Here is a 60948-nt window from a genome sequence, read left to right as displayed (position 1 = left end):
AGACAAATTTTGGGTGGTAAGAAGGATTCTGAGCATCAGTGATGTGGAGAAAGATACGGAAATGCAATCAAATGTGAGGTCAGGATTGGAAGGGCCACCCAGTAAAATGAGAATTTTTTGAAATTCCATAAAGAAAAGTTTGGAAGAGGGAAGAAAAGTGTTAGGTTCAAAGTAGTGAGAGGAGGCTGAGAGTTTCATGGCAATGACGAGAGAATAACAAGAAAAATACAAAAAGAAATGTCCAAGAAGGATGAGGATAGTGGAGATTAGAAAGTAAGACAAACAGATATTATATTTTTGTGTTTAAAGAACAGAAGAAAAAAAAAAACCCAAAAAACCCCACAAGCACAATCTTACACAAAACTTTATTTGCTCTTTAAAAAATGGATAAACTACAGTGCTTTAAAAGTTTAAAGAAACACATACAAGTATAGGCTTCAAACTTTCTAAATTGGATTAATTCCTTCAATGGTTAATCAAAAACTTTATATAGAGCAAATACAAAAAGCCCCTAGCCTTCACACATTTAACACTTGAGATTTTTGCCTAAATAGGAGCTATCTACAAAATAATGATTTATGATTCTGTGAGGCATCACTTTGAACAATGCGCCCTTAGAACTTTGGGTTCAGGGCTTGCCACTTCCCTAGTTCCTATGCCTCAGCAGTCATCAATTCCCTAATCATGAGCTCACATATATTTTATCTGAAAAATTAAATACAACTGTGAGATAAGGGATCCACAAACAACTTAAGGTATACTTTACTGCAAATGTCAAGGATTTACTTTACTCAAATATTATAATGAGTTTCAAAAGGTCCTCTGCTGCACTTTGAAAATCACTTTCGCATCCCCTACTTAAGGGATAAAAGAGTTGTCAAAACCTTATAATTAAAGCATATTAATTTGAATAACCATTAATTTCAAACTTTTGGTAAAAGATACATTTTGACTAAAATGAGAGGTTTTAGACAGTATAAGAAATCTAAACTATTATAGTGCTTAAGTCTGGTTATTTATATTCAAAAGCAAAAATAAACTCAAATATTAACAGTTAAGATCAACCACAAAATTTTAAGTATAATTGAAGAAATGTTCATATCTACACAGCCGTGTCAAGAGAATATTTTATGACAATAACTTGACCCACTTGTGTACTACCTTACAAGCTTTGTTTTTGTGCACAAAGCGGAGTATGGGATGAATTTCAATGGCATCCAACGTAAGCTTCATTGTCTCTGCTTATTTCATTTTTTTTTAGAACTGCGTCTGGAGTCCTTTTTTGACTTGAAAATAGGAGAATTCAAGAAACACAAATCTGTAAAAGGGTCCCCTCTTCTCAATTTCCTATAAAGGTAGAAAGAGATCTTAGGTATAATTAAAGGCATTTTAACATTAACTTACTTTTCAATATAAAGTTATTATAAAACATACTAATTTTAATATTCCCACTTCCAATTTTTTTTTTTTTTTTGGCATGGGCAGGCCCCAGGAATCGAACCCGGGTTTCCAGCATGGCAAGCCAGAACTCTGCCTGCTGAGACACTGTGGCCCGCCCCCCACTTCCAATTTTTTAATCAAACTTCTGTACTTCAAATGAAACACATTCTTGAACAAAGCTCCATAACCTTATCCCCCACCCCCATAACATTAAAAATGAATTACCAAAAATAAAATACTTACGAAGCAAGTGTGGGTTCCTTATAGTTTATACTGGCTGTGCACCTACGTTTACGCAGAGACACTGCTGGGCTTTCTTTATTCTTTTTGGGAGAAAGAGAAAGTTTTCTAATTTTCACTACAGGAGATGAGGAGACATTTGTGATATCCTTCAGACCAAGGTGAGGTGACTGGTAAGTTTCAGGTAGTACACCTACAAAAATAACTTTCTGAATATAGTTCCAAAGAAAATCATAGGAGCTAAAATTATACTCAATTATATATCCCAAACATATACAAAATTCAGTATATTTACAACACATAGACCTTTTTTGTAACCTTTTCATCAGTTTCCTTTCCTTTCATCCCATATGATGTTGAAATACTAATTATTATATATGTGAAGAGATGATACAACAGAGCACTTTACCAAAACTTAAAACTCCTCCAAGACTGGAGCATAATGAATTAAATTAACTGTTCAATTTCATTTTAGTCAAACTTATGACTAAAATTTAGTCATCAAAGCCTCTATTTTAATACCAAAGTTTACAATCAAGAGAATTTCTAGTCTTACAAAGCCACTTAAACTCATTCTAATAAATACACGAGGATTCTAATTCCCAGCTTCTGTATTAGCCAAGAGAAAAGGAGTTCCCTCTAGTGAAGCCAGTATGTTTAAAAATCACTTAATGTTTCTCCTATCATAAGCATCAAAGTTATTCTATATCTTGAGTGGGGAGGCAGGTATATAGCCAGTAGTAAGGACACTGTAAGAGAATTTCCTTAAAAAAATGTAAAAAGCAAAGTTTCCTAAGATAAACTGTTAACAGCAAAATGATTTTAAATAAGCAACCATGTACTCCACGGCCATCTGTGTTTCAAATACTCTTTTTATTCTTACACAAGTATATTATACTGGAGTAATTACTCCAACTTTAAGTTTGAGAAATATGTTTAAGCAAAATAACATCAGACTAGTTGCTACATTCTGGAAAAATATTTCTCAAGCTATAATATGCATATGAATCCCCTAGGGAACTCATTATAAAGATGTAGATTCTGATTCAAGGCCTGAGTAGGTCCTAAGGTTCTGCATATTCAAGATTTTTTAAGGTGAAGCTGATGGTCTGGGAATCAAACTCTAAGTAAAGCTATTTGAGTGTTCTGTTTTTTTTTCTTTTAAAAACGTTATACTATGGAACATTTCAAATGTACATGAAATTGGATAATGAACCTATAGTTACCCATTTTTAATAGTTATCAACATTTTGGCAATCTTGTTTGATTTATTCCTATAGCATCTTTAAAACAAGGATATTTGTAAACTACCACTGCTCACTGCTTGACCTTTGAAAATCATTTAAGTTTTTTAGGCTTTAGATTCCTTATAAACAAAACAAATATGATACCAATACTTACAGAGTGTTTCGGAGTACAATATGAAATAACGTGATAATACTTTGAGAATGACAGAATCTGATTGTATATGTTAGTTTTACCATATGAACTAAAATTCCCAGATGAGAACTTTTGTGGGCAGGTGCAGGTTGTTGTAGCCACATCTGAACCATGCTTGACCTTTTTTTTTTTTTCCTGCACGGGCAGGCACTGGAAACCCAGGTCTCTGGCATGGCAGGCAAGAATTCTGCCTGCTGAACCACCGTGGTCAGCCCCATGCTTTAATCTAACTAAGAAAAGCAAGATTTTCTGAGCCACAGTTTTCAGGTTGAAAATATAAACAAAATAAAATTAAGCCTATCAACTGAGGAAAAAATTTCTTGGTCTCATTAGGACTCCTTCACTAAGGACAAAATTATTTTAAATCACAGTTTCTGCCAAATTAAATATAAAGCAAAAGCATTAAAATGAAAGGACACTGAAAAGTTTGAGTTCCTTTCCAAGGTGATATTTTAGGTTAGTGTATGAAAGACATCTTAATTCAACTTATATCTTCACATAAGTTTCTGCCTACCTTGGGAATGTCTTTACAGGTCTTTCTGTATAACATTAGCATTTGTTATTAAAGAGGATTAAATTAGTCTGAAGTAGGTCAGAACAACACAACTGTGATTTCTACTCCCAGCCCCCCAGCCCTGACTATTTTAGAAGTCTGTAACTTTTTCCAGAGACAGATGGCAAATCTCAACAAATCCCCAGAGAGACAGATGGCAAGTATAGTAGATAAGCATTAGGAGTAATCATTTATCACAAACATTAAAAAAGCAGGCAAACAAGTACATGACTTACTGGTAGGAGTTTTACTAGTAGGAGTTTTTGTTGGCTTGGAACCCTGGCTCTCTTTTTCATCTGTATATTTTAGTGGTCTTTTACATCGAGGCCTGGTGATTGGGCTTCTATCTGATTTGCTGGGGAGATTTTGAATGCACTTGCAAGTATTTTTAGAAGGCAAATAGAGGTCACCAGAATCATCTCCTGACTCACTTGATTCACAGATGCTCATTTCAGAATCACATTTGCTTTCTTCTTTTTTAGAATCACCACTCTTTCTGTTTTGCCGGAAAGGAGTGAGATGAATACCCTCTTCCAAATTAAAATTGTAAGCATCACTGGAACTGAAAGATTCATCCAAATTTGGGGGGGAAACAGTTTTTTTACTTTTACTCTTGCTCCCTTTAAACCTTGATACAGACTTTGATTTTCTTCTTCTATTAACTTTTCTTTTCTTTTCTTTTTTTCTTCTTTGTGCATCTCTATACTTAGATTTAGTTTGTCCACATTTAGACTCCAAAACAATTTCTTTTGCTTTAGTAAGGCTTGGTGGATAAATCAACTTTGGTGAAAAATTAATTTGGTTCTTGTTCCACTGACATACATTTTGTTCTACATTTTCAGGTACATGTTCATTTATGAGAGGGTCTGCAAGTCGAATTCTTTCCAACTCAAAAGATTCCCCTGTCAAATGACTAGTTTCAAAATTATCCATAGTATCAAGTTGGTATAGATTGTTAAAACGTTTCTTTAAATTGTGACGAACTGATACAGTTCTAGGTAAGACATTATCAGTAGCAGGCTTATCTTCACTTGATTCAAAATCAAATCTTAATCTGTCTTCAACTGTAGATATTTGCTCTGAGAATTTAAAAGATACATGAAAAAATAATTTTACTTTATTGGAATTTTAGTTTTAAGATTTTAGAATTCAAAGTTAAAACTGGAATGACTGAAAAGTCACACTATAAGTAAATAAAAATCTGGGGAACTAAATATTACCAGCCATCTACTTGCCAATGATCAACAGATGATTTATATTAACCTGTAAAAGAATCTTTTATAAACTTTAAAAATATCCTTATAAGAGGTTTGATGTGCCTGCAGTTTAAAGAAATTAAAGCATTAACTGAAACTGCTTAGAAATTAATCAAGAAAATATCTACCACCTATTTTATTTAGGTATAACTCTTTTTAGGGCCTATGGGCAATAAAAAGAGGAAGCTTAGAATCTCATTGTTGTTACAAACATTATCTGTAGGAACTAAAAGTTAATAAATTATTAACTTCCAAATGAGTATTTGTGGTTATACAGAATTCAGAGGAAGAGAACTCATATTCCAAAGTAGAACAAATACACTGAGAAAATAGGAACTAAGTTATTCTTCGGAAAAAAATTAAGATTTAGATAGTTGGAAAGCCTTTCAGGTGAGAAATTTTATCTATATTTTGAGGAAAAGTGAGGATATTCAATTTGTTCTACTTATTCAAATACTATCTCCTCCTTCAAAGCTTAGTTCAAGTAGAGGGGATTGATATTTGATAACAGTGGCCCATTAGTTTAAAACTAGTAAGAAGAGCATGGTTTTGGAGTTCAGCTCTTATCAGCTAGGCTACTTTCTGTGAGACGCTTTTTCATTTTTTTTTGCATGGGCAGGTACCAGGAATCGAACCCGGGTCTCCAGCATGGGCAGGTGAGAACTCTGCCTGCTGAGCCAACCACGGCCTGCTGTGCTTCACTTTTTGAATCTATATAAAATGGTACTGCCTGTACCTATATTCCAAGGTTGCTGCAAAGGTTGTGTGAGATAATATATTTAAAAGGACTAATACAGAGACTGGCTCATGGTAGAATTCAAAAAATTATAGCTGCAGTTATAGCCAAGACTTCTGAGTACAATTGTGGTACAATGTACAAATGTATTTTAAACTTCTATCATTCTGTGTGAAATAAAGTGATTTGCTTTGAACACAAGAATACTACATGAGCAGATTAAAAACATTAAAAAATGAATAGAGTAATTTAATTCATGCTACTTGTTCTTAAAGATATCCTCTTGCCCTTATTACAATTTTTAGACTTACACTTGAATTACCTTGTATTTGGAATGCTACATCTTGTCTCGGAAGGTCAGCTTCCTTAACAGGAATTTGCCTTAGAAAATACAAATGAAAAATAGAAATTTATTTGGCAATCATGTAATAAAAACAAATTTAGTATTTTCCTAAATCATAAGGCTTTTTTCCTTTCTTGTAGGTATCATTTTATTATTTCATTCTAAATCTGTACATGTATTCTATATCAAAGGAAATAAAAAAAAATTATGCTGATTACCTAGAGGCTGATTTTTTGACTGACATTCAACTCCCACTGAAATTTATGGACTTACATACTCAAATTGGACAGTTCTGCCTAAAAAACATACTCCAACTTGTAATTTCATTTAATTGGAGAAATAACCAATCAGAATTGACTTAACAAATATTTTAAAGAAATGCAGTTTGGCCACTCAATTCTTTAGGAGCTCGATTTAATCATTAGCAGAGTTGTGATCTGCTGGTAGTACATGCTTGTACGGTGGTGAAGTATTGACTTCCTTTGACGTTAACTTTGTTCATTGTCCTTTAAAGTCTTGCTATCCTCCTACCTCTGGTTTACAAAACAAAAAATTTCTTTAGGACTTAATATTATTATGGTAGCTTCATTCTAATTGTAATCTTACTTTTTGTTCTTTGCAGAGACTTTCCCCATCCAGACATCAAAAATGAAACAAAAACTTAGGTAACAGAAAGGACAAAGTTGTGGTAAATAATACCTATTTCAGAAATATCATAACAACTTGATTACTTCATATATCGTTTGCCCACAACATGTTTCGTCAGGTCTTAAAGTTCAACAGTTTTAAAACTATTCATGATTAAAATTAATCTATTCAGATAAAAATTACATTAGTGGTTACTTCTGTGAAGAGAAGATAGCCTGGAAAGGGATATAACGGAACTTCCATGGCAGTGGTTTTCACCTGGGGAAATTGTGATCTGCAAGGGTATTTGGCAGTGTCTGGAGACAGACGTGGTTGTTACAATCGAGGTGCTATTTGGCAATGAGTGGGTAGATGGCAGGGATGCTATTATATGTTTCACAATACATAGGCTAGGCCCCCACAACAAAGAATTATTCAGTTCAAAATGTCAATCGTGCTGCGACTGAGAATTCTGGGCTACAGATGGCAGTGTTCTGTATCTTAATTGAGGTTTGGTTCCATAGGTGTATAGTTAGATTCATCGAACTGTTAAATTCAGATTTGTGCATTTTATTTATATAATTACATCTCAATCATAAATAAGCAAATAATAAAATAAAAAATAAATTAAAACCCATTATTTGAATAACCAAATTCTTGTACAAAAATAATAAAGAGGAAACATAACAGAAGAAGATAGTTTAAAAATTCTAGAAAAGCTTCTTATTCCTAGACATCAAAAAAGTAACTAAATTTAAGAAAAAGAAAGCTTTAGCTTGGCTATATGTAACAGAACTTTAACACACAAAATTTTCTTAAATTCTCAGTAGAGAATCAAACTTCAAATACAAGAGTCAATATTATGCAAATTTCCTAAACCTCCTTTCATACATAGATCACAGAATTAACTTTTTCCTGGTATTAATAATTGTAATAATGAATTTGATACTAACAGTAAATCCTTTACAAATAATTCCTGGGAGCTGTTATCATTATTGGAGTCCATTCCAGAGGGACATATTTCCTCGTTCTGTTAATATATTAAAACAAAAGAAAGCACTGTTACAATTAAAGTATTTATAACAAAGCATTCATTTATTCAACAATAAACATTTAATGGCTGTCTACTATGGTGCCAGGAAATGTTCTAGGAAGTGAGATTATAGTAGCTAAAAATCAGATTAAGTCCCACCTTTGTAAAGCTTATATTCTAGCTCAGGGAGATAGAATATAAGAAAGGAAACAAAGCGATAGATAAATAACTTCAGATAATGGTAAGTGCTATGAATGAAACACCCAAGATGAAGTGACAGAGAGTAAATGAGGCTGGAGGGTTCTTTAGACAGGATCTAAAATCTGAATTCTTTGATATGAAATGTGAAGAACACGAAGAAGCCAGTTATTGAGAGCAGAAAAAAGAGAAAGCTGTGGAAACAATAAATATAAACATTGTGATGCAAGAAAAACCTTGCTGTGCTCAGGAAAGAAAGGCTGTTGTGGCTGGAACAGTCACTGAGGCGAGCAAGAAGAGATGTGCACAAAGAAACCAGAAAATATAGGGTTTTGACAGTCACAAGTTTGTATTTTGGCCTAAGTGTGATGGAAAGTCACTAAAGCAGTTAGGAGGTCATTACTGCTTACCAAGCAAGACATGATATTAGCTAAGACTAGAGTTGTGGCTATGGAGCCTAAGTCCAGTAGAAGTCCTTGAGATAACAAAAGTTGCTCAAAAACTGCATAGGGGTGGGTTGGGGGCAATGAGTGAGAGAAACCTTTTAGGTTTGAGTCTGAGCAAATGGGTAAGCTGCTTTACTGAGATGAGTAAGAGGGAGGCAGTAGTACACATTTCTTTTGGGAAGGGGAGAATAAAGAATTGTGCACTGGACAAAGTAGGTTTGAGATTTTTTTTTTATAATTGCTACATTGAGATATCAAGTAGTAGTCATGTGTGGGTTGCAGTATGTGTGCATTTGGGTTCATATATAGGGCTAAAAATTTATAAGTCACTAGCAGATGGACATTATAACTATGGGAAGGGATGATCAGATACGTTTGGGAAGTTGGCATTTAAAAAAGAGTAAAGAAGAAACCAGTAAAGGAGCCTGACACATAGCAGTCAGAAAGGTAGAAAGAAAACTGCGGGAGTATGATATCAAGAAAACTAAGAGATGAAAGTGTTCCAAGCAAAGAGTAATTCCTGTGTTGAATATGTGTGAGGCCAATTAAGAAGAGAGAAGGGACCACTGAATTTGGTAACATGGAGAAGTTTTGGTGACCCTGAAGAGTGACAACAGAACGGTAAGGAGAGAAGCCTGATAAAAGTGGGCTGGAATGTGAATGGAGGCTAAGAAAGTGAAGAACACAATGTACTCTCTGGTAAAGTTCTGCTGTGAAGGGAGACGGGGAAAGGGGAGACAGAGATGTTAGGAAACCAGGAGAGATTTCTTTTATTTTCCTTTCCTCTTAAGGTGAGAGATACTAAAGTGCATTTTTATGATGGCTGAACTGAGCTACTAGAGAGGGAGACAAATATTGGAGGAGAAACCAAACTATCAGGAGCAAAGTCCCAGAGGATGTGAGAGGGAATCTGGTACAAGAGCGAAGGACTTGCTTAGGCTCTGATATGACCAGGGACACTTTAGCCACTATAATGGGGGAAAACATGCAGAACACAAGTAAATACAGGCAGATTTGTAGATTCGTATTAGAAAATGAGACTTCCAGTCTAAGCTATCCTAATTTAGTTCAGATTTATTTTTTTAAATTTGTTGCACATACAATATAGGTTGATGTTATACCTTATGAGCTAAAATTTCTCATAAGAAATAAAAAAGAAATTTAATTCTGTTAAAAGTTTTAAATTTTAATATCAATATAGCTCATGTTCTGAAACTATTCTTATTATTGAAGATAAATAAAGAAGATGATACTTAACAATATGATAATATAATTTAAAAACAAATTAAGATTCATTATAAAATTTAGGGGTTCAAAAAAGGCAATTAGAAATTACTTTCAGATTGATCCTTAAAAGTTAACTACTGGTAGGCAAGAAAAACATTCTTATTAAAAGCATTTTAAGTCTCTCCAACTGTTATATAGATTTCATAAATGTGAAAACACAAGGGCATGACGGTTGAGAATCAGTGAGACATGTAACAACTATACGGCAAAAAACAAACTCTGATGTTTTAAATGCTAAGACTACATCCCCCCCAGCAGGTAACAACAAGTTCTAATAAATACTCAAAAATTATTGATAAACGTCAAATGGCTTACAATAACAGAATTCCGCCCCCCCCCCCACTGGTTTTGTGATTATATCATTGGGTATTCATTTCACACAATTTCCATGTGTGATTTTAGCAAAAAAACTTTGGAAAACGAGGAAGGAAAGTCAAAGGCCTTTGCTGGGATTTTTTTTTCTCTCACTAGTTGACTAAACAAGGAAATAAAAGCTAGGAAAGATTACATTCTGAAGGAAAAAATGTTTTAATAAATTAACCTCCAAATGAAGGTGAAGAAATCATATCTAATCTTTGAATAGGCTAAGCTCAACTACATTGTGTATATACATATGCCTGTGATCAGCACACATACACACACATGTTCTACACATAGAAAAATATGGAGTCACCTCAGTTGCAGAGAAGTAAGAACTCTTTCACTGACTACTGCTAACAGAGAGAAGGCTCCCTCTACAGTCCTACCCCAAACACTGTGGTTTGGCTTTCTTATTTGGCCTCCGTGTATAAATGCCAGTGCAAATGTCTTTACTGGCACAGCAAACATACGGCCATACTGGAAGAAAGTAAATTTTGTTCTCTTAACACCTGACACTCACCACTACTTTTCTCTCTCTGTTCCATAGTCTCCCTGGCAGTGGCTTCTAGGTAAAGGGAAGGAGAAACTGGCTCATCATCACTCCTCTCAGGATTAACATTTAGTGAGACACAAGGAATATCCTAATCAAGCTTTCTCCACATCTGCTATATTTTGATGGCAGAATCATATTTGAGCCCCTTCTGTGCTATACAACCTTTGACACAAACAGAATCAGATTAAAAATTTGGTTAGCAAATGTTCAGGATATTTGCTTCGGAGTTAATGTATCATCTCCTTTATTTAGTCAACTAGTAGGTAAAAATGATTCTCCAAAAAGCAGTTAAATATTCTCTAACCCCTAAATAAAGGCAGTTCTTACAGAATCCCACTGAATAGCAAAATAGAAAAGTTAAGATTTGTAGCACTGATCAAACCTTTTGGACTCATCTGCTTCAATTACCACTTTTAGACTGCGAGCTTAGTTGCCCTATCTTTGACTCAGTTCAACATTTAAAGAGACCAGCAGTGCAAAAAGTTCCATTACTTCTTCTGCACTGTCTTGCTGCCTGCTTTCAGAGCCAAGTTAGATACATACACCAGGCTTCAATCACTTATAAGCCTGAAGTTTTCTTTACTGTCCAGATATAATAGTTGAGCTAGAGATCTACAGAAAGAAATGCTTTAGTCAATTTGCTAAGAGTTACTGATAATTAACTTAAATATCATAACTGATCTAAACTACTAATCCATGGGTTTCATTTTTATCCTAAGAAATTCAGCCTCTGTAATGAAAATACCTGAGCAGGTTCTTCTGTTTGTTGTGAAGTAAGTTTTTCTTTCAATGCATATAGCTGACATGTGAGGTAGTAACATTCTCTTCTCAGCTGTATGATGATATCTTGGGCTTCTCTCACTTTGAATTTTTCATTTTCCAAAGCTAAAACCAACATTCTATTGTTGTCTTGGTAATTTTTCAGTAGTGTAGAAGTGTTGGCTAAAAGAGGATTAGAAATTTATCAGTTGTTAAATTTAAACTTAAAAAATGCTGCAAAAGGACAATATGAAAATTTCTTACTGATTGTTTGACATGGTGCAGCTGCAAAAGACTTGCGTTTGCCAACTTCTGTCAAGTTTTTATTCCTTTTCTCTTTCATTCGCTTTTTTATATCTTCAAGACTATCTTGAAAGGACTTTTTAAGGCACCTTTCCTTGGCCATTTTCTGCCTAAGAATTTAAAACAAGAAAAAATATTAATTTTTTTTCCAAGAGACAATACTGCCATAAAATATAAAACTCAAGATTGAAAATAGAGGTTGTCTATAAAAAATAGACTACATAAAGACTTAGTAATTGTACAGTTTGCTCAAGGTAGAGAGGTAAATTGGTAATAACCTAGATTTTATAGCTTTTAAATCTCAATAATGTTGGCATACTCTCATCCTTCTCAGGGATTCTGTGGGGGAAGCTTCTAAACATATGACTTTCCAGCCCAAAGATTCTGTAACATAACACATTCATTCTTTAAACAATATTCACTGAGGGCTTAATATATGCTAGGCACTATGGGAAATGCTCAATATCATTATATATTGATGCCACTATTACTTTTTAAATAATTTTTTATCATCACAATGGACTTTTTTTGTGAAAAATAACATATGTACAAAAAAGCAATAAATTTCAAAGCACAGCACCACAATTAGTTGTAGAACATACTTCAGAGATGTTATTATTATTTATGTTTCTTACAGACAATGTTTAAGACTAGTTTTTGGTGTTTTAGGCTTATAGTATTAGTTCAGAGACAATTACATATCTGGGATTTGTTTTCCAGTTCTTCTCTACATTATTAATTTATCACATTAGGTGCCTATTACTGTCTCTTCCATACTCTTTCAATTGATTATTAAAACATGCATAAGCTCTTAAGAAAGTCAAGGTGATCTTCAGAGGTTTAAAATATGTGGCACTATAGACCATTTTAACTGGCTATTAAAACAATTATAAAACTGGAAATAGCAGGAACTAGGGTAGAGGAACATGCATTTTCTCAAAGTTATTTCTACAGCTCAGATACCCTAATACCCAGTAAATCATGAATATAGCACACAAGACGTTAAAAGACTGTTCTAAATAAATAAATACAGTTAAGATCAGCAACACTTTCATTGATGGTGGAATACGCTATAGAATATATTAAAACTTAAGTAGCCTTAATCTTATGCTGCAAATTACATATACTTCAGGATGTTGCTACTAAGCATATCAAATTACTTTTCAATACATTTTACCCTAGCCTGTACTTTGCACATGTTGAAACTGCAAAAATAAAATGTTTCCTACAACAATTTTCCTATAGAATTTTCACTATTAAGAAGATCTTATTCTAAAACTTTTCTGAACATCACTTTTATTTCCTTAGGTGTTTTCTTCAAGGTTTACTTATTTTCTTCTATGCCAGTGGCTGGGGTCTTAAATATGTATATTGTAAATGCCACTTAAATATTTCCTTTCTGCCAATGGTGGTACAATATATACTGAGAAGCTTCCAGCACCGCAAGCAAAAAAAATTTTTTAAAACACCGTTAGTGGGTTGTACAAAAACCAACTTACCCCAGTAAAGTTTCTGAGTTCCAACTGGTGATGTCTGAGGGCCATACAGAGTAAATAACTGATCAAGTTAATCTAAAGCATTTTAAACACAAAGACAATCTAAAAAGCCTTCGTTATTATGAAGCTTTTTAACTAAGCTACACTCACAAAAGAAATTGGTAAAATCTAAAGTTTTGGTTCTTGTCTAGACTAACACTGTTAACCGGAGGCATGGGGTGGGGGTGTGGAAGTGTGTGGGGTATGGGAGGGGGTGTGGTAGAGCGAATGAGGACAGGCGGGATGACGCGATGACGGTCTGTCTGTGTGGGTATGGTATTGGTGTATCTGGATTACAAAATCCAGATCTGGATTCAAAAGAAGTTAGGATACTGAATCTCATCCAAAAGTCTTTCATCAGCCCTGCAGCCAAGGCATCCAGGTCATTGCTGGCCTCTCCAGGTGCCGAGGGAACCAAAGGTCTGGACAGCGAGGGCAGGACATCAATGGTATATGTCGCACTGTATGCAATAGCTGCCATATTTTGTGCTCTCTTGGTGAACCTCGTTTTTAACTACCGTACGTGCTTTATTTACACATCACTTAATTCACACAACTCTGTAAAGCAGGAGGTTCGGGTACCCATTTATTTAACAAAAGAGGAAACTGGAGCATTGGAGAACGCAGATCTGGTGGCTGAGCAAAAAAAGGCTCCCAGAATTCTGACTCCATAGTCTGAACTTCTGGCCACCAGACATGGATCAGTACAGATACCCCCTGAAGGAGAAGGAACAAAGGTCACGACGCCCCTGTTCCACACCTGAAAAAACCAGGGCCTCCTCTGTCTCGGAGGTAGTCTAAAGGTCGGTGGGAGGAGGGTGTGTCGCCGGAAACGGACCCGGCGACCCGCCTTCCGCCGGCGCGTCTAGAACGGTACCTTGGCCGACACTTTTGCCGCCGCCGTCGCCCACCTCCTCACATTCCAAGGCTCCGCGAGGCTGTCGGGTCACAGGCACCCCGAGTCCCGGGTTCCGAACTCCAAAGTTTGTGGCACCAGCTCCGTCGCTTTCGACTTCCCCGACTTCATTCGAAATTCTCCGCTGCGCTTGCCCATTGGCTGGCCGGTGGGCGGTCACATGATGCAATGGCGTCACCCGCAGCCCGCGCGCAGGCAGACTGCCACACGGCCGGTGGTGTCACGTGACGCACGGGCTCCCTGCCCTCCGCATCCGGGCACCTACCAGACTCCCATCCCCACTCCGTCGGGGGCGGGGAGAGTGGTCAGGCCGCGGGGGGTGCTGGGACTTTTATTTCTTTGAGATTATGGGCTTTTAGGGGTGGGGCTTCCCTGAGACCTTTAAGGCGGGGTATTTTAGGTGGTTCAAAAACTTCAAGTCTCTTTCGTTTGACTGCTTTCCGTTTCCAAGATCTGTGCTCACGGGCTCCCTCTTGTGAGACGAATCTCCTTGGTTGGTGGCCGGCTGAAGTAGTCAGCCTAGGGAGGCATCTTTCAGGGACATTAAAACTCAAACTGGGAAGCAAACTTTGGATTAACGGCATATTATCAGGAAAAATGCAGATATGTAAAATATTCAGCCTCTGTACTCGACTGTCTCTCTGGCCTCCTCTATCTAACCCTCAGAAAATGGCATGAGCATCCAACCAGTTACCTACCCAGAAGCCTGGGGAATCATCCTTAGTGATTCTTTATCCTCCTCCAGCCGTTCCATCTCCAGTCAGTCATCCGGTCCTATCAATTATATTTTCTAAGTATTTCTCACGTCCACTCACTTTTTTCCACCGCTTAGTTCAGCGTCCTGCCCTCTATTTCTCTGAAATGTATCAGTGCCTATTCTGAGCCCAGACTCCACTCCTATGTGTTCTTTATAGGCAGAGTCATGTTTTTACAAAGCAAATCTGATCATATTATTCCCCTACTTGATACCCTTCAGTGGCTCCCCACTGTAGTTAATATGAAGTCCAAACTATTTAAACTGTTTGGTCTTTAAAGAGCTCCCATAGTCACTGTTTCCACCTCTTCTGAAATTTCTTTCATTTCCTTGAAATTCCTTTTGCTGCCTTTGCTCGGGCGGTTCTGTCAAGACAGTCTTTCTTCCTTCCCCTTTGACCTTACTCCTATTCATTCATCAGTAGAGGTGAATTCTTCTAGAAAGCTTTATTAGTCCCCAAAGCACCCTCAGTACCTCTGCTTGTTCTTCCTTAAGTTCTCTGGTCCTTCTTGTGGCAGTGACTTGTCATTGCCTTATTTAAATTGCCGGAGGGTAGAACCTGTATTTGCCTTGATCATAGTTAAATCTTCAGTACCTAGTTAGAAATTTGAAGTAAGTCAATACATATTCACTGGGTCAAGAAAGGAATGAATAAATTATTGCTTTGAATCTAGGCACTTATTGTGAAGTGGGTTTTTTTTCCATCCATTTAACTCCTTACCTTAGTCTAGAGACCCTCCAAGATTGAGTGGAAAAGTTTAGAACATCCTTCCCTAGCCAACAGCTCTCATTCTCCAAGTGTCATACACCGTATCATCTCTATTTGTCTTTAGTTTCTTACCATTGGGTAGTGTGGTTCATGTGCAGAGACATCAAGAAGGAAGGAAGCCTGAGGCCAGAGGATATGAAGTGAAGAGAACATAGCAGGCTTCATGGGCATGCAAACTAGGCAGTTGCACAGGGCTTTGTGCTCAGAAGGGCCCTGTGCTTGGTCTAACGCGATGCTGTTACCATTTTTAAATGCTTAATTTTTCTTTGAACCTGTGATTTGTGATTAAGTCTAATGAAACAGTAGAGCTTGAATGTGAGCAGAGGAGATATGTGCAATATGTGTGTCCATTTGCTGTTTCTTGCTGTCCCCTTGGCATAGTGTTCAGGATGCTCACTAAATGGCTTCCATAACACATTACCTTGTCCTTGGGGCATTTGGTTTAATACTCTGCTGTCAATATCTTGACATTCTTAATAATTTTTTTTAAACAAACGTTCCAACATGAAAAAGTTAGAATGGGTATAGCCTAAATAACTGTTAAGATTGGGAGAAAGATCAAAGGAGAAGGTGGAGTTATAACAGAGAAGATGGGATTTAACAAATGAATATGACTGCTGAATCATTACATTGATTTTAGTCTCCGGTGTAGTGTCTTGGAACGGCTAGAGGGAAAAACCTAAAATTGTGGACTTGTAATATACACCAGACTCTGAAATCTGCTCTACAACTATTTGTTGCGGTGTGCTTTGAAATTTCTTTTTTGTTTATATGTTATTTTCACAATAAAAAATAAATTAAAAAAATAAACAATTTGAAAAACTAGCAAAAACCCCCCAATGTTTAACTTTATTAAGAAATGCAAAAGCTAATGATGTGACTGAGAGCCAATGAATTTCTCCTGTGGCATGTTTATGTTGAATCCTTCTCACTTGAATTATGACCTAACTGGGCCAAGATATCCAGGCCACTGAGAATTCCCAACCTAGAACAAATTTTGTGCATGGAAAGCTTGATTTTCATTCAATAAACTAGTAAATCAATAGTAAAAACATGCTATATAATGGAATTTCCACTAAGGCTGGCCTTTGGCCTTATGGGCTGATGTTGGTGAACTTGAGAAGTCAGGGAAGTTTCACTTCTGTCTCTGATGTTAGCCTTCTCTATTTCTTCATTCTTTCCTCTTTGAATGACACCCTCTTTCCCTGCTTCTTTTCAATCCTCCAGGGTGCAGTAAGGCTCCAGAGCCTTTCCACATGGGGGTGCTTTCAGGGTCCTCAGCTAGGAGCTTGTATGGGGCTCGTCAAAGAATCAATGAGTCTTCTACTCTGTCCAACTGTTGCCTCTTATTAAAGGATTTGGATAGTTTAGCATAATACTTGTTCTATTTGCTAGCTTCCAGAATGCAATATACCAGAAACAAAATGGTTTTTTAAAAGGGGAATTTAATAAGTTGCTAGTTTACAGTTTAAGGCCAAGAAAATGTCCCAATTAAAACAAGTCTATAGAAATGTCCAATCTGAGGCATCCAGGGAAAGATACCTTCGTTCAGGAAGGCCGATGAAGTTCAAGGTTTCTCTCTCAAGTGAAAAGGCACATGGGGAACATAGTCAGGGTTTCTCTCTCAGCTGAAAGGGCACGTGGCAAACACGGTGTCATCTGCTAGCTTTCTCTCCTGGCTTCCTGTTTCATGAAGCTCCCTGGGAGGTGTTTTCCTTCTTCATCTCCAAAGGTCACTGGCTGATGGACTCTCTACTTCGTGGTGCTGCAGCATTCTCTGCTCTCTCTGAATCTCCTGTTCTCTAAAATATTTCCTCTTTTATAGGACTTTAGAAACTTATCAAGACCCACCCAAATGGGTGGAGACATGTCGTCACCTAATCCAGTTTAACAACCACTCGACTAAATCACATCTCCAGGGAAATGATCTGATTACAGTTTCAAGCATACAGTATTGAATATGGATTATTCTGCCTTTATGAAATGGGATTTAGATTAAAACGTGGCTTTTCTAGGGGACATACATCCTTTCAAATCAGCACAATACTGAAGGCGCACATTTCCACTTTGGAAGATGAGGGTCAATGGCTGTGGATGCTTTTCCCGCTGTATGGTGGTGAATGATGTTGGTAAAATATCCTAGCATGGTAGAGAAGGAGTGATGTTGAGATGGGTAATTGTATTGTAGGTTGTGGGTTGTGTTGTTTAGTTCCATTGCTAGGATGAATCCAGTGACAGATACTACTAGTACCTGACTTGGGAGGTCTCTGGGGAAGGTCATCTATTTGTGGCTGCATTTTGAAAAGGTCCAGCACTTCCACAGGATGGGGCTGCTCCTCTGAAGTGGAAGCTCTGGGCCATCGGACAGCTCAGCTTTCTTGTCCTGTCAAAATCTCGGAACCAGCATCGTCTGTTCAGGTACCCTGAACCTTTCTTGCTGGCTTTGAGCTCCTTTCAGGATCAGCTGAAAAGGGAGGGATCAGGAGAAAGAGCCAGCAGCACAGACCAACTTTAAAAAAATAGTGTCCCTTTGTGGAAATGCTAGAGATGAATAATTAAGAAGATAGACTGTATCCAAGAAAAACCAAGTGTGAAGTTGCTAATGTTACTGACCAAAGACGTAATACTTCTCTTGGATGCAGACCAGCAGTTCCAAGAGTTCTTCTTAGTCTGTGACACCAGTTTTATCATCAATCCTGAAAAACCAGGAAAGTGAAATGCTGAGTGGACCAACAACGTGGTCCCTGAATATTTGTTATTATGAAGGAGATTTGGGGAAATATACCAAGAGAACTTTTAAAATTGTGATTGCTGCTTGTTTTCATTGGATACTGGATCCATTCAGGTGTCATAAAGACATATTTGCTTGTGCCAGTTTGAAAGGATGTATGTACCTTAGAAAAGCCATGCTTTAATCCTAATTCCATTTTGTAAAGGCAGCTGTTTCTTTTAATCCCTCTTCAATATTGTATGTTTGAAACTGTAATTCGATCACCTCCCTGGAGATGTAATTCAGTCAAGAGTGGTGGTTAAGCTGAATTGGGGGAAATGTATCTCCACCCATTTTACTGGAGTCCTGTAAAAGAGGAAACATTTTGGAGAATGAAGGAGATTCTGAGAGAGCAGAGATGATATAGCCACGAGAAGCAGAGTCCACCAGCCAGCAGCCTTTGGAGATAAAGAAGGAAAATGCCTCCCAGGGAAATTCATGAAACAGGAAGCCAGGAGAGAAAGCTAGCAGATGACACCGTGTTCCACTTGTGCTCTTACAGCTGAGAGAGAAACGCTGACTGTGCTTGCATTGTGCTTTCTTACTTGAGAGACAGACCCTGAACTTCATTGGCCTGCTTGAACCAAGGTATCTTTCCCTGGATGCCTTGGATTGGACATTTCTATAGACTTGTTTTAATGGGGACATTTTCTCGGCCTTAGAACTATAAACTAGCAACTAATTAAATTCCCTTTTTAAAAAGCCATTCTGTTTCTGACGTATTGCATTCTGGCAGCTAGCAAACTAGAATACTGCCACAGTATTTCCCTTTTGCAACATACTTAAGAGTAAGGCATTCCAGAATCATCATACATAATGTAAAAGATGATGCTTTCTAAGACTATGTTTTGAGAACTCTTTCTTTGTCTCTCTGCTTCAGGAAGGTACTCCCGTCAATCCAGCAATTATTTACATGGAGAATCTAGAAATCTAGGACGTGGACTAAGTGAATTTTGGGAATTCATAGTGGAGACCTTGGGTTTGAGGCAGGAAAATCCTAACCGTCCTTCACTCATAAGGTGACCTCTGAAGGCACTTCTGGGTCTGGCTGGCACTGAATTTCGCTTCATGAAGAGTTGACTCCTGGTCTTCATCTTATTGCCCACTTGAGTTTCTGCTCTTCTTTCTGGGTCCAGGTTCTTAACAATTTTATTTTTGGAAATGTGTACTCCCTTTGGGTCTTTCTGAACTTTCACACATTGTAGGTCCACTAGAGTCCTTTGCTCATGTTCACCACAACTATGATCGGGTATGTAGGGGGCACTGGCAGCCCTAAAAGGCCACCCTTTCTGTTTGAACCAGAACTTGTTTCAAATGCAGAAAGTCAATGATCTATAAACACGAGTACTGAGGGAGTATCGTAGTTTCTAACTATATTTGCTAACCATTTGCATTGACAATGATGACACAGAAGGAGAGGGAAAGATAGTACGCATCGTAGTTCCTTTTCTTTTCAGTCCTTTACTCATCAGCTGGCCAAAGGTATACAGTGTTGGCAAAATGTGCACATATAAAGAAGTGAAATAGAAACAGTTCAGTTAGTCTTAGGCAACATTTATTACCAGTTAATATGGTAAGAATGAAATATATATGCACACAAGAGCTATGAAACATGAATTGTGTAATTTCAGTGACTCTGAAATTAAATGAGTTAAAATCTTATGTTTGTATTTAATATAAAAATGAACAGTAAAATTCATGCTAATACTCTGTTTTAATTTTTCTTTACTTAGAATGATGTTAAATAGGAAATAAAAAACACAATGACAAGTTGAGTGAGATACCACAGAAGAAAGGGAAAAGCCTTATATTTTAGTACCTTTAATGGCACTTTTGTCCTGCAATTTTAGACAAGTAACGTCACATTTTCATTTTGCATTGGGCCACATTAATTATGCAGCTTGCCCTGTGTGAGTATTTGGAAGTTATTTTCAGGAAGTTGCCTTACCTGTTCTCATTTTGAAAGGGAAATAGACTTCAGATTAGGTCTTTGTTATAAGGTCTTGCAGAGGATAGAAATGGCTGCATTTGAGAGCTTGACCCACTGGTTAGGAAAAAATACCACCAGGCTCAAAGTAACAGCAACCTGTATATTTCAGGGTGATTTTAGGAGACCACATTCTTGTTATAATCAACAACTCCTTTGAAAATGTGGTGAATCTACAAATGTTCTCTAGAGGAAAAGTGCGCATATTCAATTTCAAACAAAAGCCTGTGTATTTATTTTTGAGAATTTATTGATATCCTGAGGTTGAAGATAGCCTTTTACATATATATTTTTTCGTTTAATCTTTACAACTTTATAAATTTATTATTATTGTTATTACTATTATTTTTATTCCCAGAACACAGAAGAATTTGAGGTCCATACAAGTTTAATAACTTGCTTCCAAGCACTCATCTATAGCAGACATGAATAATCAAAGAGAAATCTTGCTGAACCAAAATGCAGCATCCCAAATATAGCACACAAGGCCACAATTAATACCAATTGTGCTGGTTTGAAAGAATTTATGTGACCTAAAAAAGCAATGTTTTAATCCTAAACAATCTTGTGCAAGCAATGGTTTCTTCTAATCCCTACTCAGTCCTATAGGTTGGAAACTTTAATTAGGTTATCACTATGGAGATGTGACTTAAGAGTCGGTGTTAAACTGGATTAGGTAGAGATGTGTTTCCACCCATTCCAGGTGGGTCTTGATTACTTTGCCGAAATCCTATACTGGAATCCTGTAAAAGAGGAAACATTTTGGAGAAAGCTTGAGATTCTGAGAGAGCAGAGGATGCCACAGTGCCACAAAGCAGAGAGTCCACCAGCCAGTGACTTTTGGAGACAAAGAAGGAAAACGCCTCCTGGACAGCTAGAGAGGAAGCTAGAAAATGATGCTGTATTCACCATGTGCCTTTCCAGTCAAGAGCGAAACCCTGACTCTGTTCGCCATGTGCTTTCCAGATGAGAAAGAAACTCGGACTGTGTTTGCCATGTACCTTTCCACTTGAGAGAGAAACCCTGAACTTCATCAACCTTCTTGAATCAAAGCATCTTTCCCTGGATGCCTTAGATTGGACATTTCTATAGATTTGCTTTAATTGGGACATTTTCACGGCCTAAAAACCGTGAACTTGTAGCTTAGTAAATTCCCCTTTTTAAAAGCCCTTCCATTTCTGGTATATTGCATTCCAGCAGCTAGCAAACTAGAACACCTATGACAGTGTTTATTCAGAGTTGGCATGCAAGATGACATTTATTTGCCATATCTGCCTTAGTTTCTTCTCCTCTGTAGGAAATATAATAGTACTATATGCATGCAGAAATGACTGGAGGTGGTTTATTTCTATCAAATGCACTAAGATGAGCCATGCTTTTAAAAGATAACTAGCAATTATCCAGTTGGCATGAATGTAAATGTTCTTGAAAGGGGAAGGTGTTTCACCAGGATAGCACAACAAATTAAAAAGTGTATTTGGAGTCTACTCCTGAGTTAATGATGACTCACACATGTAGAGTTTAGATGAATGAGACAAATAGAGCACACATTTCAGATGCAGGGATACATAAGGAAAAAAATAATTATGTCAATACTCTTGAGGGTAATTAAGCTTTATGGCTGTGGTTCTAAAACTTAAGTGTTTATAAGAATCATTTGGAATGTAGATTCTTGGGATCTTATCCCAAAAGTTTCCAATTCAGTTGATCTGGTCTGAGGATCACGTTTCCACTTTTTTAAACAAGCAGTTCTCATGGCTGTGTTCCATTGCCACATTTTGAGCAAGGCCAGAATCAAGGAATAGCAGTTGCTTAAATTAGATGGCCAGGTGTTATTCTAAGTTCTTTATATTAACCTTTTACAGAAAAGAAGTGGCTTCTTTTTTAAAGGAGGGACTTTATTTTATGTATCCTTCATTGAGTAGCAATAACAGTTAACATTGAGTGCTTAAATTTATTTTCTAAGAGTTTTCTATATATTTTCCCTTTTAATTTTCACTGCAACCATGTGAAGTGAGTACTATTATTACCCTTGTTTATGGGTGAAGAAACCTAGACATAGAGATGTTAATTACACAAGTTGATATCAGCACTAGGGGGTAGACGGGCTTCAAAGTCCTTGCTGTTAACAACTAGAGTTGTGAATTGCTGCTTTTTATGTTATATATACTACAGTACTATAGTACTATATATATATATATATATTTAGTATACTATATATAATAATATCAGCCTAATTAAAAGATAGACATGATATATTGAATTATGTACTTCAATTTAGAAATGTTCTTAATCTTTATCTGCATTCCTGTAGGTGAGAACCCATTATAAATAGGATCTCTTAAAGATGTTATTTTTAGTTAAGGTGTGCCCCAACTGAACTAGATTAAAGCTTTGGTACTCTGACTCCAGGGCTCATATCCCTAAGCATGATGCTATGTCCTTAAATGTAACTAAATTCAAATTTGTTAATGTTGCTTTGACATCTCACCAATCTGTTCAAGTGTCTAAAGGCCTACTATATACAAAGCACTGTAGTATGGTTCAATTTCCCATATTTTAATTTGCTTCTACGTTTATTGTAAATATCAGACAACTGGTGATCCCTTCAAATAGTTCTGATCTAGTACTTTAGGAAGCAATAGAAGTAATTCCAAGCTTCTCTCATGAATGAACAACAGTCAGAGGACGCATCTATGTAAATTTCACCCTGTTAAAATCTGCCTAGCGAAATTATGATTGACCAGATTTATCTAGAGCTTCCTGACTTATTTTCACTGAGGTTGATGTTCTTAAAAGAAAAACTCATGGTAGAAACAAACTTAAAACAATTTGAGACATGTCTTCATCAAGATAGAAATGGACTATTCTCATCTCTTTTGGAAGTGTGTTATTTCTTCAAATATTTGGAATTACTTATTAAGTGAAATAATTTATAGCATATTTACCATGCACTATAAATAAAGAAGAAAGGGTATACATAAAACAGCCTGGTTGGGAAAACAAAGCACAGACTTCATAAAGTTATGTAACAATTATTTAACCAAGAGATAATGAACCAAGGAATATAATAAGTAAATGGGTATTGCCAAGTGAGAGTTGGGAAATGAGTGTTATTATGTTGAGAGGGGATTGGGCCAGATGGAGTGACTTTAATTAAGACTTCATTCACAGAACAAATGTATTTTTAAACACTAAAGAAGCTGGTCTTGCTTACCCAATATCCCTTCTTTTCTTCTCATTTAATAACAGGACCTTTATATTGTTATGATAGTTGGGGAGCAATGTGTCCAGCACAAATCAATATTTCAAACCTCCCTTTTACAGGAATGGCTAATGCAATACCGCAAAATTCCCTGTGAGGAGGTTGGGGATGGGTGAGAGGGGGACTGTATAAATTCCATGATATATTTTCTTAAGCTTCTAGTTTAAGAATACTCTAAATCCTAAATCAGAGATAACAAAAATGGTTTCATCTTTCATGCCATATTTCATCTCTTGGCAATTACTTGTTGCAGTATCTGTCTTTCCTAAAACATGCAAGCTCTCTGGGGATAGGGGCTGAGTCTATTTTATTCAATATTGGTTTCCAGGACAAGGTGCAAAATAAATATTTGTTGAATGAATAGATTAATGAATGAAACAGTGGCTGTCTGAACTCTGTGTTAAGAAGGATTCTGAGTTAGTATTGGACTCAGAAGTAAAAATGTCATTGACAATTTGTCACAGGGGTGACAAATGGGAATGACTACACACATGCCAGAGATATGCTATTTTTGTTAAAGCTTTACTGTTATAAACATAAATCACTAAAGTTATGCTATTTTATTGCTAAATTTGATTTTGCATTATGTTAACATAATGAACCAGTAAGCACTTGTGGATCAGTAAAACAGATATATAAGCCTTAAAGGAGTAATAAGATTGCCAAAGTTGGATCAAAATTAGAGTTTGTTTAGTTTGATCTGATTCAATTTACAGATTTGAGAGATTAAATGATTACTGAAATTCTCCGTTCCTCAGAGTGATCTCTGGTATTTCTCTTCTCTCCCTTCCACCCCTGACATGTTCCTGCCTCACCTTATTAACTTAGTTAATTTTACCACCCATTACAGGGCTGTATGGCTAATTATTCTAATACAAAAGATATGGAGACAGAAAGAGAGTCAGAGAAATTATTTAGACATTGCTTGAGAAACTTTGGAATCCTGAAGTTTCAGTTGATCTCTTCCTCCAATATTCTCTCATTCCAATTCTTAAGGAAGTTAAGACTTCACTTAATAGTAAGGACACAAAGATTGAAAACCCTTATTCAGTTTTGTGGTTTATCCTTGAGAAATGTTAATTCCATTTGATACTGTTATTCTTTGATCTCTTTAGTGAACTATTTTTCTCAAATAAACGAGATCTCCTTTAGCTCTACAACTGCTAGAAGACTAGAATGGAGATAGATGTTCATGGAGAGAAGACAAAGTTTACCTTAGAATAGTACTTTATATCAGAGTAAGGGAAGGAGACTGGCAATGGAGAAAGAAAGAAATGGCAAAGGATGTTAGATTAGAATATGGTTTCTAGAGTGGTCAGTATGTGCCTAGACATCTATAAAAGTCCAAATGAATTATTTTTTAGATTAAAAATGTCAGTGCAAATCTTGTATTTGCATGGCTAAGTACATATTAAGGGTGTCAGCTTCGCATGCAATTTGAAACAATAACAAAGAACATTATTGTGTAACGTTTTGACATTTTAAATATTATTTTTTCCATATAGAAATGAAATGTGTATTAATAGCACCAGATTTTGGTGATGATTTAGCATGGAGTTAGAAAAATAAAATATGATGAATTCTAAACACTGGTAGATTACACTATTATTAACCTGCCCCAATTTCAGAAAATTGAACAGTGTATTATTTCTTTTAAGACTGCTTAGTTAACTCTGTTACTAACAGTCTGACTGGGATGGTCAGATATTGAAATATTTTCACTGGAGAACTTTGCAAAAAACAGGTGCTGTACATGTCCTACGTCCTTAATGAACCTGGGACTCTGTATTCTTTATTAGTTCATAGGTGATTCTTATATTTACCAAATGTTCACTATATATGAATCACCTGGGAATCTTGTTAAGGTGCAGATTCTGATTCAGTAGATTTGAGGTTGGTTCTGAGATTCTGCAGTTCTAAAAACCATCCAGATGTTGCTAATGTTGCTGGTCTATGGCCCATATTTTGATTTAGCCCAGGTCTGAGACAGTCATTCTCAGACTTGGCACACATATTTTAAAAAGCCTCTCTGGTTCCCAACTCCAAATATCTTGGTTTTAGTGATTTGATAGACACAGTAAAGTCTTGGTGTGTTAGTGCTCTCTAGAGAAACAGAATCAACAGGATAGATCTATAAATATGAGATTTATAAAGGTGTCTCATGCAACCATGGAAATGGAAGAGTCGAAAATTCATCTGTGAAAATGGTGGCTCTGATGAAGGGTCTGGACTAACTCCAAGGAGAGGCTCGCTGGCTGAAGAAGCAGAGAAAGTCTCTCTTCTCCCTTAAAAGCCTTGACTGACTGGATTATCTTATTGTGGGAGACATGCCTTAGTTGATCACAGGTGTACTCAGCCACTGATGCAATCAACTGACTGATGATTTAATAAACCAGCCTTCTGATTTATCAACCAGCCATGAAATATCCTTGCAGCGATAGTTTGGCCACTGCTTGCCTGACCAGACATCTGGGTCTCATCACTTGGCAAAATTGACACCATAACCTAACCATCACACTTGGATTTTTAAAAGCTTCCAAAGGATTCTAATGTACAGACAAGACTGAAAACTACTGTTGTAAGTGACCAAGTCTGGGACACCTGGTTTCCTTTGGCCATAAACCTTCTTTAACACTTTGACAGGTTCTAAACCCCTTTCTGGAGACTAATCTACCTTCCTGTCTCCACTTGGGAATATATCTGATCTATTTGTAAGGTTTGTGTGTAGTACCTACCTTACTTATACACAGTATAACTAAGAACTTCTGCATGTCTTTCTTAGGAAAAATGCCATTCTCTTACACAGCATTGGCATGATTACCAAAATCAGGAAACTTTACATTGATATAACATGATTACCTAATCTATATTCTATATTCAAATTTCATCAATTGTTGCAATAATGTTTTCACAAGTACTTTTTTCCTAGTTCGGGACCCAATCCAAATTACTTTGTTCATTTGTACCTTAAGATTTAGTTTGATTCTTTGCTGCTATAATGCTAGGGTGGGTTAGCTTGATTAACTTCCTTTTTGTTAACTAGATTTTAGCTTTGTAAAAACAGCTTTTTCTGAGTTAAGAACTCCTGCCATCAAGGCCTTCATACATAAATTGGCCATAAATAAATTTGCTTTAACCTCTGTTCCAGTGTGCACTTACTGCTATAATAACTGTCTTGGATTGCAGACATCACTCTTCTGCTAGTGCTGAAGTAGATGAGTCTTATCTATTGGCTTCTCAAGTAGGCCATTATGATCATCAGTTTAAAAAACTAATCCACACATGCTGCCTGCTCTAGTCCTGGACTCTGCTTCCATCTCTCAGTGCTGCCAGTCACTGGCCTCAGGCCAAGATTGGACCACTCTCTCTTGACTGCTGTAGTTGCCCAGGCCCAACCAGCTGCCAGCCAGCAGCCCAAGTTCTTCTACAACCAGATCTTTGTAGACAATGAATGGCACAATGATGCTGTTAGGAAGAAAAGGGTCTATACCCTCACCCCACTGGGGAGATCATCTGTCAGGTAGCTGAAGGGTACAAGGAATATGAGGGTGGGGTGGTGAAGGCTACTTGTGCCACATTCCACCTGGGCTGTCCTTGGTGCCACATGGCCCAGGGCCAGATGCTGAGCTACCTGGCTGATCTAATTAAGTAGGATGGTATCTACTTGGCAGCTTTGGAGACCTAGGGTCTCTCCAAGCCCTATGGCAACTCCTACCTGGTCGATTTGGACATTGCCTTCAAATGTCTTTGATATTATACAGGCTGGGCTAATAAGTGCCATAGTGTAACACCACCATGAATTTGGGGGTATATGAGCAGATAATTCTTTGGAACTTCCCACTCCTGATACAAACATGGAAATTGGGCCCAGGCTGAGCAACTGAAAATGTTGTTATGATAAAGGTGGCTAAGTAGACTCCATGGAGCTAACTTGATTAAGGAGACCAATTTTACTCCTGGCATGGTCAACATTTTCACAACCAGTGTTGCCATTGCTTCTCACAAGAATGTGAACAAAGTGGTGGTCACAGGTTCCACTGAGGTTACTGTGGATAGCAGCAACCCCAAAAGAATGACTCTGAGCTGGGGATGAGGTGGGGGGAAGAGCCCTAAATCTTGATGTCAGACTAGGCCATGAAACAGGCCCACTTTGCTCTGTTCTTTAACCAAGGTCAGTGCTGCTTTGCAGTCCTCTGGACCTTTGTGCAGGAGGATGTCTGGATTGAATTCATGGAGTTGTATGTCATTCCTGCTAAGACTCCAGTGGTCAGGAACCCCTTTGACAGTCAGACTGAGTAGTGGTAACAAGTGGACAAAACTCAATTTAATAAGATCTTTGGCTATATCAAATCTGGAGGGAGTGAAGCTGCTGCATAGTAGGTGGGTAGGGGGCTGCTGCTGGTGATCATGGCTCCTTCCTCTAGTCCACTGCCTTTGGAGATGCACAAGATGGCATGATTATTGCAAAGGAGATCTTCGGGCCTGTGATGCAGATCCTGAAGTCAAAGACCAATGAGAAAATTTTTAGGAGAACCAATAATTCCAAGTATGGGCTGGCTACAGCTGTCTTCACAAAGGACTTGGACAAAGTTAATCACCTGCCCCAGGCCTCTGGGCTTGTGCCATTTGGGTCAACTGCTATGATGTGAATGGGGCCCAGTCACCATTTGGTGGCTACAGTATACCTGGGAATGGCCAGAAGCTCAGCAAGGATGGGCTGCAGGTGTACATCAAAGTGAAAACAGTCACAAAGTTCCTAAGAAGAACTCATAAAGAACAATGCAATCTTCCTGGGTCATCCAGTGATGGAAAGTTCAATGAGATCAGCAACAAAACCAAGAAATATGAACTCTGCACAGTGAAAGTCCCAAAAGAGAAATTCTTCCCACAAAACCTTTTGAGTCAAGAAAGTACTGGAATTTGATTTGATAGACAGGGAGGGTAGTATATGAGCAGTCTTTTTAAACTGTGGCAATACTACTAGCTTTTAGGGTGATTTTAAAAATTCAGATGTCCCTTTCTGTGCCTCTGATACCCTCCACTTTATGGGGGAAAAAAAAGCTTGTTTTCAGTTGTATTAATATGCGAGGCAACAGCTAGCACTTTGCTCTATATTTTGGACTAAAAAAAACATTAAAGACCGTGCTACTTTTTTAAAAATGTAATTTACTGGATACCAAAAGCATGAACTATAAAGGAAACATTAATAAATTGGACCTCATCAAAATTAAAATCTGTTGTTCTATGAAAAACCATATTAAGACAGTAAAAAAATTAGTTACTGACTGGGAGAGAAATATTTGCAAACCATTTGTAATAGGTTGAATAATGGCCTCCCAAAGATATTAAGTCCTAATCCCTGAAATTTGTAAATGCTACTTTATGTAGCAAAGGGATCTTTTAAATGTAATTAAGTGAAGAATCCTCAGATAATGAAGTTATCCTGGATTATCTTGGTGGGAAATAAATGCCATCACAAATGTCTTTATACCGCAATGGAAGATTTGACACACACATAGAGAAGAGGCAGAGATTGGAGTGATGCCCCCAAGAAGACATACAGAGGACAGATTGATGTGATGACGTAGCAGAGAGATGTGGCCACAGGCCCAGGAATGCTGATTTCTGCCAGTAGCTGGAAAAGGTAAGGAACAGATTTTCCCCTAGAGACTACAGAAGGAACACGGCCCTGCCAACACCTTGATTTCACACTTCTGGCCTCCAGAACTGTGAGAGAATTTCTGTTGGTTGAGGCCACCTCATTTGTGGTAATTTGTTATAACAGCCCTAAGAATATATACCATATAGATGGATATACCATGTATCCAACAAAGAATTAGTACCTAGGATATATATAAAGAGACTCACAACTTAAAAGAATAAACAATCCTTATGGGCAAAAGACATGAACAGACATTTGTTTAAGAGGATATGTAGATGACAAATAAACACATGAGAGGATGGTATATATCAGCCGTCAGGGAAATACAAATTAAATCCACAATGAGATAGTACTACATATCTATCAGAATGTCTAAAATAAAATCAATGACATCAAATGCTGGCAAGGAAGTGGAGAAACCAGATCATTCATACATTGCTGGTGGGAAAGTAAAATGGTCAGCTACTCAGGAAAAAAAAATGGCAGTTTCTTAAATAAAATAAATATGTGGTTACCATATAACCCACCCAATTGTACTCTTGAGCATAAATATGTGGTTACCATATAACCCACCCAATTGTACTCTTGAGCATATTCCCCAGAGAAATGAAAACTTATGTTCACACAGAAACCTTTATATGGATGTTCATAGAAACTTTATTTGTAACAGCCAAGAACTGGATTCACCACAGTCATCTTTCAACAGATGAAGGGTTAAATAAATTGTGTTATATCCATGCCATGGACAATTACTTAGCAATAAAAAGGAACGGACTATTGAGGCACATAACTTGGATGAATCTCTAGGAAATAACCCTGAGTGAAAAAAGTGAATCCAGAAAGATTATACTCTTGATTCATTTATACAAAATTTTTGAAATGACAAAATTTTGAAAATGGAGAACAAATTAGTGATGGCTAGGGATTAGAGATGGGTGGGTGAAAAGGGGTAAATGATACTGTTATGAACATTTGTGTACAAGTTTTATGTGGATATGTATTTTAATTTCTAGAGTGGAATAACCTTTTTTTAAAATGTAATTTTATTGAGATACATATTCACATATCTTATAATCATCCAAAGTGTACAATTATTGTTCACAGTATCATCATATAGGTGTGCATGCATCATCACAATTGATTTTCAAATACTTTCATTACTCCAAAAAAAGTACAAATGAGAATAAAAGTAAAAATAAAAGTGAAAAAGAAGACCCCAAATATCCCATACTCCCTATTGTTTATTTTTTGTCTTTTTTTTTTTTTTTTTTTTTTTACTCATCAGTCTATGCAATGAATAAAGGGAGTGTCAGGCACAAGTTTTTCACAATCACATGGTGTTCTTGTTTGCTAGCTGCCAGAATGCAATATACCAAAAGTGGAATGACTTTTAAAAAGGGGAATTTATAGGTTCTTTTTTTTAATTATTATTATTACTTTTATTTTTTTCTCTATATTAACATTCTATATCTTTTTCTGTTGTGTTGCTAGTTCTTCTAAACCGATGCAAATGTACTAAGAAACGATGATCATGCATCTATGTGATGATGTTAAGAATTACTGATTGCATATGTAGAATGGTATGATTTCTAAATGTTGGGTTAATTTATTTTTTTCTGTTAATTAATAAAAAAATAAAATAAAATAAAAATCTATGCAAATATTTTTAAAAAAATGGCTTCTCAAGGGGGTGCATGGGCAGTTCAATGGTAGAATTCTCGCCTGACATACAGGAGACCTGGGGTTGATTCCTGGTCCATACACTCCAAAAAAAAAATCAACAAATGGTGCTGGGGTAACAGGATATTCACAAGGAAAAGAATGAAATTTTTCTGTATAGCAAACAAAAAAACGAACAAAAAAAGGTTTCCCGGAGAAAGTGGCTGAAGGAAGGCTTAAAACCTTCATCCCTTCATGTGGCCTTGTCCAAGTGAGATATTTATTAGCAAAGCCACTGTTAATTCCTTCACATGTACCCAGCTTTGAAGACACCGTGACCTTGCAAGGTCTAGGCTTGGAGAAATTATGTCTTTTTTATTTGACGGTGTTTACTCAGCCCATGAGTCATGCTAAGGAGTTTTGCTTCTAGGTAACCTCACACGGAGGGAAAGAGATCTGCTGATTAAAGATGGAAGTTTCTCAGTGTTCATGTTCAACAGACTTCGACCTTTCCAGATGGCAATTTTGTTAAGATACATCTAGAATTTTAATCAAGTCATTACAGTTTTTAGCTACTCATTCTAAAGAGAAGACCAGAAATGGAGAACAATGATTTAAGTGCTTCAAGTAAAGTTTATATTTCTATTGGTAATATTAAAAAACTGGAAACATCCTAAATGTCTAATAACAGGGGAGCTGGTTAAATAATTGCACATCCATATTTATGGGGCAAAGAATCTCCTGGCAGAGGAAAATGCTCATGATGTAGTAGTAAGTTTAAAAAAGCAAACTATGAAGCTTTATATAGACTTTGACCTAATTATGTTTTTAAGAAATTTAATAGAGACACATACACTGCAAATAGAGTGGAATGAGATATAATATTATTTTTTGGGTACTCTTTGGCATTTTTCTAGGAAAAAAGTCTTATGTTTAGAAGCTACACACAAATATCCTTTTAAAAAATAGTTTCCAAATACTTGCATGCTAATGTGATAGGGAGAGGGGAAAATAATAGCTGCTCTCCCTTGCTTGCTTCACCCCCACATCAAATGGACTTTGCAATATGGCCTCCCCCTCCCTCCTGAGGATCATATCAGTGATCAATCCAATACCTAGGAATTGATCCTATTAAGGAGAATTACTCTTTTCAATCAATGAGAGGGCTGTAAACTTAATATAGGGTTTTTGCTTTCCTAAGTCTCCCAAGAACCCTAATTCACCTTGATCCAGTGAATTCGAAAAAAAAAAAAGGGGGAATTTACTAAGTTGTTAGTTTACAGTTCTAAGGCTGAGAAAATGTCCCAATTAAAACAAGCCAATAGAAATATCCAATCAAAGGCATCCAGGGAAAGATACCTTGGTTCAAGTAGGCCAATGAAGTTCAGTTTCTCTCACAAGTGGAAGGGCACACAGTGAACACAGTCAGGGTTCCTCTCTCAGCTGGAAGGGCACATGGTGAACACGGCATCATCTGCTAGCTTTCTCTCCTGGCTTCCGGTCTCATGAAGCTCCCCAGGAGGTGTTTTCCTTCTTCATCTCCAAAGGTCACTGGCTCGTGGACTCTCTGCTTCGTGGTGCTGCAGCATTCTCTGCACTCTCTGAATCTCCCATTCTCCAAAATGTTTCCTCTTTTATAGGACTCCAGAAACTTATCAAGACCCACCCAAATGGGTGGAGGCATATCATCACCTAATCCAGTTAACAACCACTCTTGATTAAATCACATCTCCAGGGAGATGATCAGATTACAGTTTCAAACATACAGTATTGAATATGGATTATTCTGCCTTTATGAAATGGGATTTAGATTAAAGCGTGGTTTTTCTAGGGGACATATATCCTTTCAAACCAGCACACGTGGTCACACCTTAAAAGCTCTGCAGTTTTTCAATCATCTTCAAGTATCACGTCTATTGGATTTTAGTTCAAAGTTTTAGGTATTTCCCTCTAGCTACTCCAATACACCAAAAGCTGAAAAGGGATATCTATATAGTGCATAAGAATAGGCTCCAGAATGACCTCTTGACTCTATTTGAAATCTTATACACTGAAACTTTATTTTGTTTCATTTCTCTTCCCCCTTTTGGTCAAGAAGGCTTTCTCACTCCCACAATGCCAGGGCCAGGCTCATCACCTGGAGTCATGTCCCACATTGCCAGGGGAACTTACTCCTTGATAGTCATGTCCCACATAGGGGGAAGGGCAGTGAGCTCACCTGCAGAGGTGGCTTAGAGAGAGACACCAGAAGAGGTTTTCTGGGAGTGACTCTTAGGCATAATCATACATAGGTTTGAAGTAGGAAAACTCCGGACAGCATACAAGAGAGCACTGGAGCCTCTGAGAAGTGGACTAAACTTTTTTTTTTTCACATGGACGGGCACCGGGAATCGAACCTGGGTCCTCTGGCATGGCAGGCAAGCATTCTTGCCTGCTGAACCACCGTGGCCCGCCCTGGACTAAACTTTTATTGCCACGGCAGACTCAGAGGACCCTTGTCGAAAGTCTGAGCCCTAAATACCTTTTGTTTCCAGATTATATAGGCTAGCAAACAGGGAGGGAGTTACTATGGGAATGGGCAGTAAACACTGGAAAAGTGCAGAAAGAGAACTTGCAGAGTGGAAGTTACTGTCTGGCCCTTAGCTGATTTCATCTGTCTGAAATGCAGACAGCCCTGGACATGATTAGGAGCAGGTACAGCAGACATCCTGGTTTACTTCCTTTGAGAAAGCATGCATGTACATACATTTGTGAGTGCACAAATTCATAGAGTGATACACACAAATACACAGAGTGATACACATAAATGCACAGTGATACACATAAATTCATAAGGTGATACACATGAATTCATAAAGTTATACAGCAATATTAAACTTATGAACTACTTCAGGCTTAGCTTCTCCTTTTTAGGAATAAATTTCGTAACTGTAAGCCCCAAGATCAAGGGCCTGGCCCATCAAATTGGCAGTCCCCCATGACTGTGAGAATATCAGGTCTTCCCAGGTGGGAAAGTTTAATATTTCCACCTTTTCCCCCAGTTCCTCAAAGGTACTTTGCAAATACTTTTTAATCTTCTGCCCAGATTACTTTGGGATGTATTGGGATATCCCACTAATCTGTACAAACCAACAAGATCTCTCTTCCTAGTCAACATTCCATGTAATTTATGGTGTTCGAATAAGCTGACTGTACAAGTTAGATTAGATAGTGTACTAATAAAAATATAAATTTTGCACCAAATAAACATCTCTTCCTTTGGTCTCACACAGAAGTTGAAGTTTTAAATACAGTCAGTATCATCTTTTACCCTTTAGTCTGATTTACCTTAGTGCTGCCTGATCAGCTTCATTCATATCTCAAATTCAAGTCTGATCACTTTGCCGGTGTTTTTAACAGTTGCTGTATGGGGCAATGCTGATTTTCATAGCTGCAGAACTCTAGCTTTGAGTATCAGATGTTACACAAATACCCGTAGTTCCAGGAAACAACCAGGTTATCCACAAACAGATCAGCATCTGAGAATTAATAAATAACAGTTACAACTCTGGAATAGCTGACGGCTGTAAGAGCTTACAATCTAGGAACCTTTACAATAGGCCTTCACCTGATAACCTACTCTCTCAAATTTAATTCTCAGAGTTGCACGTTACAGTTAGTCCATATTAGTGAGGCATAATAATATTTGTGTTTTTGTTTCTGTCTTGTTTCATTCAACATACTTTCTTCAAGATTAATTCCCCTAGTTGCATGCTTCAGGACTTCAATTCTTTTTCCAGCTGCTCCCTGGTCCATTGTATGCATACACCGCAGTTCCTCCTTCCATTCTTTAGTTGATGTACTCTTAGGTCACCTCCATTGCAAATCATGAACACTACCACCATAAACACCAGTGTGCAAATGTCCATTCACGTCCCCACTCTCAGTTCCTCCATGTATACAGCTAACTACAGGGTTGCAGCATCCTATGACAACCCCACCCATAGCCTGCTGTGGAGCCACCACACTGCCCTCCAGAGGGGCTGCACCACTCTACTTCCCTACCAACAGTGAATGTTTACATCTCTCTCTCTCTCCACATTTTCTCCGCACTTGTATCTCTGTTCATTTTCAAACAGTTTTGTTCACACATCATACAATCCAACCTAAGTAAAAAGTCAATGGTTTCTGGTATAATCGCATAGCCATGCTTTCACCACTACAATCTATATGAGGGCATTTCCATTTCTTCTACAAAGAATCGCATACCCTTCCCCACCCCTCATCCTCTCCACACCCACCCTTCAACCCCATCCCCTTATTGACATTTAGCTTTTGCATATTGCTTTTGTTACATTCAATGGAAGCATATGGCAATGTTATTGTTAGTTATAGACCTTAGTATGCATTGATTATATTTTCCACATATCCCATCCAATTTTCAACACCTTGAAATGTTAACATTTTTCCTACCTCATGTAAAAGCATTCTTATATTTGTACATTTAATCACCATTATTCTTCACGTTAGGCACCACTAAGTTATACTGTCTCAGTCTTTATCTACTACCTTTCCTTCTGATGTCATACATGCCCCAGCCCTCCTCCCTCAACCATATTCACACTCAGTTTCATTCAATGTACTTACAATACTGTGCTACCATGAGATATTATTGTGCTATCCATTTCTGGATCTTTACAATCATTCTGTACTCCGTCAGCATCAAATGCCTAATTTCTACCCTCTTTCTATCTCCTGATAACCTGTGCTCTCAACTTTAATTGTCAAAGTTCACTTATTAATGTTAGCTCATATTAGTGAGACCATACAGTAGTTGTCCTTTTGTTTTTCACACAACATAATGTCCTCAGGGCTCATCCATGTTGTTACATGTTTCATGACTTTATTCTGTCTTACAGCTGTGTAATATTCTATCATATGTATATACCACAGTTTGTTTATCCATTCGTCTGTTGATGGGCAGTTGGGCTGTTTCTTTCTCTTGCCAATCCTGGTTAATGATGCTATAAATATTAGTGTGCAATTGTCTTTTGTGTCCTTGCCTTCATTCCCTCCAAATATATACCTAGTAATAGGTTTCCTGGATTATATAGCAATTCTATAGTTAGCTTCCTGAGGAACCATTAAACTGCCTTCCAAAGTGGTTGCACCATTCTACATTCTCACCAACAGTGAATAAGTGTGCATCTTTCTCCATATTCTCTCTAGTGAAGTAGGGAAACCTCCAAACACCATGCAAGGAAGCACCAGAGCCTCTGCGTAGTGGACAGACTTTTATTGCTGCAGCAGACTCAGAGGACTCCCATACAAAGTCTGAGCCACAAATATCTTTTGTCTCCAGATTATATAGACTAGCAAGCAGGGTGGGAGTTACTATGGGAACAGGCAGCAAACAGTGGAAAAGTACAGAAACAGAACTTGCAGCACAGGAGTTACTATGGGAATAGGCAATAAACACTGGTCCTTAGCTGATTTCTTTTGTCTGAAATGCAGGCAGCCCTGGACACGCCTGGACACACCTGGACATGACTAAGGCAGATGCAGCAGACATTTTGTTTCACTACCTTTAGAGAGCATGCTTTTTACATATTTTAAGAGTACATAAATTCTTAAGGTTATGCACACAAAAGTACAAAGTGATACACATGAATTCGTAAAGTTATGCAGCAATAATACTGAGGTTCATTCCCCCTTTTGATGATATTATTCATCACATTTTATTCTATAAGTGTAGCACCTTTTTTGCTTGTGGGGACTAATTCATGATTATGATAGTTCAAGGGGTGAAGGCCTCTGAGATGAAGTAAGTGGGAGGCAGTTTTTCTGTCTACTAAGGCTTCTATAGTTTGACCTACACTTTTTAGTAAGCAAGGGAGGAAGCAGGGGGAGGATAAGATATATACCAAGCAGCAGTAAAACACTTCCAATCAGAGTTTTGAGTCCTCCAAAGGCCAAGAACCACTCTCTGAACAGGTTTTTGGGTCCCAGCCATTCCAGGGTTGAACTGGGACGTGGGCTAGAGTTCTCATGCAACTGGCAATTTCTTCTATTACCTTTCTTTGGTCATCTCACTGCAAGCAACAGTTGGAAAGGTTGAATTTACTGCATACTCCACCTTCCTTTGCTAGCAAGTAGTCAAGAACCAGCTGGTTTTTTTAGATGGCTGTTCTAAATTTGGTCTGTTGCTGTGCCAACAGCTTTAAAGCATGGGCAATTTTGCTTATGATTAGTTCTACTACTGCCTGGAGCTGAATGATGTGGTTTAGCATGTTAATTGGGGACTGATATCCCCATGACCCATCTTCTGCCCATGTTGCTGGACTGTAATACTGGATGATGTGCTCAGGAGACCACTTGTTGTCTTTCTAGTTCCCTATGTGTATGCCTCTCTATTGGACCCAGTTATTTTCTGTTTTATAGACTGGGTATCCTAGTAGTTCCCCTTGTTTTAGAGGAATTAGGAGGAGGAAAAGGTGGATGGTTCTGAATACACAGGCTCCTGACCACCCCCCAGGCAATTCAGAATAGGCTGTTCTGCCACAGATCCAATACAACCCTTTGGGGCTTTCCAAACCCCTGGAGCTGAATATTACTCCAAAAACTTTTTAGGGTGGGCAAAGAGGCTAATGATGATGGATCAGGAGCTGTGTGATTTTTATCTGATATCCACCATAAGGTGACATTTTTACTCTGATTATAACACTGTTGCCCCAGACAGATGAGGTTCCCAATTGAAACCAGGAAGTTGTTTCCCCATCTAGCTGTACAGTTTTTTCTGATTGTGGAAGTTTTTAGGTTCCTTTGACTGGGTCCAAGCCAATAGGTGGTTACATTTACTTTTTCTATTGGCATTAGTTCTTTTGCTCCCCATAGCCATTGGTCCCCCATACTTGTTCCTCAACAGACATAACCAGAAGAAATGCTTAGGGAAGCAGCTACCTGTTCTGCCAATTGGAAGAACAGATTTTGAGTGCCTACGGGAATGGCAGGGGGTTGTTCCTGCGTTTCCTCATAGAAGGAATGGAATACCTGGAATTTTTCTCAGTTGTAAGAGCTCATGGTTCTTTTTATATATAGGGTGGGGCCAGTGATGGCTTTAGGGGACCACTTTACTCCAAAGAGCACCAGGACTTCTCTTCCTCACCAGCTATCATGAATATTTAAAATGGTAAGATTAGTGAGATTGTAGCACCTTGTCTTGCAGCTGGAGGTACTTGGTGTTACTTGGGGCTTTCCATATGGTATAGCATGCAGCAACTGGTGGTACTTAGTGCTTTCTGTAGGAGAGTACTTCAGGGGCTTCCTATTTGTTATAACTCACAGTGTGTAGTTGGGCCTATGGCAAGACAGGCAATAGAAGTGTTAAAGAGTAGAGATACTGTTTGTTGGCTTATTGAAGCAGTGGCTCTGCCTACTATTATTTCTTTTTCCCCTTCTTGGAATTTTAATTCTACCATAGTTTCATCTCGGGCTTGTTGGGGTCATGGAAAGTGTACCGATGGTCTTCCCCAGGGTCACAGATGGAGTATGTGGTCTGCTTGTAGGCACAGAAGCCCTTTGGGGTACCTTGGCAAGTGTAATGGGTGTGGAATACTAGGGTGAAAGTGACTGTGCCACCGATTTGGGCAGCACGGATGCACTCATGGCAGAAGTCTGACGTGATGATCCCAAAGGAACAAAGAGAATGTTCAAGAAATATTAGGTATAAAAACAACATTATGCAACTTTTATATAGGAAAGGAGGACTTACCTGGATATAGAGCATCCCACCAAATTAAAGTAAAATTAGTTTTTGGAAAGAATTGCAGGCGACCTACCCTAAGAGAGCTAGTATAGCCAAGTGAAAGACAAACACAGAGAGTAAAATAAAGGAAATTAGTCCACAGATCCGGCAAGCCAGTGGGTGGGCATCTCCATGAGGTGATTCCTCAATCTTTGGCCATGCGTAGATCAGTCAGCTTCTGAGGTGCTTGAAGTAAGAATCAGAGAATTTTTCAGGCTTCAGGTGTGCATAGACCAGCCAGTTTCTGGAGTGGCTGGAGCAGGGCAGGTAGGTTTCCTATGCAAAGTCAGATGCAGCGGGTTCTCTGGATTAGTCTGGCACTTCCAAGATGAGGTTGAGCCATTTCCAGGTTTCAGCCAGGAGTGGTGGATCTAGGGGGTGATCTCAGCAACCTTGACAGCTGTAGGGGTAGAAAGGAGGACCATATAGGGCCCTAACCAGGTGGGTGTTAATGCCTGGTTTTCCCAATCTTTTACCCAAACTAATGATCCTGGAGTAAAGGAGTACACAGGGGTTGTTAACTGCAGTGGGAATCTTTCATTTGCCCAGCTGTGCAACTGAGATAAAGTGGAGCTCAGACCCTGGAGTTGCTTTCTTAAAGTCAATTCTCCAAATTGTATAATATTTTCTTGGAGTTATTTTATTAGTGGGGGAGGCCGTCTGAACAAAACTTCAAAAGGGGAAGATCCAATTTGTTTTGTGGGATTGCGTCTTACTCTTCACAAGGCTATAGGGAGAACATCAGTCCTATTTAGGCTGGTACCCTGGCAGAGCTTCTTCAGATGTGATTTCAGGGTACAGTTCATTCATTCCTCTTTTCCTGAACATTGCAGCCTATATGCTGTGTGGAGATTTCACTTTATGTGGAAGGTTTTGCAGAGATTTTGTATAATTTGGGCCACAAATGCTGGTCCATTGTCAGAGCCCAGGGAGCTTGGCAGGCCATACTTCAGAATGATTTCTCTTCACAAGAACCAAACTACTTCCTGGGCTTTTTCTGAGCAAGTCGGGATGGCTTCCACCCATTCTGAGAAAGTACAGATTCCTACTAGTAAGTATTGATATCTCCTTGCCTAAGAAGCTCTGTGAAGTCTACTTGGACTGTGCTTCCCGCCATCCAGGGCAGTGAATGATGGCAATCATTTCAGGGGCCCATGCTGCGATGCTTTATGTCCTTTCCCCTGGCATTGATCAGTCCTCTTTCTTTGTATAGGGCCCCATGCCCCTGAGCAGTGTTGAAGGCATACCTTGAGTCAGTGTAGATGTTGACAAAGAAACTCGATTCCAACAGCAGGGCTCTGGTGGCTGCTATGAGTTCAGCTTTTTGAGCCTAGGTGCCTACTGGGAGGGGCCCAGATTCTACAATTGAATCCAGAGTCACCACTGCATATCCTGCTTTCCGCATTGCATTGTGGACAAAACTGTTGCCATTCATGTAGTATTCTGCATCAGGGCAGGAGAAATACTGGTCTTTTAATGCTGGTCTGCTAGAGAGCACTTCTTCTAAGATTTCTGTACATTCATGCTCAGGCAGGCCTTCTCCCATCAGCAGGAGAGTAGCTGTGTTTAGACTGCATACAGCCTCCACTTGAATATTTGGGTTGCCACATAAGAGGGCCTGATGCTTCAGTAGCCAAGAATTGGAGAGCCAGTGATGTCCTTTTTTTTTTGAGAAGTGCCTTGATTTGGTGCAGGATGAGAAAAGTTGGTTGCTGGCTGAAGGTTAACTTTTCAGCATCATGGGTTAGGAGGACAGCAGTGGCTATGGCCTGTAGACAGGGAGTCCATCCTTTTGCTACTGAATCTAACTGCATTGACAAGTAAGCCACCGGGGTGATCCTAAGAACCTAGCTTTCGGATGAGGACCCCTGTAGCTGTTCCCTGTCATTCATGAATGTACAAGGTGTACATTTGTCAGTGTCTGGGAGACTTGGGTGAGTTCCTTTTTTAGAGTTTTAAAGGCTCTTTGTTGTTCAGTTCCCCAGGGCAGGGGTGAATATTCAGCTCCTTACATAACTACATATAGGGGCTTGGCAACTGCAGTGAAATTAGGAATCCAGATGCGGCAGAATCCTGCAGCCCCTAGGAACTCACGGACTTGTCACCAAGATGTGGGTGTAGGTATTTGATAAATGGCTTGTTTTCTTTCAACTCCCAGGTGCTGGGTGCCTTGGGCAATGTGAAATTCAAGGAATTTTACTTGTTTCTTACAAATTTGGGCCTTTTTTATAGCCTCTTAGGTTCATGTGGGCCAGGAGTGCCTTTGCGCCTTCTAGACAGTCTTGTGAAGTTGTGCTAAGAATGTAGGCTTCCTGGTGCCCTGGATGAGTGCTGCATCAGGCAGGTCTGCTTTCTTCTTTGTCAGCAGTCTGCTTCTCTCCATGTTTCTTTGTCCTGGTTCATGTACACTTTTATAGCTACCTCAGGGAGTTGGGATATATTCGTTCCAGAAAACCCTTTTAATTTTTGAAGCTTTCTCCAGATATCATGTTGGGCTTGCCAGACAAATGCAGAGGTAACAAGGTTTTGGTTTTCTGGTGCCTCAGGGTCAAAAGGAGTGTGCAGGCTAAAGGCTTCAGGGAGGCATTCGTGGAACTGGCTAGGATCTTCATCTGACCTTTGCAGGACTTCAGCGGTTTTTGACATGTTGATTGTTTTTCTGGTCCTCTTTTTCATGCCTTGAATGAGCACATCTTAGTAGAGATTCACTGTTCCTGCCAGCATCGGTGTTTGGGTCCTACTGCGGGTCAGTATCTGGGAAGGCATTTTGAGCATGTCGTGATGCGTTCAGAAGCATTTTCTTCTAACCACTTCAGGGCAACTTGTGCAATTCACCTGCAGTCTTCTGTGTTGAAGGGGGTGATGCAGAACTGCTGGCATTCTTGTCACATCGGTCAATGGGTGTGTATAATCGACTGGAGTAGGTCGATCATAGCCTGGGGCTTCTCAGTGTCGGAGGGAGTGTGGTTTTCCCAGTTTATGAGGTCGGTGGTTGAAAAAGGCTGATAGACGAATATTGGTTGACCTCTCTCCACCTGGCCATCTGGATTGTAGTGAACTGGTGCTTGGGTTTCTCGCAGGGGCAGTTGCAGAGCCCCTGAGGCACCGCAGGTTTTTGCAGCTCAGAATTGAAGGTTCCAGGTCTGCGGCATCTTTGGAGAGAGTTCGGGTGGACTGGGACCAGGAGGAATGAGAAGCGACCCTGGCGAGTTGGCTGGAGTTCCTGAAGAGATGGAGTCCCCAGTAGCGGGCGTCGGGGGAGCTGACGGTGCCTCCGGAACTGCAGTGAGTGGTTGAGGCGGGGGTCGGGGAGCCGGAGCTGAGTCAGGCGGGGGTAGTGGATCTTATTCCGCAACCGGGAGGACCGGAGGTTTTCTGGGGTTGAAGACTTAGGAAGGCAGAAGTAAAGAGCCTCTGTCAGCAGCAGGGAGGGCAGCTTCTTTATCCCTTCATCTAGGTGGCTGTTTTTATTCCTGTCAGCAGCAGAGTGCCTTCCAGGGTTGGAAGTTTAGTGTAGCCCAGGCTAATTTCTTTGCGGCAACTGCTCTGGGGAGTGGAATGCTCAGGTTGGCGCGGGCGCCAGGACTTTCACATGGCTTTCAATGCAAACTTTTAGCCATGGTGGTGAATTTTGAATAATTTGGAGCCACGAGTCAATGTACTGAAACTGGTCAGGGTGGCCCCCCTGTCCTGTGGCAACTTGCCAGTTGGAGGTCAAACGACGCTCAGACAGCCATCCAACTCCAAAAGTGGGCCAGTCCAATTGGCAAAATTTGTGAAACTCTTGGGGCTTAAGCTTCATTCCGTAGTGTCCAGTAGATCCTTTCTTGAAATTCTTAAGGAGGCAGGCCAAGGGAGTTTTGCTTTCAGTACCACCCACAGTGATCCTCCCAGGGCACCAGGCAATAAGCAAACAAATTAACAAGATGACGATTGCTTCATCCATCTCTGGTCACTTCCTGTGATGAAGAATTTAGGGTTCTCTTGGCATAAGGTGGATTGGTATAATCCCCCAACCCGGACTCTCTTTCTTTTGATCAAGAGCACCACTGTGCGAGCCATACGAGAACCCACAGACCTGCAGATTGGGACACACACTTCACTTTGTGGGTGACAGAGTGTCAAAGCCTCAGGTCAGAGCCACATCTCATTCACATACTTTCGTACGCCAGGCGTTTGACAACACAACAAGTTATGTATGACTCCCTCGCAAAACCAGAATGCATCTAACTACTGGGGGTTCTTCTTCCGCCTCTCTGAAGGGTACTCAACCCAGTTTATGAGGTGTTCAGCCCCCTTTTCTGCCTGAAAGGCAGGATGTGTCAGTCCCTATACCTGATTGAAGGTGGATAGCCATTCTTACTAGTCTGACAGGTGGAGCTCTGGTTCAGTTCTCATGGCTGCTGAGGTACCTCCCATGTCCAGGGAAGCTGGTGCCCTGTTCCAGTCAGATGATCCCAAACCAGAAGAAAATGTTCTGGGGTCACCCAGGGATGATCAAGATTGGTCTGTGTTTCAGGCCTCCTTAGAGATAGGGAGGGGACACAGAGATATTTCTTCCTTGGGGTCTGGAGTTTCCTGGCCATACACCAGAAATGAAGTAGGGAAACCTCCAAACACTGTGCAAGGAAGCACTGGAGCCTCTGAGAAGTGAACAAAGTTTTATTGCCATGGCAGACTCAGAGGGCTTCCGTCCAAAGTCTGAGTCTCCAGATTATATGGGCTAGCAAACAGGGCAGGAGTTACTATGGGAATGGATGGTTGTTCTAGTTTGCTAGCTGCTGGAATGCAATATACCAGAAACAGAATGGCTTTTAAAAAGGGGAATTTAATAAGTTGCTGGTTTACAGTTCTAAGGCCAAAAAAATGTCCCAATTACAAGAAGTCTATGGAAATGTCCAATCAATGGCATCCAGGGAAAGATACCTTGGTTCAAGATGGCCGATGAAGTTCAGGGTTTCTCTCTCAAGTGAGAAGGCACATGGCAAACACAGTCAGAGTTTCTCTCTCATCTGAAAGGCACATGGTGAACACGGTCAGGGTTCCTCTCTCATCTGGAAGGGCACATGGCGAGCACGGTGTCATCTGCTAGCTTCTTCTCCTGGCTTCCTGTTTCATGAAGCTCCCTAGGAGACATTTTCCTTCATCTCTAAAGGTATCTGGCTGGCGAACTCTGTTTCTCATGGCTATGTTGTCCTGTTCTGCTCTCTCTGAATTGCTCTTATTTTCCAAAATGTTTCCTCTTTTACAGGACTTAAGAAACTAATTAAGACCCACCCAAATGGATGGAGACATGCCTCCAGCTAATCCAGTTTAACAACCGCTCTTGATTAAATCTCCAGGAAGATGATCTAATTACAGTTTCAATCATACAGTGCTGAATAAGAATTAGAAGAAATGGCTGCCTTCACAAAAATGGGATTAGGATTAAAACATGACTTTTCTAGGGTACATACATCCTTTCAAACCAGCACAATGGTAAACTGGAAAAGTACAGAAACAGAACTTGCAGGGCAGGAGTTACTATGGAATGGGTGGTAAACACTGGCCCTTAGTTAATTTCTTTTGTTTGACATGTAGGCAGCCCTGGACATGCCTGGGAATGCTTGGACATGACTAAGGCAGATGCAGCAGACATTTTGTTTCACTACCTTTAGAGAACATGCTTTTTACATATTTTAAGAGTACATAAATTCATAAAGTGATACACACAAATGCACAAAATGATACACGTGAATTCATAAAGTCATACAGCAATAATACTGAGGTTAAACTTATGAACTACCTCACTAGCACTTGTTGTTCTCTGTTTTATTTTTTGTCTGTTTTTTTTTTTTTATAATGGCCATTCCAGTAGGTGTGAGATGACATCTCATTGTAGTTTTGATTTGCATTCCCTAAGAGCCAGTGAAGTTGAGCATCTTTTCATTTTTTCTTTTCCTCTTTTTTTTTTGGCATGGGCAGGCACCAGGAATCAAACCTGGGTCTCTGGCATGGCAGGTGAGAACTCTGCCTACTGAGCCACTGCGGTCTGCCCTTTTCATATGTCTTTGAGCCATTTGTATTTCCTCTTCTGAAAAGCATCTGTCCATGTCTTTTGCCCATTTTTAAATTGGGTTATTTTTCTTTTTTGTTGTTGAATTGTAGGATCTCCTTATATATTATGGATATTAATCTCTTATCTGATATGTGATTTCCAAATATTGTCTCCCATTGCGCAATCTGCCTTTTTACTTTCCTAACAAAAGTGTTCAGCTTTGAAAAGATCATATTCATCTAGTTCTTTCATTTCTTGTGCTTTGGGCTGAAGGTCTAGGGAATCACCACCCATCACAAGATCTTTATGATATTTTCTTCTAAAAGTTTCATGTTCTTAGCTCTATTGTTCAGGTCTTTGATCCATTTTGAGTCAAATCTTGTATAAGGTGTGAGATAGGGATTCTCTTCATTCTTTAGGATATAGGTATTCAGTTCCCCAAGCTTTTCCATTTGTTGAAGAGTTTGCTGTGTCCCAGTTGAGTTGGCTTGACTGCCTCATCTAAGATCAATTGGCCATAGATGTGACGGTCCACCTCTGAACACTTAATTTGATTCCATTGGGCAGAATACCTACCTTTATGCCAGTACCATGCTGTTTTGACCACTGTAGTTTTGTAATAGGCTTTAAAGTCAGGGAGTGTGAGACCTTGCACTTCATTCCTCTTTCTCAAGATATTTTTTTTTATCTATTTGGAGAAACCTGCCCTTCCAAATAAGTTTGATTATTGTTTTTTTTCTATTTCTGTAAAGTAAGTTGTTGAGATTTAATTGGTATTGCATTCAATCTACAAATCACTTTGGGCAGAATTGTCTTCTTAACTATATTTAGTCTTCCAATCCATGAACACTATATGTCCTTCTATTAATTTAGATCTCCCTTAATGTCTTTTAACAAAATTTTGTAGTTTTCTGGGTATAGGTCTTTTATGCCCTTGGTTAAATTTTTTTTCTTTAATACTTGATTCTTTTTGGCTGCTATTGTAAATTGAAGTTTTTCTTGATTTCCTCCTCATTTTGCTCATTGTTGGTGTATAGAAACACTATGATTTGGGGACATTGATCTTGCATCCTGCTACTTTGCTGTATTTGTTTATTAGCTCTAGTAGCTTTACTGTTGTTTTTTCCAGATTTTCTACATGCAGGATCATGTCATCTGAAAACAGTGAAAGTTTTACTTCTTCCTTTCCAAACTGGATGTCTTTTATTTATTTTATTGCCTAATTCTCTAGCTAGAACTTCCAGCACAATGTTGAATAAAAATGATGACAATGGGCATTCTTGCCTTGTTCCTGATCTTAGAGGGAAAGCTTTCAGTCTTTCCACATTGTATGATGTTAGCTGTGGGTTTTTCATATATTCCACTTGTCAGAATGAGTAAGTTTTCTTCTATTCCTACCCTTTGAAGTGTTTTCATCAAGAAAGGATGCTGAATTTTGTCAAATACCCTTTTTGCATCAATCAAGATGAACATGTGGTCTTTCTTGTTTAATTTATTGATACGGTGTATTACATTAATTGATTTTCTTGTGCTGAACCACCCTTGCATACCTGGAATAGAATCTAGTTGGTCATGGTATATAGGTGCTTTAATGTTCTGCTGGATTTGATTTGCAAGTATTTTGCTGAGGATTTTTGCATCTATGTTTATTAAAATGATTGGTCTGTAATTGCCTTTTCTTGTAGTATCTTTGACTGGCTTTGGTATTAGGTTGATGCTGGCTTCATTGATTGTTATGTCTTCCTGATGAATTGTCTCTTTTATTAATATATACTGTCCTTCTTTGTCTCTTTTAATCATTTTATATTTGAAGTCTCATTTGTCTGATGTTAGTATAGCTACCTGTACTCTTTTCTGGTTGCTGTTTGCATAGATATCTTTTTCCAACCTTTCACTTTCAATGTCTTTTTGTCCATACATCTTAAGTGAGTATTTTGTAGACAGCATAAAGATGAATCCTGTTTTTTAATCCATTCTGGCAATGTATATCTTTAATTGGAGAAGTTAATCCATTAACATTTTAAAAATTTATTTTATTTATTAAATGTACCAGCATACAAACACAAACATTCTTACCATATGATCTTCCATTCTACATATATAATCAGTAATTCACAATATCATCACATCGTTGTATATTCATCACCATGATCAATTCTTAGAACATTTGCATCAATTCAGAAAAATAAATAAAAAGAAAACAGAAAAAAATTCATACATACCATACCCCTTACCGCTCCCTTTCATTGATCACTAGTATTTCAATCTACTAAATTAATTTTAACATTTGTTTCCCCTATTATTTATTTATTTTTAATTCATATATTTTACTCATCTGTCCATAAGGTAGATAAAAGAAGCATCAGACACAAGGTTTTCACAATCACACAGTCACATTTTGAAAGCTGTATCCTTATACAATCTTCTTCAAGAAACATGACTCCTGGAACACAACTCTACATTTTCAGGCAGTTCCCTCCAGCCTCTCTGTTACACCTTAACTAAAGGTGATATCCATTTAATGCGTAAGAATAACCTCCAGGATAACCTCTTGATTCTGTTTGGAATCTCTCAGCCATTGACACTTTATTTTGTCTCATTTCTCTCTTCCCCCTTTTGATTGAGAAGGTTTTCTCAATCCCTTAGTGCTGAGTCCCAGCTCATTCTAGGATTTCTGTCTGATGTTGCCAGGAAGATCCACACCCCTGGGAGTCATGTCCACATAGAGAGGGAGAGGTCGGTGAGTTTACTTGTCATGTTGGCTGAGAGAGAGAGGCCATATCTGAGCAACAAAAGAGGTTCTTTTGGGGTAACTCTTAGGACTAATTTTAAGTAGGTGTAGCCTATTCTTTGCAGGGTTAAGTTTCATATGAACAAAGCCCAAGATTGGGGGCTCAGCGTATTGCTTTGGTTGTCCCCATTACTTGTGAGAATATCAAGAATTCTCCACTTGGGAAAGTTGAATTTTCCTGCTTTCTCATCATTCCCCCAGGGGGACTTTGCAAATACTTTTTTATTCACTGTTCAAATCATTCTGGGATATATTGGGGCATCAGTCTGAACAAACCTACAAAATCTCATGCCCTACTCAAGGTTCCATGTACTTATGGTGCTCAATTATGCTGTCCACATAAGTTATATTAGATTACTAGTCAAAATATAAATTTTGTACCAAATAAACATTTTTTGCTTTAGTCTCACATGTAAATTAAAGTTTTAAAATATTGATTACCATCTATTATCAACACCCTGCAGTATTGACATTCCTTTGTTCTTCCTCATGCAAAAACATTTTTAAATTTGTACATTCAGCCACTATTATTATACATTCTAGGCATTCCTAGATTATGCCATCTCAGTCTTTATTGTATATCTTTCCTTCTGATTTCATTTGTGCCCCCATGCCTCCTCCCTCTATCATTCTCACATTCAGCTTCAGTGTTCTAACATTATTGTATTACAGTTAGGTAGTACTGTGCTATCCATTGTTGAATTTTTACCATCAGTCCCATTGCACAATCTGTATCCCTTCAGTTCCAATTACCTATTATCTACCCTATTTGCATCTCCTGATGACCTCTGTTCTTCATTGAAATTCTCCAAGTTCATTCTTAATGTTAATTCATATCAGTGAGACCAGAGAGTATTTGTCCTTTTGTTTCTGGCTAATTTCACTCAGCATAATGTTCTTAAGATCCATTCATGTTGTTATATACTTAATAACTTCATTCTGTCTTACAGCTGCATGATATTCTATCGTATATCTATACCACAGCTTGTTTAGCCACTCATTTGTTGATGGGCATTTTGACTGTTTCCATCTCTTCGTGATTGTAAATAATGCTCCTATAAACATTGGTGTGAAAATGCCCATTTGTGTCCTTGCCCTCATGTCCTCTGAGTAGATACTTAGCAATGGTATTGCTGGGTCATATGGCAATTCTATACTTAGCTTCCTGAGGACCCGCCAAACTGCCTTCCACAGCAGTTGTACCATTTGACATTCCCACCAACAGTGAATAAGTATGCCTCTTTCTCCACATCCTCTCCAGCACTTGTTGTTTTCTTTTTTATTAATAATGACCATTCTGGCGGGTGTGAGATGATATCTCATTGTGGTTTTGATTTGCATTTCCCTTATAGCCAGGGAGGTTGAGCATCTTTTCATGTGCCTTTTGGCCATTTGAATTTCCTCTTCTGAGAAGTGTCTATTCAAGTCTTTTGAACATTTTGTAACTGCGTTGTCTGTCTTTTTGTTGTTGAATTGAACAATCTCTTTATATATTCTGGATATGAGACCTTTATCTGATATATATCATTTCCAAATATTGTCTCCCATTGTGTAGGCTGTTTTTGTACTTTCTTGATGAAGTTCTTTGATGCACAAAAGTATTTAATTTTGAGGAGTTCCCATTTTTTTCTTTCTTTCTTCAATGCTTGTGCTTTGAGTGTAAGGTCTAAGAAACCACCTCCTATTATAAGATTTATAAGATATTTCCCTATATTTTCTTCTAACAGTTTTATGGTCTTAGATCTAATGTTTAGGTCTTTGATCCATTTTGAGTTCATTTTTGTATATGGTGTGAGATATAGGTCCTCTTTCATTCTTTTGCATGTGGATATCCAGTTCTCTAGGCACCATTTATTGAAGAGACTGTCTGTCCCAGGTGAGCTGGCTTGACTGCCTTATCAAAGATCAATTGTCCATAGATGAGATGGTCTATATCCGAACACTCTATTCGAATTCATTGGTTAGTGTATCTATCTTTATGCCAGTGCCATGCTGTTTTGACCACTGTAGATTCATAATACTCCTTAAAGTCAGGTAGCGTGAGACCTCCGACTTCATTTTTCTTTCTCAGGATACTTTTAGCTATTCAGGGCATTCTGCCCTTCCAGATAAATTTGGTTATTAGTTTTTCTATTTCTGAAAAGTAAGTTTTTGGGATTTTAGTTGGTATTGCATTGAATCTGTAAATCAATTTAGGTAGAATTGACATCTTAACTATATTTAGTCTTCCAATCCATGAACAGGGTATGCCCTTCCATTTGTTTAGATCTTCTGTGATTTCTCCTAACAATTTCTTATAGTTTTCCCCATATAGGTTTTTTGTCTCTTTAGTTGAATTTATTCCTAAATATTTTATTCTTTTGGTTGCGATTGTAAATGGAATCTTTTCTTGATTTCCCCCTGAGATTGTTCATTACTAGTGTATAGAAACACTACAGATTTTTGAGTGTTGATCTTGTAACCTGCCACTTTGCTGTATTCCTTTATTAGCTCTAGTAGTTTTGTTGTGGATTTTTTGGGGATTTTTGACATATAGTAACATATCATCTGCAAACAGTGAGAGTTTTACTTCTTCCTTTCCAATTTTGATGCCTGATATTTCTTTTTCTTGTCTAATTGCTCTGGCTAGAAATTTCAACACAATGTTGAATAACAATGTTGATAGTGGACATCCTTGTCTTGTTCCTGATCTTAGGGGGAAAGTTTTCAGTTTTTCCCCAGTGAGGATGTTAGCTGTGGGTTTTTCATATATTCCCTTTATCATTTGAGGACGTTCCATTCTATTCCTATCCTTTGAAGTGTTTTCAACAGGGAAGTATGTTGAATTTTGTCAAATGCCTTTTCTGCATCAATTGAGATGATCATGTGGTTTTTCTGCTTTAATTTGTTGATATGGTGTATTACATTAATTGATTTTCTTATGTTGAACCATCCTTGCATACCTGGGATGAATCCTACTTGGTTATGGTGTATAATTCTTTTAAGATGCTGCTGGATTCGATTTGCAAGTATTTTGTTGAGGATTTTTGCATCTATATTCATAAGAAAGATTGGTCTGTAATTTTGTTTTTATTGTAATATGTTTATTTGGCTTTTATCTGAGGGTGATGTTGGCTTTGTAGAATGAGTTAGGTAGCTTTCCTTCCTCTTCAATTTTTTTGAAGAGTTTGAGCAGGATTGGTACTAATTCTTTCTGTAATGTTTGGTAGAATTCACATGTGAAACCATCTGGTCCTGGACTTTTCTTTTTGGGGAGCTTCTTAATGACTGATTCAATTTCTTAACTTGTGATTGGTTTGTTGAGGTTGTCTATTTGTTCTCGAGTCAATGTTGGTTGTTCATGCCTTTCAAGGAAGTTTTCCATTTCATTTACATTGTCGAGTTTATCAGCATAAAGTTGTTCATAGTATCCTCTCATTACTTCCTTTATTTCTGTGGGGTCAATGGTTATGTCACTTCTTCCATTTCTAATTTTATTTATTTGCATCCTCTCTCTTCTTCTTTTTTTAACATGGGCAGGCACTGGGAATCGAACCCAGGTCTCGGGCATGGCAGGCAAGAACTCTGCCACTGAGCCACCGTGGCCCAATCTCTTCTCTTTTTGCCAGTCTTGCTAAGGGTCCATCAATCTTATTGATTTTCTCATAAAACCAGCTTCTGGTTTTGTTGATTTTATCAATTGTTTTCATCTTCTCAATTTCATTTTTTTCTGCTCTAAAAATTTTCTTCTCAATTTCATTTTTTTCTTCATTATTTCTTTCCTTTTGTTTGTTTTGGGGTTAGTTTGCTGTTCTTTCTCTAGTTCTTCCAAGTGAACAGTTAATTCCTTGATTTTTGCTCTTTCTTATTGTGGTAGTTAGATTCAGTTGTCAACTTGGCCAGGTGAACATGCCTAGTTTTGTTACTGCGGACATGAGCCAATGATACATGAACCTCATCTGTTGCTAATTACATCTGCAGTCAGCTAGGAGGCATGCCTGCTGCGATGAATGATATTTGACTTAATTGGCTGGTGCTTAAATGAGAGAGTGCAATGTAGCACAGCCCAAGCAGCTCAGCATACCTCATCTCAGCACTCGCAGCTCAGCCCAGGCCTTTGGAGATGCAGAAAGAAATCACCCCAGGGAAAGTTGTTGGAACCCAGAGACTTGGAAAGAAGGCCAGCAGAGACCTTCCTGTGCCTTCCCATGTAAGAAAGAGCCTCAGTGGAGAGTTAGCTGCCTTTCCTCTGAAGACTGACAAAATAAATCCCTTTTTATTAAAAGCCAATCCATCTCTGGTGTGTTGCATTCCAGCAGCTAGCAAACCAGAACACTTCTTTTTTGATATTGGCATTTAGGGCAATAAATTTCCCTCTCAGCACTGCCTTGCTGCATCCCATAAATTTTGATATGTTGTGTTTTCATTTTCATTGCCTCGAGATATTTACTGATTTCTCTTGTAATTTCTTCCTTGAACCACTGGTTGTTTAAGAGTGTGTTGTTGAGCCTCCATATATTTTCCATTAACATTTAATGTTATTACCATAAATGCTGCACCTTCTTCAACCATTTTTTCTTTTAGATTTTATCTGTTGTACCTTATTATTTCCCTCTCTTTTAACCCTCTTAGTTACCTTCCTGCTAATCTTCATTTTTGCACTCTTCTTCAAACCTCTCTCTCCTATCTTTTCCTATCTTCCTATAGGGCTCCCTTTAGTATTTCTTGTAGAGCAGGTCTCTTGTTCATGAACTTTCCCAGTGTCTATTTTTCTGTAAATATTTTAAACTCTCCATCATTTTTGAAAGACAGTTTTGCTGGATATAGAATTCTTGGTTGTCAGAGTTCCTTTTTCATTATCTTAAATATATCATCCCTCTTCCTTCTCACCTCCATGATTTTTGTTGAGAGTTCTGCACCTAGTCTTACTAAGCTTCCCTTGTACGTGATGGATTACTTTCCTTTTGCTGCCTTCAAAATTCTCTCTTTATCTTTGACTTTTGACATTCTGATTATTAAGTGTCTTGGCATAGGTCTATCTGGATCTATTCTATTTGGAGTATGCTGTGCTTCTTTCTTGGTCCTATAGTTTTATGTCTTTCATAAGAGTTTGGAAATTTTCATTGATTACTTCCTTCATTATTCTTTTGGCCCCCTTTCCCTTCTTTCTCCTTCTGGGTCTCCCATAACACATATATTCATATACTTCATGTTGTCATTCAGTTCCCTGAGACCCTGCTCAAATTTTTCCAGTTCTTCCCTATCTGTAGGTAGGGAAATTTATAGAATTTCAGATGTCCTTTCTTCTAGCTCACTAATCCATCCTTTCTTCTGCCTCTTCAAATCTGCCGTTGTATATTGCCATTTTGTTATTTATCTCTTCTGTTGCTTTACATTCTACTAAATTCTGACATTTTTAAAAAACTTTTAAGTTCTTTATGTACACTCTGTGTCTTCTTTATATCATGTCTTTTTCCATATTTTCCTTCAGCTCACTGAGTTGATTTGGAAGATCTGTTTTGACATCATTAATTAGTTGTTTTAATTCCTGCATCTCAGCTGAGGTATTAGTTTTTTCCTTTGGTTGGACCATATCTTCAGACAGGTTGGACCTGTTATGAGTCATGATTTTTTGTTGGTATCAAATCATCAGGTTTTCTTTCTTAGTTTATTCTAGAGGTCATTTTATCTCTTTTGCCTAGAGTTTTCCTGTTGGTTGGATTTGCTCTCTATCTGTTCATCTCTCCTACTGGCCTGTGAGATTTGTTCTGCCCCCCAGTCTCCTCCAAACACCAGGCACCTACAGCAGCCTGCCTCAGGGATGGAGTAGACACTGGGCACTACAACGGTGTCTCTGTTTGTTGGTAAAACAAGTTTTCTGTCCCAGTTGTTCTGTGTTTTTCACCATCCTGCAAGACCTGGGTTTGTTTTACGGCCCTGCTTTAACCATTGTTTCATCTGTGTATCTTAGCCAAATCGGGGGCAGGTTCCCATGCAGTGGTCTAGACCTGCTCCAATTGGCCTGAGATAATTTTCTGGGTAGTCTCTGAAAAAGTCTTCAATTCTCTTGCTCTTTTTGTTCTTCCCAGCACATGGCACTGTTCGATAACTTAATTGTCCTGAGAACATTGGTTTTGTCTTTCCAGGTCTGGCTAAAACTGCAAATATTGTGGTCCCTCTCTTTGATGGCCAAAATCTAGCTCAACATGGGTCTGTGTCCCTCACTTTATTTGTGGCAGAGTACACCCCTAGCTATAGTCTTCCCCAGGCAGGGATCAGTTCTCGCTGCCATTTCTCACACAGGTGAGGGGAGTACTTTTAGATCTAGGACTGGAAACAGCTTTTGTCCACATTTTCTGAGATACTTTGTTTCTTAATGACCTGGGCTTTGAAATATGCATAACTTTTTGACTAATTGCCAATCTGCTTTCCACAGCAGCTGCATGATTCTATATTCCTACCAGCAATGCATGGTGGTTTTAATTTTTCTGCATCCTTGTCAACAATTATTTTCTGTTTTCCTAATAATAGTGAGTATGAAGTGGTATATCATTTTGGTTTTACTTTTCTTTTTTCTATTGTCTTATGATGCTTAGCATCTTTTCATTTGCTTATTGGCCATTTGCATATCTGCTTTGGAGAAATGTGCATACACATCCTTTGTCCATTAATAGTTTTTTTTGTCTTTTTGAGTTGTAGAAGTTGTTTGTATATTAAATTCTAATCAGATATATGATTTATAACTTCTTTCTCCCATTTCATTGGCTGTCTTTTCACTTTCTTGATGATGTCCTTGGAAGCACAAAAGTTTTTAATTTTGGTGAAGTCCAATTTATCTATTTTTTTGCTTATTATTTTGATGTTATATCTGAGACTCCGTTGCTAAATCCAAGGTCATCAAGATTTGTTTTTATTTTATCTTCCAAAAATTTTTATGATTTTAGTTCTTATAGTTAGGTCTTTGATTTGTTTTCTGTTAATTTTTGCATATGGTACCCAACTTCATTATTTTGTATATGGAAATCCAGTTGTCTCTATTTAAAAAAAACAGCTATAATTCACCTACTATGCAATTCATTCATTTAAAATGCACAATTCAATAGGTAGGTCTGAATAAATACACAGAGTTGTGTAACCATCATCACAATCAATTTTAGAACATTTTTTTCACTATACAAAAAACCCCACAACTTTTGCCAACCACTGCCCATTTCTACTCAATTCTATGTTGTTACTCTCTAGGTAGCCATGAGTCTCCTTTCTCTATACATAGATTTACTTATTCTGGACATTTCATATAATTGGAATAATTTAATATATGGTAATTTGTGGTTGGCTCTTTTTGCTTAGCATAATGTTTTCAAGATTCATCCATGTTGTAGCATGTATCATTATATCATTCCTTTTTTATTGCCCAATTATATTTCATTGTATGGATATGTCATATTTTATTTATCCATTTATCCAACCTAAACTACATTCTACTTTTTGGTTGCTATGAATAATGCTGCTAGGAATATTTATGTATAAGTTTTTGTGTGGACATATATTTTAATTTCTCTTGGATATATACCTTGGAGTTGAATTTATGAGTCATGTGGTACCTTTTGAGGAACTGCCATACTGTTTTCCAAAAGGGCCACACCTTTTTACACTCTCACCAATGATGTATGATGGTTCCAATTTCCCAATATCTTCACCAACATTGTTATTATCTGTTTTTTTTCATTGTAGCCATCCTAGTGAGTGTGAAGTAGTGTCTCATTTGGTTTTGATTTTCATTTTCTTAATGATAATGATGTTGAGCATCTTTTCATGTGGTTATTGTCCATTTACATAACTTCTTTGGAGAAATATGCATTCAGATCCTTTTCACATTGTTAGGTGGGTTGTTTGCCTTTTTTTTTTGTATGCTGTATGGTGGGGTCACATATCATTATTTTTCCATGTGATATCCTGTTTTTGCAACATCATTTGCTGAATTTTTGACTGTTTGTTTTGTTTTGGGAGAAGTGCATGGACTGGGAATCAAACCCAGTCTCCTGCATGGAAGGTGAGAATTCTACCACTGAACTACCTTTGCACCCCCTATTTGTCTTTTCATTATTGAGTTGTAAAAAAAATTTTTTAAAATTAATTTTAGGTCCACATCTCCTGTGATTTGAAGCTGTTATGTACCCAAGAAAATGCCATCTTCTTTTAATCCATTTCTGTGGGCGTGGACCTATTATAGGTGGGACTTTTTGATTACGTTATTTAAATTGAGATGTGACCCACCTCAATCAATGTGGGTCTTGATCCTCTTGCTGGAATCCTTTATAAGAGGATGAAATACATACAGAAGCTAAGAGTTGAAATATGGAGAAGCACACAGAAAAGACACAGAAACTGAGGAAGGAAGCCACAGGTGGAGAAGCCAGAAGTTGAAAGCAATGAAACCTGGAGGAGACTGGCCAGCAAACATTCCCATGTGACTTCCTACATAAAAGAGGTGTCCCAGATGCTGGAAGACTGTCTTCAAAGTTCAGGTATCATCATGTTGATGTCTTGAATTGGACATTTTCATGGCCTAAGAACTGTAAATTGTAAGTTAACAAATCCCCATTGTGAAACAAGCCATTTCTGGTAGATTACATTCTGGCAGTTTTAGCAAACCAAAACAATCTCTTATTAAATAAAGGATCAGCAAAATTTTTCTTCCATTCTGGGGCTTGTCTTTTCACTTTTTTGATGGTGTCCTTTGAAGTAAAAAATATTTTGATTTTGATGAAGTACAATTTATATTTTTTTGTTGTTTTTGTTTGTGTTTTTGACATGTCAAAGAAACCACTGTCTAATCCAAGGACGTGAAGATAAACACCTATATTTTCTTCTAAGAATTTTATAGTTTTAGCTCTTACATTTGGGTCCTTATGGTTTATCTTAACTGTGGTATATATGTAAACCCACACAGGTAATAATACAGAACTTAACACACATATACATGCACACATGTGTATATGAGTATAATTAAATACGAGTATAATTAAAACTGAGGAATTCTGAGTAAGATTGGCGGGTTGTATTAATGTCAATATCATGGGTGTGATATTAATCTACAGTTTGTTTAATTTTTAAATTATGTTTTATTAACAACCACTCTATACCCAACAAGCAGAGCATTCCCCTGATCTTCTTCCCCTATTGCCAGGCAATCACCAATCTATTTTCTGTCTGCAAATTTGCTTGTTCTAGATATGTGATATAAGTGACATTAAACAATACTTGTCCTTATGTGCTTTGCTTAGTTCACTTAGCATTATGTTTTCAAGGTTCATCCAAGTTGTAGCATGTCTTAGAATTTCATCTCTTAGTATACTATTCTGTGTATATACCTCATGTTGTTAATCCATTCACTTGTTGACAGTCACTAGGACTGTTTCCATCTTTTGGCAATTGTGAATAATGCTTCTAGGAACATTGGTGTACAAGTATGAGTTTCAGACCCTGTTTATATATATATCTTTCATAAGAGTTGGGAAATCTTTGGCCATTATTTCCTCAAATAATCTTTCTGCCCTCTTTCCCTTCTCTTGTCCTTCTAGTATACCCATCGTATATATATTTGTGTGCTTTGTGTTGTCATTCAGATCTCTGAGACCCTGCTCATTTTCCCCCCATTCTTTTCTCTATCTAGTCTTCTATCTGCTTGATTTTGATTGCCCTGTCTTCTACTTTGCTGATTTTCTTCTGCCTGTTCAAATCTGCTGTTGTATGCCTCTAGGTATTTTTAAACTCTTCTATTGTGCCTTTCATTCTCAGAATTTCTGTTATGTTTCTTATTTTACTTTCAAGTTCTTCTTTATACTTCTTCTGGTTTGCTAACTGCTGGAATGCAACACACCAGAGACGGATTGGCTTTTAATAAAAGGGGATTTATTTTGTTGGTTCTTCAGAGGAAAGGCAGCTAACTTTCCACTGAGGTTCTTTCTTATGTGGAAGGCACAGGATGGTCTCTGCTGGCCTTCTCTCCAGACCCCTGGGTTCCAACAACTCTCCCCGGGGTGACTTCTTTCTGCATCTCCAAAGGCCTGGGCTGAGCTGCAAGTGCTGAGATGAGGAATGCTGAGGTGCTTAGGCTGTGCTACATTGTGCTCTCTCATTTAAGCACCAGCCAATTAAGTCAAACATCACTCATTGCAGCAGACACACCTCCTAGCTGACTGCAGATGTAATTGGCAACAGATGAGGTTCACGTACCGTTGGCTTATGTCCGCAGCAACAAGACTAGGTATGCTCACCTGGCCAAGTTGACAACTGAATCTAACACAATACTCATCCAGTGTCTTATTAATATCCTTTATCTCTTTAGCCATATTTTCTTTCATGTCTTTGAATTGATTTAGGGGATTTGTTTGAACATCTTTGATTAGTAGTTCCAAATTCCATGTGTCCTCCAAAGTTTTAATTTGTTCCTTTGGGCCATATCTTCCTGTTTCTTAATATGGCTTGTATATTTTTGCTGCTGTCTAAGTATCTGATTTTCTTGCTGAGCTTACTCTGAAGTTCAGTTGCTCTCTCTTTTCTAGGGTTTTATTGTTGATTGAATGTGTGTTAAGACTTCTTTTGACACTTGACTCAACTTATTCTCTTAGAATTGCCTGTATTTAACTGGTTGGAGTCTTTTCAGCCCTTCTTCACTTTGTTCTTGCTCGGGATATATGGTATCATTTCAGAGATCACACTATATGTGCAAGTGTTTCACTTCCCAGAGAAAGCTTCCTTTCTTCTGTTCCTTTTCCTGGAAGCTTGTCCTATTCTATTTGTTTTTGTTTGCCCTTATAGTTTTGTTTGTTTGTTTGTTTGTTTTTTAACACTTCTTTCATTGCCTCTAATTGCTTTTGCCTGGAGGGAAAATTCTGGGAGGAGGGTCACCCTGAAGAGGTCTTTCACAAGTCAATATTTCCAAACCAAAACAGGGCCAGGGACCCATGAAGGGACTGCATATCAGCTCCAAAAGGCTAGAGGGAGAGGGTCAGGAAAGACACCAGGCCTTTTTGATGAGTCCCCAGAGCTGCCCTATCCTGGCCTGCCTAGGTGATGGCATCTTTCAGCAAATTTTTCCCCACAGCCTTTGGGAGTCACTGTGTTGTTAATTCTCCACTGCTCTGTCCCTTTCAGGGTTGGGTTTGAAACAATGGTCACAGCCATCGCTGTTTGGGACGGGCTGAAAGACTAGTTCAGAGGCAGGACCCAGCAATGTCAATTTGCCGATCAAAAGCCGTGATCATTGCTTGTCCATACCCCTATACCCTTACAACCCCATTCTTCGGGAGGAGGATTTCCAGTTCCCTCTCCATCCACAGCAGCCAGCCAAGGACCAGACCCCATGGTGGCTCACCTTGAGGGTGGGGGATGGGTGTTGGCAGCTGCTGCAGAATGAACTATTCACTTCTGTCTTGCACTTCCCTGTACAGTGCTCCCCTGACCTCTGAAGCCCCACAACAGTTATTTCAGGCAGTTCCTGCCTGTCCTGCCTGTTTTGGAGGAATGAGTCCCAGAGCTCCCTACTCTGCCACCTTCCCTGGAAGTTTGCACATTGATAATATTTTAATTATTATGATAATTAAAGGAGAGTAGATAATTCTAAAAAAAGGGACTAGGAAATGATATACCTTCAGGGCACCATAAAAACTCAGGAGTAGTGTTCAGTAACGAGCTATCATCAGTTATAGGACAAGCAACTTAAATTGTTGAGGCATGAACAGGTGTTGTAAATCAATATGCCAATCACCTAACATCATGAAGCACTATTATTATTTCTAATGTAAATGGGACCTATTGAGGCCTGGACAAAATCCTCTGCTGTCTTCAAAATATTAGAACCCTTTTGCAGTGCTTTTTCTAGTTTTAAAAATAATGCACAGAAATGGAGAGGGCCCATTCTATAAAATATTTAATGTATTTAGTCATTTGTTCAACAAACATTGTTGAGTGCTTGTCTAATGAAAGCGCTATGCTAAACAGGCCTTGAGCAAATGGTGATATGACAGGGACAGTTTCTGCTGTCAGGCAGACAAATGAGTTAAATGATTCATTTATGAATTAGTTAATTATAATTGTGATGCATGCTAGAAGACATAGAAATTGGCTAGGAATGCATCTAATGGGGGCCTGATCTAATATCTACAGATGGTTGTCAGGATGTTTAAATTTGGAGGATGACTACAAGTCAGTTGGGTAAAGTGGTGGGAAAAAGGAGCATTCCAGGAAGGAGGAACCATGTAAGGCTCTGAAGTAGAAGAGCATGGGCTTTCCAGAACTGAAAGTTTAATGCAGCTGGAGTAGAGAGAAGGGCTGGTGTTGCAGGGTGTGACTGGGGATGTGGACAAAGGTCGGTAAGGTAGGGCCAATAAGGAGTTGGTATTTTTGCCTTAAAAACAATGTGGGAAGCCAGTGCAGATTAATGAAGCGAGCTGGAGATCACTCTGGCAGCAGTGTGGAAGCAGATAGAGAGCAGAACCAGAGTGAGTACCGGGAGGCCAGTTAGGGAGCAACTGTAGTGCACCAGGCAAGCTGATGGGGGCTAAAACTGGTGGTGCCAGCAAGCTCGAAAAGGAGGTCAGCTTGTGAGAGGCAAAACAGCTCCCTTGGGAGAAGTTACTTTCTTCAGAGAAGAGAAGGCAAATGTTTAAAAGTATTATTATGAAGATGATATTGGCTGGTTGTTTTCCATGTCCATGAGAAGGAAAGAAGAGAGCACTTTGCATTTAATGAGGGTGAATTTGGGATTCCTTTTATAGTAATAATAGACCTGTCAATAGAAACTGTAGACTTTTTATACAAGGAAACTTCCCTGGAGGCAAGAAGATGAACCTAATGATTTCTTGAAATATTTTACACTTTGAATTTTATTATTCTCAGTAAATTGCCTGAAGCATTATAATCTCTTATGAACATTGGGATATAATCTATTTTAAAAAATAGATTATTTATGTAGGTCAGTGGTTAGAATGCCCACCTTTCATGCAGGAGACTTGGGTTTGATTCGTGGACCATGCACCTAAAAAAGAAAAAAAAAGATTATTTATATAATCTTAAATAGTGGGTAGTCCCAGCAATTTTGCTGAAGTGCTTATACATTCTATCAATATGGAAAAGGGAAAAGCAGACCCTGACTCTGGGAAATGGCCTGGCACCACAGTTAGGCTGTGGTGTTCTTCTGGTGAACAAAAATACTCATACCACACAAGGCCATTCTCTAACTTCAATAGATCAAGGCAAAAACAAGATTACCCTGCAATCATATTTGAACATAGACAAAAAGCAAACATTATCCAAAACGCAAAAATTACCAAACATGCCAATATCCTGACTAATATAAATGACTGCTGCTTCTTTACCAATGAAAGCTTAAGCCTCACTCCATTCTTCTCACCTTCTAGATAAGTATTACTAAGATACCAAATCATAGAATTACCCCACTTC

General features: G+C 38.3%; 1 protein-coding gene and 1 pseudogene across 3 annotated transcripts; one reads left to right on the top strand and one right to left on the bottom strand.

Annotated features, from left to right (window-relative positions):
* Nucleotides 1–346: 346 nt before the first annotated feature.
* On the bottom strand, nt 347–14193 carry SGO1 (shugoshin 1). 3 transcript variants are annotated; one of them, XM_077130028.1, is made up of 8 exons: nt 13987–14193; nt 11536–11684; nt 11258–11454; nt 7589–7665; nt 5988–6046; nt 3910–4752; nt 1684–1873; nt 347–1347 (listed from the first exon to the last, which is right to left on the bottom strand). In XM_077130028.1, exons 2-8 carry the CDS (start codon nt 11675–11677, stop codon nt 1248–1250), a joined length of 1608 nt encoding a protein of 535 aa, XP_076986143.1. In that variant the 5' UTR covers nt 11678–11684; nt 13987–14193; the 3' UTR covers nt 347–1247. The 3 variants fall into 3 exon arrangements, with proteins under 3 accessions (XP_076986143.1, XP_076986144.1, XP_076986145.1); XM_077130029.1 differs by lacking the exon at nt 13987–14193 and adding an exon at nt 13870–13973; XM_077130030.1 differs by lacking the exon at nt 13987–14193 and adding an exon at nt 13074–13255.
* Nucleotides 13361–28343, top strand: LOC143656855 (aldehyde dehydrogenase, mitochondrial-like; annotated as a pseudogene).
* The last annotated feature ends 32605 nt before the right edge of the window (nt 28344–60948 follow it).

This window comes from Tamandua tetradactyla, chromosome 15, assembly GCF_023851605.1.
Source record: "Tamandua tetradactyla isolate mTamTet1 chromosome 15, mTamTet1.pri, whole genome shotgun sequence".
Classification (NCBI taxonomy): Eukaryota; Metazoa; Chordata; class Mammalia; order Pilosa; family Myrmecophagidae; genus Tamandua; species Tamandua tetradactyla.
Note: the sequence above shows the minus strand (reverse complement) of the source record. Positions and strands in the feature narration are given on the sequence as shown.

What these genes read in the sequence shown, in the direction of transcription:
- SGO1 (XM_077130028.1), bottom strand. Translation starts at nt 11,677, where the DNA reads ATGGCCAAGGAAAGGTGCCTTAAAAAGTCCTTTCAAGATAGTCTTGAA. An exon ending in TTATTTGTAAAGGATTTACT is followed by an intron (nt 6,047 to 7,588) that starts GTTAGTATCAAA and finishes GTATTTTCTAAG; the next exon opens with GCAAATTCCTGTTAAGGAAG. An exon ending in AAGGAACCCACACTTGCTTC is followed by an intron (nt 1,348 to 1,683) that starts GTAAGTATTTTA and finishes CTACCTTTATAG; the next exon opens with GAAATTGAGAAGAGGGGACC.